This window comes from Trichomycterus rosablanca, chromosome 11 (genome assembly GCF_030014385.1).
Source record: "Trichomycterus rosablanca isolate fTriRos1 chromosome 11, fTriRos1.hap1, whole genome shotgun sequence".
Classification (NCBI taxonomy): Eukaryota; Metazoa; Chordata; class Actinopteri; order Siluriformes; family Trichomycteridae; genus Trichomycterus; species Trichomycterus rosablanca.
The window spans coordinates 40213639-40285727 of record NC_085998.1 but is presented as its reverse complement, the minus strand read 5'-3'; the positions used below and the strand labels follow the sequence as shown (position 1 = coordinate 40285727).

General features: G+C 39.8%; 1 protein-coding gene and 1 long non-coding RNA gene across 2 annotated transcripts; one reads left to right on the top strand and one right to left on the bottom strand.

Moving 5' to 3' along the window:
• Nucleotides 1-42595: 42595 nt before the first annotated feature.
• On the bottom strand, nt 42596-49050 carry LOC134322979 (uncharacterized). Its single transcript, XR_010013995.1, has 2 exons — nt 48994-49050; nt 42596-43853 (listed from the first exon to the last, which is right to left on the bottom strand). It is a non-coding gene; the product is annotated as an uncharacterized LOC134322979 (long non-coding RNA).
• A 20216-nt stretch (nt 49051-69266) lies between these two features.
• Nucleotides 69267-70469, top strand: LOC134323555 (uncharacterized). Its single transcript, XM_063005097.1, has 2 exons — nt 69267-69491; nt 69808-70469. The coding sequence occupies exons 1-2, from the start codon at nt 69444-69446 to the stop codon at nt 70372-70374; spliced, it is 615 nt and encodes a 204-aa protein (XP_062861167.1). The 5' UTR covers nt 69267-69443; the 3' UTR covers nt 70375-70469.
• Nucleotides 70470-72089: the final 1620 nt, after the last annotated feature.

The following is a 72089-nucleotide window of genomic DNA, read 5'->3' as shown; positions in this document are numbered from 1 at the left end:
AGATAATAAGTACAATTATTGGGAAAAGCAGTTGGTATAAAAACATTTCATCAACTTGCCTTTTAGGTATAATAACGTAATGTTTTAAGTTATGCTAACTCAAGTTTTCATTATACATTACTTTACTTTTTTAAGGCAACTGGTTTCCTCAAATGTTTTAAGTACATTGAACTTATCTGGGCTTACAGTGTAGAGGCCTAAAATGCGAGATGATGTTACAAAATACCCTTCAACACAACTCTATAGTGTTGTGCAGGTGATATACACACCTGCAGTCCTGCTTATACTCACTGAAACTTTGGATTTTCAAAAAAAACATTTAAAAGCACCTACATTTTTGGGGTTTCTTAATCATCATTTAAGCATGGTCAAATATAATCAGCTGTATTTTTAGGATACTTTAAAGGGTTTTCTAGAACACTGAAGTACAATTTTTGGGTTATCTTTTAAACTTTATGAATGACAAGCCTTAGAAATTAGGTATGTCTTTCAGGCGAAAAATGCACAAAAATAGGGTGGACTGCGCTTAAACAAAACAAACTAGTACGACACAAAAAACACTCATTCAAACTAAATTATTCATGTCATTACACAAAATGGACACCTGAGTGCGCCATCGTCCTTAAAATTCACTCATATTCATATGCAGCTCAGTGCGTGCACGCGCACGCAGCTCTAATTCACATTTACATTTTATTCACTAGTATGTTTCTGTTTGCATACAATAATCGAAATCTTCATCACATATTGTAATAAGTCAACAACCATTCACAGCACTCATTCAGAAAACCCTCACACATATTACATGTTTATCCATTCACTTCGTACATGTTATTATCATATATAGTACACACATACAAATACATCATCTACTATTAGTGCTGAGTTACTATTATTATTTATGGATTTATTTTAGGGCTTTTCTTCAAATCTTTCATGGATTTACATATATTGTTGTAAAGTGATCGCCGGCAGGGGGCAACCCCCCTGCCAGGGGGCGCACAGTCGAGCAGTAGACAGCAGAGCCGAGATTCGAACCCGGTAGGTTCACGTCTCACAGCTCTACTGCACTAACTGTGGGAAAAACCCGCTCAGCTATCTGTGCGCCCCGACCGACTTCTTTTATTTCACTATATTATAGTCATCTTTACAAAAACGAACTTCTTATTTACGATGCACACTCAACCCACTCACACAATAGAATCAAGCAAATCATTTATTACACAAACCTGACAAATACATTAACAACTAATAATAAGAAAACATACAAGCTGATCAAAAGCATCAGCAATCAGTGCTCAGTACATTCTTCATCAATCTCATCCCTGAACACGCTGGGCAGCACTGACACAATATCATTTTACAAAACTTTACATTCAGAAAAAATAGAAAGTATTGGGGGGGGTAACCCGGGGTTACTCGCACTTTCCTCATGTAAACACGGGGGTCCTTTACTCCAGGATCCAGCGGATACAGACGCGCCAAGTATTCGAACACATCTTAGTTGGGAACGAGTCATTAAACTCACATTCATCATTTCCCGATGGATTTATTCACAAACCTTTCCGTTTTTATCACTCAGTCAATTCGGGGACAGTGGGGACGGTTACCACAAGGGGCAGCTGCAACATTATTACTCACAATAATCACAATATTAATCAAAGGCTTGTTACAACATTAGTTACAACATTATGGATGCAATGTTTTCATATAAAATGGATTCATATCAAATACCTTAAAAACACACACACACACACACACACACACACACACACACACACACACACACACACACACACACACACACACACACACACACACACACACACACACACACACACACACACACACACACACACACACACACACACAGTTTAGTAAGCTAAAATCATTTGTGCTTTAAATGTACTGTATATCATTTTATTGCTAGTACTATTTTTACAGCCACATTCATGAGTGAAATCCAGATGTGCATTTTATTAAAATCTTCTCTTTTATTATTTCAACAGCAGACAGAATATCCCTCCACATACAGGTAGTGACCATTATCTGCAAACATTTACAAATGTCAAATAAAACAGTCGAACATTTCATACATGTTCTGCAACCTACTGTTCTCCATCTTATGCAGATGCTTTCATTAACATCTTATGTGATGCTCCCCACATTACAAATATCGAAGACAAATAGTCAGGCTCTGTCCATGATCACTGAAAAGAAAACAATGCAACAACTTCGTTTCCTTGTCCTTATTCTTTAGTGACAACATTTATATTTATACACCCTTAGCACCGACACCCATCTTAAATTCAAGCAACTGAATTTACAGCCTTGTCTGTTTTATATGCTCCACCTGAGGATCACACTTTGCACTTTGTTTCTCCAGATGGACCTTGTATAATACATTTTATTTACACACAACTTCAAAGAAAGACACAAAAATAGCATGTTATGATCAAACATAGCTTAATGTCTTCGAAATATTTCACATATTTGGTAAGACATTTTTACTGTTCTAAGTTGAGCTTTGGAGGTGGATGGTCCCTCATTTCATTCGGAACTACCCATCACATTCTGTTAGAGGACAGTCACACACATTATCATGGTAGATCAAATGAAAAGCCATGCTCTATGTTCAACATATACTGTACCTCTGTAGGCCTCCCAGTATCATCCCACTCTGAGGCAGCGGAGATGGTTTCTTTATCGTCCTTCAACAGTGTGTTTTTTTTTATTTTATTTTTTTTATTAAAGAACATTATTTATATTTATTAGGATCTATAGGAACATTTACATCACTAACAATTGCAGGAGGCTCAAAACCACTCCACCAATCACTGGAGAGATGCCAATAAAAAGGGTTCAGACTACACCAATGCAGTTCTTAATATTACACAGTTTATGCACTACAGACTAATGATCTACATCTAATAAATATGCCTTGAACATATACAGTTTTTGTGTTTCATTTTTATCTGCTGCAATGTGCATCTGATTACACCTAGATTGAGTAAATGAAAAAAAAAAACGTTTAAAATCGAGACAAATATTACAACTGACATATTAAACAATTTTACCCTATCCTTCTGCTAAATGTTTCATTATGGTTACGTTGTTTTTATTCATTTAAACTCATTAACTGTTTTTGCCATTTGCGAGCTCCTTTTCCGCTGCTGTATTACTTTCACGTCTAAAACATTTTCAGGATCTGCACACGCAAACATTAAAAATAACACTTCTATTGGTGTCAAATATGACGGACTACTTTTTCTTTCATTCACATCCATGGTCAATCTATTTATCGCAACTCCATTGAGAATGCCTGTTTATAGTTAACCGTAAACGCGCTTCTGCTGGGTTCAATCTACTCAGACTTGAGTAATCGAACCCTGATCCGCTTTTGTGGATCCGAAAACTCTGGCTATGACATGGTGAGATAAGTCAACTCGCAGTTCAGGTTTAAGTTTGAAGTTTGTTAAACCCGCTTTCTGGAATATCCCCCTGAGCTAATAATCATGGTATTTCAAAGTAAACTTGTTTCATTGCCCTTTTCTACAGCTGGTGAAAATGTACTTCTACATTAAAAACACTACATGGGAGTACATGAAAACACAAAGCAAAACTATACTAATTACTAACCTAACTGTGCAAATTGCATATTTTTAAAATAACAATAGAAAGACAAATACAAATATAAAACTCTACATCACAAACATTTGGGACAGAATGGAAATGGTACAAACACATGCTTTGTTGGGTCAACTTCATTCAAATCAAGCAAAGGCTATTTCTTCACTATTTTTCAACCTGTAACAGAGTGAATGGCTTCTGATGTTACTGTGGGAATTACAAAGCATTTTCTTTTTATTTTAAGTAGTTTTCACTTTTAGGCTTATTGTGTGCACAGGTTATATCAGCGTTACAACAGATCTAACACGTCGTTGTTTGAGTAGCACAGTGGGCTGAGTGCAGCACATGTAGTTCTCTCAGGTTCTAGGCCCTATGTTAAAATCCAGCTAGGGTGAAACTAAAGTTACACTTTCTTCGAGATTTTCTCACTGCCCCAACTACACCCGCCCACCCCCACATTTTATTATAATGAATACTGCAGTGAAATAAACCCAAATACACACCAACACACATAGAAACACAAAGCACTAAATGTATTAGCTGATACAAACACACACACACACACACACACACACACACACACACACACACACACACACACACACACACACGTGGAGTGTTTTATTAATAGCAACACTGTACATTTACATTAGCAGAAGGAGTTTAGGAATCACTCCCCATGGGGATGTGTGATAGTTAAACATTACACAGCTGTAAATGAAGGGTGTGACTGTTTCAGGTGTATGCTATAGGGTGTATGATTACTCCACTATAGGACTATGGGACACTCCAGCCCGTTCGTAGATGTCTGGGAGGAAAGAATTGTACTCCATGTTCCACACAATGGATCTCACATACGCCTCCTTATCCAGTGGCTCTGGGTACACACCCACACACACACACACACACACACACACACACACACACACACACACACACACACACACACACACACACATCACTTTAACTAATGAACACATCAAATATCAGAATGTGTGTGTGTGTGTGTGTGTGTGATGGTGTGTGTGTGTGTGTGTGTGTGTGTGTGTGTGTGTGTGTGTGTGTGTGTGAGTGAGTGTGTGTGTGTTAAGAAACACCCTGACGAGGTACAGACTGAGCGCACACGACCTGGCCGTGGAGACGGGGCGACACACCCGGTCCTGGCTGCCCCGGGAGGAGAGGTTGTGTCAGCACTGCACTCTAAGTACAGTAGACACGGAGCTGCACTTCCTCACCCGGTGTACCAAGTACCACCACGTCCGCTCCCAATTCTTCCCTAAATTTAATAACATCATCCCCAACTTTACATTTTTAGCATTTAGCAGACGCTTTTATCCAAAGCGACTTACACAATGAGCAATTGAGGGTTAGGGGCCTTGCTCAGGGACCCAACAGTGGCAACTTGGTAGACTTTGTTATAGTAGACTTTGGTCTGCTTCCACCAGTGTGCCAGTGCACAAAAAGGGAAAATACTCCCTTGCCCAAAATGAATAAGTCATTTTCCCCTAACCCTGGCCTAGCTAGCATTTTTCTTTAAAAAAGTGAAAAATTGTCATTATTGCAACAAGTCATTACCAACACATAATGACATTTTGCTATGCCACTTTGCAGATAAATATGAAATATCAAAATTACATAGAAGCCATCATTAAGTCTTTGCTCTAAAGCATGTAAGCATTATCTTCACATAATTAAAACTACATTATTACTCATTTTATTTCTAAAATGTAATATAAAACATAGAACAGTTATGTAATATCACAAAACACACAATTCATCTACTGTTATAGAACAATCATGCACTTTGCAAGAAAATTTAAGACGTAATATGAAAACCTTCTATTAGAAAAATATTCATAGGAAAATTACATATTTTTAAATAGAACAATCATGTAATCGCATTGCAAGATTCATCAATTGAGAAGCACAATTATGTAAATGTCTTAAGCATGAGGTTAGGTTACCCGCGCGAAAAAAACAGTTTCATAGATTACGTAAAACTTCTATGAAAAAAATAGAAAAAATGTGTAATCCCTAAGAAAATTTTTCAACAGAGAAGCAACATTTTCAATTGAAAATTACGTAATTGTGAAGCAACAATGCGTAAATGTGAAGCAAAATTACATATTTTTGTAGCAATAATACGTAATTTTGCTACCTTAAGCACGGGGAACCCAAGTTAGTTTTAGTCGGTTACCCGCGCGAAAAAACACGCATAGGAATATTACGTAATCTTTGTATGTAAACATAGCAACATTACATAATTATGTAAGCAAAATGACGTAATTTCGCTTCACTTTTACGTATTGTTGCTTCACAATTACGTATTGTTGATACACCTTCACATATTTTTGAAAACGAGGGGTAGTTTTAGTCGGTCATAGGAAAAGTACGTAAACTTTCTATTACAAATTAATGATGACTGAAAACCTTTAGACCCTCCAGCTTCATTTTACTTTCAAGATTTTTAGCCCTTGAAGGGAATCTACTGGTTGTTCAATTGAATGTGTTTCCAGATGTTCTACTGCATTGTGCTCACAGAATAATTGTTGTTGATAATAGGCTAAACCCCAGTGAGCTTTTATTACCTGCCTTTCAAAACCACTTGAGTGCCACTGTTATGGCAAAAAACGAACTGAAGGAGAAAAAAAACTCCTTTTATTTAAAGTTTCTATTACATGTAATATTTAATATCTACTGGACACTTCTAATTGACTGATCAGGTGTGTCCAAAATTTAAGGAAAACTATTTCAAGATGCTAGCACAAGTGATAAAAGCTAACAAACAAGAAAAAAAAGGTTAGAGTGTATAAATGAATGATAGGTTTCAGTTTGTAAACTAAATTAATTAATAATAATATACATTCTTTTGCAAGGTACTCCTTTCCTTTTTTTCCACTCTAAAATTGTACGAAACCAAAATAATACACTGATATATTTTGACCAGCGGTGCCCAAACTTTTGCATGCCACACCAGAACCTATGTTAGCTAGGTTACAACACTCAGTTAAAAATATATCAGTGCTAAAAAAGCACTTAACTGTGGTAAAACGAAGGCATGCTGAAGCTGGCTTCGGTATTGTTGGATTAAAATGAATGCTCACATTTCTATCCTAGCTTTTGTAATACCATAGAATGTTTTCCTTATATAGTAAAGATTTTTGTGCCTCACAACATGAGACTGTATGTGTGTGTGTAGATGAACTCAAAATAATCTAATGACCGTTAACAACTATGTGTGTGTGTGTGTTAGACCCTGTCCTCTGAGATTAGAGGAACAACTGAATAGGTGTTTTTGAACTGTTTAGGTGGTTTTGAAATGGTTTTGCATGCAAGTGTTCTTCCAGACAGCAGCTGACAGTTGAGGAACACCAAGATGGAGTAACCACAGCACAGATGCATCCCTGTTCCTCTTTATGAACTGTGAAACTAACGGCTCCTAGACACGACTCTGAGTGGTCAAGATGAAGGCACCACTCACTTCTACCTCCTTCTCTTAATAAAAGGCTGCACATGCCATAGATCGATGGACTTCTGTAGAGCTTGGTACACAGAAGAACCCCTAAGCTCAGAATACCTTTACCAATTGCTTGTACTTTGTCATGTTTAGCTGAATCCTAGCGTCTAATCCTTCCTTGAATTCAGAACACGATTGTATATAGTGCACCATGGTAAAGTTACTTTTATTTTATTTGTTGCTTGTGGTAAGCTGTTCTTTCACAATTTATTGGACTTTACAGAAAGCAACTTGATATTAATATTTTTTTTTTCTATTTTTTTTTTTGTGATATACTGGTTTTGAAACCAGAGTACCAATAGGGTCAGACATGAACTGTTTTTAAGCATAACACACTGTGTGGGCATTACAGAAAATGTTTACTAAGACTACCTAGCATAATGTTGCTATTAACAAAATACACTGCTCAAAGAATTACAGGAACACTCATCAGTGTGAGGACAGTCTGTGTATTCTGCTATTGTTATGCAGTCTGATGGCGGTTGGCACAAAAGAACGTCTGAAGCGCTCCGTCTTGCTCTTTTATGACTAAAAGAACTACCCGGCCGCCATAGTTCCTCATTGAGAGGGTGAGAAGGATTATTCAGGATGGCCCTGATTTTGCTTCTGTTCCTTAGATCTCCTTAGTCTTGCTGATATTGAGCTTCAGGTGATTTTCATATTTGATATTGTTGTTATTATTATTATTAGTGTGATTGCTATATGCTAAATCCGTTAGTCTTGTTATTATTATTATTGTTGTTATTATTATTATTATTATTAGTGTGATTGCTATAGGCCAGGGGTGCACAACTTCTTTTTACCCAGGGCCGATTTCACATAAACACCTAAACCAGAGGACCACAAATTTAATTTTTACAGACCTGTCCAATTGAATTTGTTATACAGTTAGGGCTGGGTGATATTGCAAAAAAAAAAAAAAAAAAAATTCCAAATGTATTATTGATTCTCGATTACGGTTGTGATTTTTTTTGTTTTTGTATAATGCAATTGAAAATTTTTAATTTCAAAAACTGCAGAAGTGCAAAAATAGTAACAGCACCACATTTAATTATCCTTTCAAGAAACTCAAACAATAACAGTAATTAACAATGATTTAGACAAAATAGACATCATTAGCTATATTCTTTATATAAATAGCTTACAAACAACTCACTTTAAATAATGTGCAGCATAAGAAAAGTGCAAAACCACAAATAGTTCTTTACAGGTTTTCTAAAAGGAACACGAGCCTGTTTACTGTTTCCACCATTTAAATGAGTCTGTATCAGTATCTACACTGGGGGACATCAAGTAAGCACTTAGCTCAGGTTTGATTTTTTCCTCTTGTGACTGGGGGGTGGATGAAGGTGGCACATTCTGCTTCTAACAATATGGACTACAATTCCCATGCTGCCCCGGACTGTCACGTGACTATCACACATGTCCCCGGTCAGCCAATCCTGATCGTGCTCACCGTCTCCGGAGTTTTGATTCAGTTCAGCTGTGTTCGATTCCATGCGCATCTTATTTAAACACTTCTGTTTGAGTCTCGTTGTGAAGTTTTGCCGATCGTGTTTGCGTCCTTATTTCTGAATCTAACCGTTACCGTGTACGATCCTTGTTGTCTTCCGTTTGCTGCCTGTCTGTGTATCCTCTGGTTTTAGACTCTGCCTGGTTTTGTACATTGTTTTTGCCCTTTTTATATGAAACTTTCCTTGATTTATATTCCGCGAGCATCTGGTCAGTTTCTGCCTCGTGACATGTTGGTATTTTAATTAAAATATAAAGTATGTAAACAATCGCGATTGTCACATTTCTAACATCGGGTGAAAACGTTCATTCAAATTAACCGAATTAATCGTGAAAATCGCCCAGCCCTAAATACAGTTATGTTTCGTATCTCCTGACCGCCAGGGTGGTGCCTAGTAGTGGATAATCCCGCGCGTGCGCGCGCTTCAGACCGAGATATTTTATACCAAATTAGTCACACGTGACCCCTGCAGTGACGTCACTGTATAATACTTTATAATACACCTGTGTTACTGTATAGAATGATTATAGATGTATAATGGTTGTGTTAGTCGTGTGTGGGTAAACTGTTGAGAGCTGATGAAGTTATTGATATAACAGGTTTTTAAGTGCTGACCATGTTTTCTTGTGTTCGTGAGTTCTGTTTTTGATAGATGCTGATATTTTTTCCATTTCTATATGTTCTATGAGTAAGTTTTTCCATTGATTGATTGTGATATTTTTCCTTGATTTCCAGTTTGTGAGAATAGTTTTTTTGGCGATGGTTAGCGCCACCAAAAGTGCTTTTGTGTCATCCTGGTTTAAGTTTGTGGTTGATGTGTCGCCTAATACACAGAGTGATGGGGATAGCGAGTTGGGGTGTTTCAGCAGTGGGGTCAGATAACTTATAACTAGTTGCCAGAAGTGTTTGATTGGTGGACAGTACCATAAGGCATGTATATTGTTGTCTGGTGTGTTTAGTGAGCAGTGTGTACAGATTTCAGAGTCCAATAATCCCATTTTATATAGCTTTTGCCTAGTATAGTGTACTCTGTGAATTATCTTATATTGTATAAGGTGGAGGTTAGTATCGTTAGTTATTTTAAATGTGTTTTTGAAAATATTTGTCCAGGAATCAGCAGTGAGAGTAATTGAGAGATCTTCTTCCCATTTGTTTTTTGGTAAAGAAACTGTTTGGTCTTGTTCAGATAAGAACCTATAAATTTCAGATAAGATTTTTTCTGAAGAGGAGATGTTAAAGAATTCAGAAATTGGTGTAGTAAGTTCTAGAGTTGTTTTATCCCTAATTTTTATGTTTAATATACAGTGGGGCCAAAAAGTATTTAGTCAGCCACTGATTTTGCAGGTTCTCCTACTTAGAAAGATGAGAGAGGTCTGTAATTTTCATCATAGCTACACTTCAACTATGAGAGACAAAATGAGAAAAAAAAATCACATTGTAGGATTTTTAAAGAATTTTTTTGTAAATTATGGTGGAAAATAAGTATTTGGTCAATAACAAAAGTTCAACTCAATACTTTGTAACATAACCTTTGTTGGCAATGACAGAGGTGAAACGTTTCCTGTAAGTCTTCACCAGGTTTGCACACACCGTAGCTGGTATTTTGGCCCATTCCTCCATGCAGATCTCCTCTAGAGCAGTGATGTTTTGGGGCTGTCACTGGGCAACACGGACTCCACAAACTTTCAATGGGGTTGAGGTCTGGAGACTAGGCCACTCCAGGACCTTGAAATGCTTTTTACTGATGGAAGGAGGTTTTGGCTTAAAATCTCACGATACATGGCCCAGTTCATTCTTCCCTTAACACGGATCAGTCGTCCTGTCCCCTTTGCAGAAAAATAGCCCCAAAGCATGATGTTCCCACCCCCATGCTTCACAGTAGGTATGGTGGTCTTGGGTTCTTCTTCTTCCTCCAAACACCACGAGTTGGGTTTTTACCAAAAAGTTCCATTTTGGTTTCATCTGACCACATGATATTCTCCCAATCCTCTTCTGGATCATCCATATGCTCTCTGGCAAACTTCAGACGGGCCTGGACATGTACTGGCTTAAGCAGGGGGACACGCCTGGCACTGCAGGATTTGAGTCCCTCTCGGCGTAGTGTGTTACTGATGGTAGCCTTTGTTACTTTGGTCCCAGCTCTCTGCAGGTCATTCATCAGGTCCCTCCGTGTAGTTCTGGGATTTTTGCTCACCGTTCTCATGATCATTTTGACCCCACGGGATGAGATCTTGACCCCAAGGGAGATTATCAATGGTCTTGTATGTCTTCCATTTTCTTACAATTGCTCCCACAGTTGATTTATTCACACCAACCTCCTTGCCTATTGTAGATTCACTCTTCCGAGCCTGGTGCAGGTCTACAATTTTCTTCCTGGTGTCCTTCGACAGCTCTTTGGTCTTGGCCATGGTTGAGTTTGGAGTCTGACTGTTTGAGGTGCCATTAACACAGGTAACGAGTGGAGGACAGAAGAGCTTCTTAAAGAAGAAGTTACAGGTCTGTGAGAGCCAGAAATCTTCCTTGTTTGTTATTGACCAAATACTTATTTTCCACCATAATTTACAAATAAATTCTTTAAAAATCCTACAATGTGATTTCCTGGATTTTTTTTTCTCATTTTGTCTCTCATAGTTGAAGTGTAGCTATGATGAAAATTACAGACCTCTCTCATCTTTCTAAGTAGGAGAACCTGCACAATCAGTGGCTGACTAAATACTTTTTGACCCCACTGTAGATCTAAGTTGGAGATATTCCAGAAACTGGTTACTCTCAATGCCATATTCATGTGTTAGATTGCTAGGTTGTCCAAACGTTGCTAGGTTGTTGTTTTGTAGATAGTGATGTAAATGTGTAATACTTTTTTGTAATTTTAATGTTTTGTTAGTGGTAGGGAAGTCGGGGTTGTGCCATACGGGTAAGTGTTTAGTGGGTGCAAGAATAGTTTTTGTGTTCTTGTGCAGTTTCCACCAAGCTATTAGAGCAATTATTGGGTTTTTAAAACAGGATTGGTCAAGTCAAGTCAACTTTATTTATATAGCGCTTTTTACAATAGACATTGTCTCAAAGCAACTTTACAAAATCCAGGACCAACAGATACAAAAACCCCTGTTGAGCAAGCCGAGGGCGACTGTGGCAAGGAAAAACTCCCTGAAAATTACAGGAAGAAACCTTGAGAGGAACCAGACTCAGCAGGGCCCATCCTTCTTGGGTGGCCTGGAGGAAACTTTAAATAAATACACGATTTACACATCATACAAACACAGAATTAAATGATCTAAAAGTTATAACTGGTAATAAATAGATAAATAGATAAATAATAATAGAGTTGTTATCCGCTCTAGTCTTCAATAAAGTCTGTAGTGATTTCTTGTCATTCTTGGTGCAAATACTCCAGACCCGTCACATCCGGCAGGAGCAGTGTCGTTGTCACGGCAGTCTCGACCTTAATCCTTAACCTCGACGGGTAAACAGGTTTCCATCAGAATGCCCTTGGAGTAAAACATCAAAGGATGTAGTTAATAATGTACAATGCTAGTTGAGTAAAACAGTTTTACAGAGAGTTTTAGACTCCGGCAGCCCTAATTATTACAGCATAACTAAAAGGGAGAGCGAGCAGGTAACAAGGTCATGAAGGCTTTCACAGGACATCAGCGCCCATCTCCCCACCGTCATCAAACCTGAGTGATCGGACAAGAGAGGCAGAACGACAGCAACCCAACATCCCTGATCACCACAAGTTTCTATGACCAAGAACCCCCAAGCTCTGCGCCTTTGTCTATACTAATCAAAAGCCTGAGAAAATAAATATGTTTTCAGTCTAGACTTAAACATTGAGACTGTGTCCGAATCCCGAACAGAGGCAGGAAGATTATTCCAGAGTTGTGGAGCTTTGTAAGAAAATGCTCTTCCACCAGCCGTGATCTTTTTAATTCTAGGAACTATAAGTAACCCTGCATCTTGTGAACGAAGTGGACGCGCTGGGCTGTAGTGATTAATAAGTTCACTCAGATACTGTGGTACAGACCATGTAGCGCTTTATAAGTTAGTAAAAGTATTTTGTAATCAATGCGAAATTTAACTGGCAGCCAGTGTAGAGACGATAGAACAGGAGTGATATGATCAAATTTTCTAGTTCTAGTTAGCACTCGAGCTGCTGCATTTTGAACTAACTGGAGTTTGTTTAAGGATCTACCAGAGCATCTAGTTAGAAGAGCATTACAATAATCTAAACCGAGAAGTTATAAACGCATGGATCAGTTTTTCGGCGTCATTAACAGATAGTATATTTCTTATTTTAGAGATATTACGCAAATGATAGAAAGCAACTCTAGTAATATTATTAACGTGTGTATCAAAGGAGAGATCTGAATCTAGTGTGACACCTAAGTTTTTTACATCTGAGCTGGGAGTAACAGAGAACGTGTTTAAGTTTAGCACCAGGTTAGACAACTTGTCTCTTGCAGCTTTAGAGCCAACAAGTAAAACCTCAGTTTTATCTGAATTAAGTAAAAGAAAATTACACGACATCCAGTTTTTTATGTCGTTTACACAATCTTCTATCTTACTGATTGTGTCAGTATCATTTGGTTTGGCTGATATATACAGCTGTCAATGAACTCTCCTCATGTCTTCCAGGAGGGCAAAACACTATCCTAAATGCCAGAGCAGCATCTACTCAAGCTTTGTATGGTTGTAGATGGCAGTCATTGTGAACTTGTGCACGGAACAGTTGGTTGATATTCCTTCCTGTTCTGTGGAAACTAGGGATGTCCCGATCACGTTTTTTTGTTCCCGATACCGATCCCGATTATTAATTTTGATCCCGATCCGATACCGATACTCAAACCGATACTTGTATTTTCTAGATATTGTCTAGAAAAGAACTGGATAATACTGTTCACACAGTGCACACTTCAAGTACATCACAGTTATTCACATTAATCCAGTATACATGTTTAACACCTGAATAGCTCTGCAGTGCTGAAGGGAAAAATGCTGCATCCAAGCTATTGCTTAATGTTCTTGTATTTTTACTAGGGCTGTCGAAGTTAACGCGATAATAACGCATTAACGCAATCTCAATTTAACGCGATTAAAAAAAATAGTGCCGTTAACGCAAATTCTATACAGAAAAAATTTACCTATACCTTTACCTATGCCATGTAGAATTACATCACGAAGACCCACATTGTTATGTTTTGTACTTAACCACTAAATACAAATGACACTAGTTATGTGGAGAACGAGTTGTCTTTATTGCTTAATCCACAACTTGGAGCATCACACTTAAACATAACCGTTACCCGCTGCTCACCTGATACACATATCAGCTCAGTGACGTACAACACAGTGGTAACGTGATACGCAGCTCACGTAAATGATATATATCACACGCATGATAATAATAAGCTTTTTTCTCTCTTAATTTTCCCTGACAAGTGAAAAACCAAAATATAGCAACCTTAACATTATGAGGAAGAATTTCAAAGATATTTCTTTGCAATACTTTATCATTTCAAGAATATGATACAGACTGACCAACACTATTAAGCCAAATCAGCATTGAAAATTGACTTTACTTTTAATAGCCTTCTACAATGCTGGTGCTTCTTAAAACTGAATATTTTCTTTTAAACAGAAGTGTTATTTAAATGCTATTAAATTGTTTCCAACAAAATCCGCCCAATTTGGCGGATAACCGCCCAATCTGGCAACACTGGAACGCGTTATTATTATCGCGTTAACTTCGACAGCCCTAATAAAAACGTATTCTGATATCCAGTTAGCAGCGTAGGGTTTATATAGCAGCAGGTAGAATAAGGTGCAAAAACAATCCAATATTGTGCAAAGATGCAAGTAATATAGTCACTAGTATGAGTTGTCGGAACCCAGGGAACAAGACTGTGTTGATTGTGAAATTAGTTTTTGTGTATGTTAGTGTATGTACACCGATCAGCCATAACAATAAAACCACCTCCTTTAAAAAAACCAAAATGCGATTAATCGCGATTAACTATATGAAATTCTGAGATTAATCGCGATTAAAAAAATTAATCGTTTGACAGCCCTAATTTTTACAAAATCAATCAAAATGAGTGAGATAATTACAGTTTTACTTTAAACTTTACATCTGAAGATAAAAATCAGTTTAATGCAGTGATGCACTAAAAATGAACAGAAATCTGTGTAGCAGCTTAACTTGAATATAAGAAAAAAAGTTACTTAAAAGCATTACAGTAAAACCTGAATAACAAAATAAAATGGAAATGCTCTTTTGTTATGAAGGAAAGCCAGTTCTTAAAGTGCTTGTATTGTGACAAGGGTTTGATGGACGTCTGTACACTAAGTGAGTGTGTTTTGATCCTTTAGGCCTTCCATAGTTCATGAAATAGCGCACTTCACTCTAGCTCTCCTCTTCAGTATGTCACAGAGGAAGTTAAAATGTTCTGCTCCCGACTGTTCTGAAATATACTGTGTATTTATTTCTTTATTAAACAAGTGCATCACTAGGTTGTTTTGTAAACCGGAGTGATCCTTGACTCACACACTGTATAAACAGTAAAATTCTACAGTAATGAACGCAGCTCTGCTACCGCATCATTAAGCGCTCGCATTGAACTTGTTTTACTTTCCAATTTAAACTATTTCCACACAGCGGACATGCTGACATAGAACAAAAGATCGGGATTAAGATCGGGTTTAGTACAGCCGATTCCGATCAATTAAAAAAATGCCTTGATCGGCCCCGATCCCGATCTCTGAGATCGGATCGGGACATCCCTAGTGGAAACAATACTTTTCTTCTTACAAGTGTTGCTGGACTCTAGGAGTTCTTCTAGGAGATTTTACGTGGCCGCTCTGTCCAGCCAATTGACCCTGAATAACAGTTCATCTCTGGGCTCACACAAGCTTGTTATGGCCTTCTTAAATAGTGCAAGGAGGCTCGTGTGATATGTCTGCCACCGTGGGACCTCCCCTTGGTGCTGGAACATGGCTATTGTTATGGCGAAGCGTGTTTGCGAGTTGCATGCGCTTTCGGTTAGCCCGGTGTGTCTCAGGTGGGGCCTGGATGGGGCATTCGTTACCTTGAGACAATACCCAGCTCTTCTTCCGAAAGTTCTCGGGATCGGATTTATTAACCAGTCTATTAGTCTGGTGTTATATAACGATCAGTCTGACCCCAGGCATCAGCTCTTGGACCCTGTGAGAGTGTTAAGATGCTATGTATCTGCTATTGCGTCTGTGCAAAAGGCAGATCAGCTCTTGTTTGTTTATCGGACGCTAAGCGTGGTCATCGCTTTCTAAATAGCGAGTCTCTCGCTGACTGACGGTGGTCATTGGAATGGCCTACGGGGCATCCAACCGTCCTTTACCCGCATTGTCATCTGGTCACTCTGTCAGAAGTGTTTCCACATCTTGGACCGCTTTAAGAAGGGTCCCCTTTGCGGAGGTTTGTGTGTTTATCTTCGCCATGTACGTTTTTCACGCTTTTACAACGTGAATGTTGCGGCCTGGTCTAGCTTGGCACCGGCTGTCCGGTCCCTTACCACGAGTGGAAGTCGAAGCACTCCTCGTGATGGCGTGGGCATAAATCATCCACTACTAGGCACCGCCCTGGCGGTCAGGAGATACGAAACATAACGCTAGTTACGAATGTAACTGTGGTTATGTGAGTAGTGGATGACCGCCAGGGTTCCTGGTCACTCGGAGTATGCCAGACGTTCCAGGTTCCTTAGGAAGACTGCGTGAGTCACAGGTGTATTAATACAGTAAGTGACGTCACTGCAGGGGTCACGTGACTATTTTGGTATAAAATATCTCGGTCTGAAGCGCGCACGCACGGGATTATCCACTACTAGGCACCGCCCGACTTGGATACAACATGGGGATTCGAACCCATGCCCACCTGCCACGCCCGTTTTTCGGTCCCATTCACTTCCATTCATTTTTTGAAAGTTCGAGTAACTTTTGTAGCGTTGTTTTGTAACGTTTATTTGCCCCCTTGACTTCCATTCATTTTTTTGAATGGAAATTTGCTATACCGACTTCGGCTCAAAACGAGAGCTAGGATTCAGAGAGAGTCGCCTGTGTGAGAAACCAGTGTTCATCCCCCCCCCCCCCCCCCCCCCACCCCCCCCCATACACACACACACTGCAGCTCTTCTATACAGCATTTAGATACGCTCACTTCCCACTGATGTAACCCCCACTCACATACAGCATGGGGATTCGAACCCACACCCAACTGCCATGCCCGGTTTTAAGCTCCATTCACTTCCATTCATTTTTTGAAAGTTAGAGATATCAACGCTGTTCCAACTCTAAATCGTAAAGCCTACTGATGTAACCCCGACTTAAACACAGCAAGTGGATACGCACTCCCTCTCACCTGCCACGCCTAACTGCTGCACCGCAATCACACTCGCATTTTCTGCAGGAAATGCACATCTCTAGTTGTATTAATACTTCAATTGGGTCATCGTTCTCCTTTCAGGTAATTATATATTAGTTTTTGCTTTTGTTTCTATGGTTTTTATTTCTTTTTCTAATTGCACAATTTTGTCCCTCAGTTTTTTCTTATATGATGCATGTTGGATGACACAGCCCCTAATTACTGCCTTAAGTGTTTCTCAGATCACCCCATCTAATGATTTTGATGGAACATTGATCTCAATGAATGTCCTTATATGTGTTCTTAGATTTTCCCTAAATTGTTCATCCTGGAGTATAGAAGAGTTAAGTATAAACTTAAATGATCACTTTCTTATGATATATGGCTTTATATTAAGGTCAACATTCGCATGATCAGAGATTATGATATTTCCAATTGAGCAATTCAGTATGGACAGGAGAAGAGTTTTAGACACCAAAAACGTATCGATTCTTCAGTAGGTTCCATGAACTGCTGAGAAGAATGTATCATTTCTGCCTACCGGGTTTTGAATTCGCCATATGTCAACCAGGCCTAGCGTAGCAGTGTTAATTTTGACAGCACATTTTGATTTAGTCTTAGTCATAGTCTTTTGACTAAAATGTCATTTAGTTTTAGTCATAATTTAGTCATCTGAATTGTTTTAGTTTTAGTCTAGTTTTAGTCGACTAATTATCATAAGAATATAGTCGACTAAATCTACAGTCGATTCAGTCGACTAAAATATAAAGGGTGTAAAATGTAAATGCTTTTTCATCAGTTCCCTTGAATTATTTAAGTCATTATATACACTTACACCAAATTAAAAAATTTTTAACCAGTTATGGAATATTATTAATGTTTGTATGTGCAATACACACAAAAACAGATTTAACTTATTTCAAACATTTTTATTTACCTGAGCTGCTTATTGAGCAGAACAGTAACAAAATATTAATGACCAGTAGGCTGCTCTGCCTGAAAAATATCTGCACTGTTCATAACAAATTGCATATTACATTCTTTATAAAACTGGGTAAAAGCATCAGTGCCATTATGTTGCCATTATACTGCCAGCAGTGCCAGATGTTTCAGATTTGTTGTTTTTACCCGAGATCGTCGCCCCACATGGTTTACACGTTGTCTTGTTTTTCACGACGTCAAATGAGAAACGTGTCCAGATATCTCTCTCCTCTTTCTCCCTCTTGACATTGTCGAGTTAACCTAGTTCCATAAGTAAAGACCAGGGGTGGGCAATTAAATTTTCCAAAGGGCCACATAAAAAACTGGGACTGTTGTGGAGGGCCGGATCAATAAGGTGAACTTAATTCTGCTCAATATTAATTTTATCTCTTTATTTACATTTCATTTTCAGCATTTAGCAGACGCCTTTATCCAAAGCGATTTAGATTACAGTATACAGTCTGAGCAATTGAGGGTTAAGGGCCGTGCTCAAGGGCCCAACAGCAGCAACCTGGCTGTGGCGGGGCTTGAACCAGCGACCTTCTGATTACTAGTCCAGTACCTTAACCACTAGGCTACAACTGCCCACTCTTTATGAAAAGCAGTAAATTGTGCAGTTCTAATAAGCTGTTAATGTTTAGATGTTTAGAGTACAAACATCAACATTATTTCACTATTTAAACAAACAAATGCAAAAAAAAACAAAAAACAAATGTGAACAAAATGTGCAGGTTTTTAAATTGTACACTATTTTGTTTTGAGTCTAATTACCTCATTTGTTTTTCAGTCCTTTGTTACTGTTGGATATTCTTTTTAAAATCACTAAGCTGGCTCTGACTGCTTCAGTTCTGGATGTGTTAAACTTTATATAAAGGTTTTGTTACTTGTGCAGTTTAGTTAGTGAAGCTTCAGGTGTGACGCTCTGTATCGTTCATGTTCTTGTATTTCTCTGTTAAGTACCACGATTTAGAGCCTAAATTGTGATCCTTAACCAGCGTCACACCTGACAGTAAATAAATACTTCAGAAGTTCATGTCTTGTTAAAAACTAGAGATGGAAGGATCGATCAGCTATGTATCGAAATCGGCCGATTTTTAATCAAAATATGCGATCGGTCGATATTTCCTAAATTCAGCAGATCCGATCGCGTGATATATAAAGATCACCTCCATGTTAAGCTTAACAGCTCAGTGGATTGATCCAGACTTTGAGCTACAAAGCGTCAACCATCGCATCACCATTAATCAACCATCGCATTTCACAACCTAAAATAACATCATTAACGCTGTGCATCATACATACGATGCAATTTTGCTGATTGAAATATTTACTTTAAAAAGATAATTCAACCGGATCCCATCTGAGTCGATTCTATGAGCACATTATATAAATTCATGGTTCACTTTAGTAAATCGTAAGCAGTTCTTGCTTTTGATGTAGGTGAGAACAGAAAATGTTACAGAGCCAATCAGAGGCAAAAGTTTATTAATTACTAAATTCGTTAGTTCGGGATCATCTGCTCTGACTGACAGAAAACTTTTAGCTCCACAGGCAGAACGAGTCTGACTCGGTTACCTCTCTGTGGTAATAGCGGTTTACTTTTAAATTAAGCTTTTTAATGTAAGAGAGTCACACAAAATGTTCTGAAGTAGCTGGTGTTTATTTAAAACCACGACATTAATTAATAACAGTAAACACGGAGAGATGACTGAGAAGAAAAACTTACGCTTCGCATAAAATGAATCGACTCCTGAATCACTTATATTGATACTGTGAACAGATCATCTCTCTTAAAGGCTAAGCACCACCTAATGGACAACTCTAAAGATTTCGCATTAGTTTAGCTAGTTAAAAACCATAAACATGAATAAAATGTAAATAACTTGTTTAATTCACTCAAAAATCGACGATTTCAAGTAAATTGACGGAAAAACCCGAGGTCGCTCCGGAAATTCCAGGAAGTTGCAGCGTGACGTCACTGGTGGACAACAGTGTACTACTACACCGTTATGACTGACTTGGACAGCAAATTTCCCAGTGCTGGTTCTTCAGATTCCGAAGCTATTTCTGAATTTAATGAAGAGGATAAATCTGCAGTGACAGTGGGGGTGCCTGTATAACGTTCTTTCTTTCTTTCTTTCTTTCTTTCTTTCTTTCTTTCTTTCTTTCTTTCTCTCTCTCTCTCTCTCTCTCTCTCTCTCTCTCTCTCTCTCTCTCTCTCTCTCTCTCTCTCTCTCTCTCTCTCTTTCTTTCTTTCTTTCTTTCTTTCTTTCTTTCTTTTTCTTTCTTTCTTTCTTTCTTTTTTTTGGTTTTTCTTTTTGCTGTTGCAGGGTCCATCTTGTTTTACGCTTACATTCAGGTGTAATAAATGTTAAATAAATTAATTATGAAAATGAGCTAAGAGCGTCATTTTACCGCAACCTGAGTGTCAGGCTTTGTGTTTTAAAATGGAAACAATGGCAACAGTAATTATAGGCAAGTTTATTAATGGTTCACATTCAATAAAATAATTGTAATTTAGACTATATTTAAACAGCCTCAACACTTAATGACGGTTAATATGGCATTACAGCCTGCAGATTCTCTCTTGCTGGCTTGCTGAAATGATTGAAATGTATTTTTTCGTTGAATAAAAATGTATTGAAACGAATAATAACTTAAAATGTAGTATATATTGTTATGTTAATTATACCTACTAAATAGATGGGTAATATTGGCGCGATAACCAGGCTAGATTTGCTCTGCTCTGTAAAGTATGCATGCAGGTACAGTACAGGTGTGTATTAGTGCACCGAGCACCATCAGAGAGAGATTTAGTGCTGAGGGGAACATCGCTACCCCTCTCAGATCCTCTCTGAAACCACATCAGGTGAATGTGTTGGTTTTTCTAGCGCGCATGATAACGCAGGTTTAAGGTCTTTCAGCCTTTATTCTACTTTTATTTATACCATATTTTGATCAGATTAGTGCATTTAAAATATTTAGCCTAAACACTTTTTTTTCGTTGTACAGTGTATATCTAGCCTAGGATAGAAGCTTAATTTAAACCTTTTTTTATAGAGAAAAGACGCGCATTCTTATTGCGCATTCCTGCTCTGTTCAGTATTTAACAATAAACACGCATTTGATTTGTCCTAAAGCTGTCTCATCTATATATCTATCTGGATATATAATATATATATATATATATATATATATATATATATATACAGTGTATCACAAAAGTGAGTACACCCCTCACATTTCTGCAGATATTTAAGTATATCTTTTCATGGGACAACACTGACAAAAAGACACTTTGACACAATGAAAAGTAGTCTGTGTGCAGCTTATATAACAGTGTAAATTTATTCTTCCCTCAAAATAACTCAATATACAGCCATTAATGTCTAAACCACCGGCAACAAAAGTGAGTACACCCCTTAGTGAAAGTTCCTGAAGTGTCAATATTTTGTGTGGCCACCATTATTTCCCAGAACTGCCTTAACTCTCCTGGGCATGGAGTTTACCAGAGCTTCACAGGTTGCCACTGGAATGCTTTTCCACTCCTCCATGACGACATCACGGAGCTGGTGGATATTCGAGACTTTGCGCTCCTCCACCTTCCGCTTGAGGATGCCCCAAAGATGTTCTATTGGGTTTAGGTCTGGAGACATGCTTGGCCAGTCCATCACCTTTACCCTCAGCCTCTTCAATAAAGCAGTGGTCGTCTTAGAGGTGTGTTTGGGGTCATTATCATGCTGGAACACTGCCCTGCGACCCAGTTTCCGGAGGGAGGTGATCATGCTCTGCTTCAGTATTTCACAGTACATATTGGAGTTCATGTGTCCCTCAATGAAATGTAACTCCCCAACACCTGCTGCACTCATGCAGCCCCAGACCATGGCATTCCCACCACCATGCTTGACTGTAGGCATGACACACTTATCTTTGTACTCCTCACCTGATTGCCGCCACACATGCTTGAGACCATCTGAACCAAACAAATTAATCTTGGTCTCATCAGACCATAGGACATGGTTCCAGTAATCCATGTCCTTTGTTGACATGTCTTCAGCAAACTGTTTGGGGGCTTTCTTGTGTAGAGACTTCAGAAGAGGCTTCCTTCTGGGGTGACAGCCATGCAGACCAATTTGATGTAGTGTGCGGCGTATGGTCTGAGCACTGACAGGCTGACCCCCCACCTTTTCAATCTCTGCAGCAATGCTGACAGCACTCCTGCGCCTATCTTTCAAAGACAGCAGTTGGATGTGACGCTGAGCACGTGCACTCAGCTTCTTTGGACGACCAACGCGAGGTCTGTTCTGAGTGGACCCTGCTCTTTTAAAACGCTGGATGATCTTGGCCACTGTGCTGCAGCTTAGTTTCAGGGTGTTGGCAATCTTCTTGTAGCCTTGGCCATCTTCATGTAGCGCAACAATTCGTCTTTTAAGATCGTCAGAGAGTTCTTTGCCATGAGGTGCCATATTGGAACTTTCAGTGACCAGTATGAGAGAGTGTGAGAGCTGTACTACTAAATTGAACACACCTGCTCCCTATGCACACCTGAGACCTAGTAACACTAACAAATCACATGACATTTTGGAGGGAAAATGACAAGCAGTGCTCAATTTGGACATTTAGGGGTGTAGTCTCTTAGGGGTGTACTCACTTTTGTTGCCGGTGGTTTAGACATTAATGGCTGTATATTGAGTTATTTTGAGGGAAGAATAAATTTACACTGTTATATAAGCTGCACACAGACTACTTTTCATTGTGTCAAAGTGTCATTTTGTCAGTGTTGTCCCATGAAAAGATATACTTAAATATCTGCAGAAATGTGAGGGGTGTACTCACTTTTGTGATACACTGTATATTTGGCGATAATATCACATCGGTGTTGGTGTTGAATTGAATTATTGCAGCCAAACACAGCGCAGCTTTTAGTTATTTTGCATCGCCTTCCATTCAACTTCTTGAGTTGTTGTCCACCATCTACGTCACACGTGCGACGCCTGTGACAGAATCCGAACACCGCGAGCGACGCAAAACAACAGAATTTTAAGCCGTATCCTTGAATTTGTAAAAAAAAAATGTTTTCTAACTATCAATAATCACAAGTTAGGAACTCAACTTTCGATGCATGTATGTGTTTAAAATTTCAATATTAGCTGGTGCTTAGCCTTTAAAGACACACACACACGTCACTGCTTTTGTCACCGGTTTATCTTCACTGTATTTTTAAGGTTTTTTTCAGACTGAACTGGATAACAGTAAACCTGTGTGTGTGTGTGTGGTCAGTTAGACTAATGAAATGTGTCTCCTGTGAGTGAATAAATGAATAGCTTTAGTTTTAGAAGTAAAAAAAAAAAAAAAAACCCAGACAAGCATGGGAGACCCAAGGAGGACAAAAGCTCAACAGTCCCAGTTCCAACACCTTCACTTTATTAGTTTACACACGGGATATTTACAAACGCATTTTCAGTTTAAAAAAAAAACCCCACAGCTGGTTGACACAGTAACTGCAGGCAGTTACTCAGGTTATTAATCTTAGGCCTCCCGCCGTTCTTTCTCCCCTTCCCCCCTTACTTCCTCCTGTTTTAACAAAAAAGTCCCTCCCCTCTAGGACCTGGCAGCCAATCCAGCCACAGAAGAAATTGGAGGGAACATTCTAAACACATATACAGCACATACATATGGCCATATCACTCACACAATTCATACTTGAATAAATAATTTAGCTAGCTTAATTTACTGCTTTCTCTCCAGGCATATTCTACCCGGCAACATCACGGACCATCACCAATACCCGGACCATTCCCACCACGACAGGTAAGTATTTATTTATTTATACTGTTAACAACAGGAAACTGGTTTAGTCCCTTTCATCATTCATAACACAAGACCTGGTTATCCTTGGTTAGTAAGTTATCCTCACATCATTACAAATATATATTTGACCCACCCACTCATTGGGTCCATGAAACACCGACTATGGATCGCCCCACTAAGAGCCACTCCGACGTCGTCATTACTTATAAACTTTCTGTCAGAACAAAAATAGACATTCCACTGAAGTCTACAACATTAAACACATCCACATTTCCTGAATATTTCCTGATAAGCTTTTAGCACAAAATTCTAACATTGAGAGCAAAAAATTCTTACACAAACAACTCTGGCTCTGATTTACATGTATACGTATAAATAGTTATTCTTTCATTTTGTGGATATGTTTCAAAGCGTCTTTGGGATTATTAAAAGGTTTATATTCACCCGCGACTTTAAACCTCAAAACCGCCGTATACATCATGGCGAATTGGATCTTTCGCCCTTTGAGCTATTTCTTGCACTCTTTAAACTGGTCCCGTTTCAATTGTGTTTATTGCAAAATCAGGAAAAATCATGATGCGTTTATCATTCCAGTACAGTTCACCTTTCTCACTTGCGACCCGTAAGATGTAGTCTCTGTCCCCCGATCTCAGAAAACGGGCCAGGATGGTATGCGGTCTTTCCCCTGGATTTGGACGTGGTATTAGGGCTCTATGTGCACGCTCAATTTCCAACTGCCGCTCATTAGTGTCAATGCACAGCATTTTCGGTATCATTTCTTGTAAAAACTGCGTAGTATTTCCTTTTTTAATTCCTTCAGGAAACCCAACCAGCCGAATGTTGTTGCGTCTGCTGCGGTTCTCATAGTCCTCAATTTTCTCGCGGAGAGCTTCTAATTCTGCTCTAGCTGCTGGTGGGTTAATTGCGGCCTGTTCATTTATGTCACGTTTTGTACCTTCAAGAAATTTGAGTCTTTTTTCCACGTCCGTTATCCTGGTTATTGGGCTGATAATTTTCCCTCAATTGAAACAGTATTGTTTTTAATTTCTGCCAAACCTTCAAGTGCACTCGCTATTTGTTTCAGAGTATCATACATCTTGTGGGCCATATCTGACTGTTCATCCTCATATTTGCTCTTGCCATCTCCACGTCTTTGCTTCGGGCCTTGCGAGCGTAATTGCCTTTAACCGTTTTCCACAAAAAAAAAAAAAAATGGTTCTTGAACCGCTTATGTTCAGGTTTCATAGAATCTTGGTGTTCTGTAAAGAACTGACGCACGTTTCCACCAGTTTTTGAGAACCAAGCCTGCATCATCAACGGTGGGCGAAAAGTAAACGAAAGTAAAGAGTAGTAATATCATGGCGGAGCGTGTAGCAGCATTTGTGCTGTTGTTACAGATGTTCATTTTTATGTAAAAAGCATCGATCAGCTATTGGTGATAAGAAGACGTGACCTGTTTGTCGCAGTTGTTGTTTTCTTTAGTTCAGTGACGTGAGAAGCGTTTTGTGCTTCGCTTTCACCTCGACTCAGCACAAATAGCCGATTTGCTCAGCTTGAGCAAATAAACATCATTAAAGTTCCACAACACGAACATTAATCTCTGTGAAATAACCACCAAATCCACTTTAAAATACAACATGTATTTGTGTTTAGCTGGATTTACTTCACGTGTGGTGTTTATGCAGCTCGGGGAGTTGAAAAAGCTTTACACTTTTTCACGTTAAGTGTTTTTCATTCTGTCCGGGTCACTTTTATCCCGCCATACCACACAATTCACTTTTTTAAAGGCGCTTTGAAAATATCAGCGGCAAATTGGCTCAAAATGTAATCAGGTGAACGTTAAAAGATAAAAATGCAGCGATAAGCTCCATACGAGACACCAGCGGACGCCAATGTTGCTGTCGCTATGAATGTATTGATCTTCGGTTGTTTTGACATCTTTAGATTGTTAATTTACTGTTGTGTCCAAAAAATTACTTCTGACTGTTTTAAAAGAATAAAAATAATGATGCGTCATGGAGCTCCCCGCTATGCAACTTTCACCTTCATCGCGTCACATGACCCTAACCCTAACCCCCCCCCAATTAATTTTGACCCATCCTTGTTTGCCTAGTCTATTTAGGCACATTCTGAAGTAATCTCTGCAAATATTAGGTACTATGAGAGACAGTTCGGACCAACAGTTTATAATCAGTTATATCGGTGGTTCTCAAACTTTGTCACGCCCCCCTTTGGAAGATGAAAATCATGCCACAGCCCCCCTAAAAAAAAATCATTAATTTTTATTTCTTTTATTTTATTATCAGTCATTTCTGTTGACTTTATCAAACCACTTTTGCCATCACTAAACTGCTCTTTCAACCAGTCTGCTATTTAAAAAAAAAAAAAAGGAAATTAAATTTCTTTTTGCAAAAAATGATAACGTTGAATCTGTGCCAAAAAAAGTCATTTGTGAAAGTTCGAGTCTTATCACATTTATTTTTATCCCTGTCAAATCCCTCTCCATTCTGTACATCTAGACCAGGGGTTTACACACTTTGATGGCTTGAGATCTCCTGTTTTAGTCTACTGGTCATCCTGATCTACTTTTTAAGGTCGGCCTCATCATTTTTCAAAAAAGCTTTGAAGCTTCTTTAAATGCGCCTCAGTTCCAATATTGATATTCAGCTTTACAGAGCAAGTGACTGAAATTCTTCCTCATAATGTTTTTTTTTTTTCAAAGATATTCCTTTGCGATACTTCATTTGGCTGCCAATAATGACACTCGATTGAACCCCAGAACATGCTAGCGTGAATGCATGGAAAACAAATTTAAATTTTCTTTTAACAATATGACACAGACTGACCAACACTTAAGCCAAATCAGCAATGAAAATTGACTTTACTTTTAATAGCCTTTTATAATGCTGGAGCTTCTTAAAATGGAATATTTTCTTTTAAATAGAACTGCTATTAAATTGGATACCGCCCAATCCGGCAACACTGGAACGTGCAGAGCCCGTTGGTGCCTTTACTCGTAACGCGCCACAACGTAGTAAGTAGCAGTAGTACTAAATAGTACCAAGTAGCAGTAAGTAGTAATAGTTCTGTTCTTCTTGTGTTGGTTGTTGACATAAATGTTGATTGCACTGTTTTGATGGAGAACTACTTGTTTGAGGTGCGCTTTTGAATTGCGTCCCTGTGGGAACACCTGCGTGCAGGAATGCTTCCGCAACAAAGTTGCCGGCAAAGCGGTGGTGGGGGGCCTGGCTGTGTGATCGATGTATTTGGCACCCCTGATCTAGACTCTGTCAGAATTAATACTGACAGACCTGAAAACACGACTTGTTTATTGTCCATCGTAAAAAAAAAATTCTGACGTTAAAACATTGGTTCCACGCTTAATTTCGGTCAGGCGCGCCCCACACTTTGAGAAACGCTGAGTTAAATAATAAGTAAGAAATATTTTACTGAAATTTTTCAGCAGCAAGTTTTGGGTCATTTGCAGCAAGAGCAAGAAGTTCTCTGATGACTCAGCGATTGTCGGACTCATAAATAATGACGAGGACAGCGAGTACAGAGAACTGATCCGGGACTTTGTGGACTGGTGTCTGCAGAACCACCTCCAGTTAAACGTTGGGAAGACCAAAGAACTGGTGGTGGATTTCCGGAGGTACAGACCCACCTTGCCATCAGTGAACATCCAGGGAATGGACATTGAGAGAGTGGACTCTTATAAGTACCTGGGTGTTCATCTAAATAACAAACTGGACTGGTCAGTTAACACTAACGCACTTTATAAAAAAGGTCAGAGCAGACTCTACCTGCTCAGGACACTGAGGTCATTTGGAGTGCGGGGGGCACTCCTGAGGACCTTCTTTGATACAGTGGTGGCATCAGCCATCTTTTATGGAGTGGTATGCTGGGGCAGCAGCATCTCTACAACGGACTGGAAGAGACTAGACAAACTCATTAAGAGGGCCGGCTCTGTCCTGGTCCCCTTAGACCCAGTGCAGATGGTGGGAGACAGGAGGATGTTAGCCAAGCTGGCATCCATGCTGGAGAACGACTCCCACCCCATGCATGAGACTCTGGCAGCACTGGGCAGCTCCTTCAGTGACAGGCTGCTTCACCCCAAATGTGGGAAAGATCGGTACCGCAGGTCCTTCCTTCCTGCTGCTGTAAGACTGTACAACCAGCACTTCTCCAGACAGATCACACACACACTTTAAAATATTGATAACTATGTGCAACTGGTTCCCCTTGTTTTTTTTCCTGACTTATTATTATTATACATTGCTCTTCTTATTGTCTATCTTTTTATACTGAGTGCTGTACTATCCCTTCGCTGCTGCAACGATGAGAATTTCCCCACTGTGGGACTAATAAAGGATTATCTTATCTTATCTTATGCAAATGTCCAAATTCCCCTGGTCAAAATGTATTTTACAAAAATTGGAAAAATGTAATGGAAATTTTTCAAAATTTTCAGAATCCTCTGCGCCCTCAGAAAAAACAACCATTGTTTTACAGTTGTTTAGTGAGCTGCTATTAGTGGAACACATGAGGCCCTCTAAAATGTGGGTTTTCAGCAACCTAAGGCTGGACACCTCTTTACAAAGCTAGACTCTTTTCACTCTATCACAGTCAATTAATACTGGACTGCACTGGAATTTAAAGCTGTGAAGCATGGTGGGGGATCTGTTTGTGTGTGTAGAATAGAAAAGTTTTACTGTATTAAGTATTCTTACTTTTAATAGATAGCCACCAACTCACCACAAACTTCCAGTGGTTGTTATTTATGTTGACAAATGACACAGCACCATTATAAGCACATTTATCCCTTAAACTGTAGTCTTTAATTAGTCTAATTTAAAATGCACTGACACTACATTTAAACTCACATTTTTCAAACCTTGACATGCTACCTGTTCTCTTGTTCCCTGAGGAATGACACCAGTGATGTAGTAATTCAGTAGAAGTAGATGCCCAGTCTTGTTGTATTCATTAAGATTGGCTTGAATGTAGCATTCAATTGTCTAAAACAAAATGTGATTTAGACTGGTAAGTTCTGTCTACTCCAGATGTCGCATTGGACACACCAGCCTTACACACTCGCACTTAATAAAAGGAGAGGATGCCCCACAATGTGAAGCTTGCCAATTATGCATCACAATTAAGCACATATTGACTGAGTGCCCTAAATATCAAAGGGAAAGACAAAAATGATCCATAACCGGAACAATGAAAGACATCTTTAACCTTGGAAAAACAGAAAAACTTTTAAAATTCATTACAATGACTAAATTAGGAATATACATGTAATATTAGAGACTACATAACAGATACAAATCACTCACATAAACCTTTCCTGCCGTGAATATAACTCATAAGAGTAAACACGGCGTTAAAAAGAAAATAAAAGAAAAGAAAGACTGGTAAGTTCCAATTAAAAATGTTAATACAGTTGATTGATATTGGTTGTAAAAAATATTGTTTAATAAAATTCTTTATATTTATAAAATCCTTTATTGAAAACTTACTTCGCCATTCAACAGTTCATGGGGCCGTAGTGTCACAAAGTCTGTGTGTCTCAAAGTGTAGGAACTATTTACATATACATGTAGATTTCCTTACTATGTACAAGCTATTATGACTGAAATAATATATTATTTAATAACATACCATTTTTGAGATCTGTGGTTTGTGTTTCCCTATTCTTGGATTTATGGATGTGGACATTCCTTGACATTGTTCTTGAAGTTTTTGGTATTAGATCTTTTTTGGAGCATCATTTTATTTTTTTTATTTTTTTTTCTGAACAGCCTAGGGTTAGGGTTAGGTTATTCATTTTTCTTAACTTTATGTGTGGATTAACACACACTAACTAGCTTTTGTTAATACTTTAATTTAGAATTGAGTGTAGTATCTTCAGTACATTTGCATTCATGGAAAAAAAATTATAATGATGATTTTGTGCTTTATTCCATTTTTAAAATCACTGCTTCATCATAATTTCTTTGACCACCACTGTAAGTTCTATCCAGGTACACAATAATGCGCTCTCTGTTAAGACAATCGGTCCATGACTGCGAACAGTTAGAGTTCATACTGTCTCAGGTTCCCTAGTGAAAAAAAGTGTACTTAAATGTACTTAAAATATACTGAGATTTGTCTAAGTACACTTTAAATGAACTAGCAGATGTCTGTACATGTCAAAAATATATTAGTCATACTTTAATGAAATAATTGCAAGTAAACTTTTATCATACTTTTCAAAAAATACCAAAAAGTATACTTCCACTGAATACATGACCATAAAGTATACTTTTAGTTAAATTTAAGGTTCGTTTAATTTATTACACTTCTCAAATACTTTTTAAAGTAACTTTTTTTGTTTTTAAATATATTTTTGTTATATTTTTGCAAAGTATGTTAAAGAACTGATGCAGTAATTCACTTAAAGCACACTCTTAACACATTATACAAAGGTTTCCTTAAGTTTTCCTTAAGTTTTCATGAAGTTACTTATTGGTACAGTAGTAAAACATTTTTACAATTTTACAATTAGTATTAAAACAGTACCTCAATATGTTATTTAATATATGTTATGTATATTTACTGTGCTATTAATAAATTTCACATAATGCTGTAATTATACAGAGAATTCACTGCATAAATATTCATTCAATGTTCTTTAAATAGTTCTACTAAATAAACTTACTAAATAAAGCAGATTTTAATAACATGTAAAACATTCACTTCAACAACAAGCTGGTACAAATATTTTGTATTTCTTAATGTCATATAAAAATGACTCTTCACCCTGTAGCATTGTTAGTCTCTTTCAACATTATTTGGCAGAGGAATAACATTCATTTTGTCCTGTGACATAACCATTACACATTTTCTTTGTAATAAGTGAGGATGCACTGCAAATACATTATTCGTGTCAGTTACTTCTGTGATGAATGTAGAGGATATTTTCAGCCCAATATCTCTGCAAAATATCTTCTGATTTGAAAGCCTTGAAAGCCACCAAACCCAAAATTTTGCAGTAGAGTCCATCTTTTAACTGGACAACTGAATTATTTCTCTTTGTAAGATTTGTGCTATTATCAGCATGATATACAACATTATTAGAAATAAAACGATTGTAGAATAAACCTGATAGAACTGTGCGTCCAAGAAATTGTTTAATAGCCATCCTCTGTAACACAGATGTACTTTGAGCTTTTGGGCAGCCTAAACCTCTCACATGACTTGGAAACTCTGCAGACCTCTTTGTGTGGCTAGGGATACCTTGGAGATTGTCAAACAGTTGCCTAACATTTGCATTGGCCATCATTTTTTCAGCTTTTTTGGATAAGCTTCTCCAGCTAAGGAATCTCTTTACTATTTGAGTAGGCACATGGGCTGTTCCATTAAATAACCTAAGAAGAGTTCCATTAAATAATTCAAATGGAAATGTTGATGTTGCCCACAGTGGCCCCCAGTTATGCACACTTTCTGCCAGGTGCATCATTAAAAGAAACATTAGCAGCACCATAAAGTTTTTCAAAGTTAAACACAAACTTGTGAAGTGCTTGTTTTGCCAAATCTACCTGACTTACTTTTATGGCATCCTGGAGAAGAATGTGCATTGCAAAAACTACAAAATAAAAAAAAGATGATTCCAATATTTCTTTTTTAAAATGTTGCTCAAGACAGGCATTGCATAAAAGAGCAAAAATGACCTCCATTCACTTGCTTTCCAATATTTTCGGTCATTAATTGACCTTGGTGCCCTTGTGACCTCTACTGGTGGTTTAATGGCAAGGAGTTGCTTGTCTATAATGCCGATTTTTGTACCCAAGTATCAGTCTTTCCCTGCTTACTGTCTAGCCAGAGAAATACAAGCTGTCTAGTGGTTCCTAAGCAGACACTGTGTTGGTACTCAGGAACAAAACCTGTGATAATATTAAAATTCTTAAGTTCCGTTAGAGGGGATGGGCCTTTCACACCCATTACTGGTTCAGCAGGTGTTGCTAACAATGCATGTTTAAAATGATCTTGCTCTGACCTACAAGGTGGTTCTGGAGTCTCCCAAGCATAAGGACCACCACCAGTGTGGAGGCAGAAGTCACAGCCATATTTGCCATTGAATTGTTTTGTATTTTTTAAAAGGGGACGTGCAACTGAATCTGCAGAACAGATTAATGAATAAACTTTACTTGTGTGTTCTTTGTTTTCAGAGTCTTTCCATTTAATTCCAATTTGTTCCAGATTTTTAAGCTCTGCCACAAAAGCATTCAGAAATTTAATCATATTTGGCTTCCCCTTACCAAACCATAGACATGGGACACATATGTTGGCCTGACGGTCTCTTGGCAAAAGTTCTATGATTTGGCACTGAATAGGCCATATATGATAATTATTACTCTAGCACTGGAACTCTATCACAGTTCCATATGATTGAAATGTCATCATCTCCTATTTTGCCACTTTGTATCAGGTTTTTATAAAATGCTCCAGATTGTATGTCAGAAATAATGCCTGTCGGTGACTCTGCTTTTTTAAAATTAATCTTTTATTATTTTTTATTTTCCAAAATATCCACAATCTGTTTTGACAGACTAAAGTACAAGAAAATAAAAACCAAATCTTAAATTATAGTCAGCGTCAAATGCAAATGTACAAAAAGAACAGACTGTTTGAGCTGTCTCCCAGGGTCCTATGTAACTTTCACATTTGACACAATAAAAATGTGGCACATAGTGGCCAAAGTGTCCGTAGGCTTTATCAAAAAGATACAAGGTAGCTGGCACTAAGCCTGGAAAATGTTCATTAAAAATGTCAAGAAGATGCTAAAGAGCTATGCCTGTCAGGCTGTGTCTTAATACATATGACATGAGCAACAGCAGACTCTGTCCTTTTGTGAGAGGTGCCCCAGGGTACACTGGGTCATCGCCATGTTGTATCTGTAATAAGAGACAATTTAAAAAAATTGCTTACTTTAATACATCAAAGAAACTAAAATGATTTAAGCATATATTTTGAAACAGCTTTCTGTTCTTTGGATAGACAATATAATTTCATAGATATATAAAACATGCAGTAAAGGTACTGAATTTTGTTTCAGGCTGTTGGTAGCTCTCAATATACAGGCAATACAGTATACAAAAATGCTAAGCAGACAATGTACAAATTATAAAAAGCTAGTAGAATTTGCAAATATACAAAAAATTGAAAAATAGCCAAAGATAAATAATAACAATTACAAATGAAATTGCAGTATAATCAAATGCAGTGTGACAGTGTGGTTTATTTAGGTCAGGGCTGCCCAATTTGGGGCCCGCGGGCCAAACCGTTTCATCGTGCTAGATCAAAGTAGGGCCTACTTTTGGCAGTAGCTAGGAACTTCTTTCAGGTGTGTTTGACTGCCTGTAACGCTAGCTGCAATTCAGTAGCTGACCACAATTTTACACGAGACAGTGGATAGGAGAGGGGGGCGCTGTGGAGCTGTCAGCACAGATCAATTAATCTATTATGATTAGAGTGAGGCTGTTCATCATGGAGCGTATGAGACAGTGGCATACGAATAAACCAAAATTTCAAAACAGTTGGCAGCATGAATATTTTTTCACCGTCATCTGTCGGCATGACGAAACAAAACATGCACACCTGTTCTCAAAGTACTGTGGTAAAAGTTGCATTTCTTTCTGTATTCCTCAGTTACATTATCTCTAAATCTTCTCATCTTTTAAATATATTATTTTGCTCTGCATGTTTGTCTTTACAAATTAAAAACAATTTTAAATGAGATTTTCTATCATCCGTTGAAATCAATAAAAACACTTAATTAAAATAAACAATAGTGTTTTATTTAACAATAAAAACGTGATCTAATTATTTATATAATTTTTATAAGTAACCCCTGATTTAGGTATAAATAAATACCTTAAAATAAATACTTTAAATGAGAATAATATCTTAATGCTTATGCTCACCTGGATCCTTTCTTCTCCTTATCCCTCTTCCTGGATAATTTCTTCTCCTTCTCTCTCCTTTTGAGTTCTTGCTTCTTCTTCCATCTCCTCTTGAATGATTTCTTTCTCCTCTCTCCTCCTGGATCATTTATTCTCCCTCTCTCTCCTCTTCATTTTCTCTTTTCTCTTATCATGGATTGTTTCATCCTGGCTACTTTCTTTACCTTTTATCTCCTCCTGAATCCTTTCTTCTCTTTCTCTATCATCCTGGCTATCATTCTCTATCATTCTTTCCAAACTGTCTTCTCTTGGCTTATTTCTTTTCTTGAGTTTAATTCTTGCTCACCATCATTCTCTCTACCTATCTACGGTGATGATAGAAAACAGATATCGCCATATTTACCGATATATGCATTTTTTATTATTCAAATCCACCAGTGGATAGAACACGTTTCGAACTTACCGAATTGATAATTTGTCTCCTGTATGCAGTTGTTTAGTGGAACATCACCACATGTGTAAATACAGGTCCTTCTCAAAAAATTAGCATATTGTGATAAAGTTCATTATTTTCCATAATGTAATGATAAAAATTAAACTTTCATATATTTTAGATTCATTGCACACCAACTGAAATATTTCAGGTCTTTTATTGTTTTAATACTGATGATTTTGGCATACAGCTCATGAAAACCCAAAATTCCTATCTCAAAAAATTAGCATATCATGAAAAGGTTCTCTAAACGAGCTATTAACCTAATCATCTGAATCAACGAATTAACTCTAAACACCTGCAAAAGATTCCTGAGGCTTTTAAAAACTCCCAGCCTGGTTCATTACTCAAAACTGCAATCATGGGTAAGACTGCCGACCTGACTGCTGTCCAGAAGGCCATCATTGACACCCTCAAGCAAGAGGGTAAGACACAGAAAGAAATTTCTGAACGAATAGGCTGTTCCCAGAGTGCTGTATCAAGGCACCTCAGTGGGAAGTCTGTGGGAAGGAAAAAGTGTGGCAGAAAACGCTGCACAACGAGAAGAGGTGACCGGACCCTGAGGAAGATTGTGGAGAAGGGCCGATTCCAGACCTTGGGGGACCTGCGGAAGCAGTGGACTGAGTCTGGAGTAGAAACATCCAGAGCCACCGTGCACAGGCATGTGCAGGAAATGGGCTACAGGTGCCGCATTCCCCAGGTCAAGCCACTTTTGAACCAGAAACAGCAGCACTGGACTGTTGCTCAGTGGTCCAAAGTACTGTTTTCGGATGAAAGCAAATTTTGCATGTCATTCGGAAATCAAGGTGCCAGAGTCTGGAGGAAGACTGGGGAGAAGGAAATGCCAAAATGCCTGAAGTCCAGTGTCAAGTACCCACAGTCAGTGATGGTCTGGGGTGCCATGTCAGCTGCTGGTGTTGGTCCACTGTGTTTTATCAAGGGCAGGGTCAATGCAGCTAGCTATCAGGAGATTTTGGAGCACTTCATGCTTCCATCTGCTGAAAAGCTTTATGGAGATGAAGACTTCATTTTTCAGCACGACCTGGCACCTGCTCACAGTGCCAAAACCACTGGTGAATGGTTTACTGACCATGGTATTGCTGTGCTCAATTGGCCTGCCAACTCTCATAGAGAATCTGTGGGATATTGTGAAGAGAAAGTTGAGAGACACAAGACCCAACACTCTGGATGAGCTTAAGGCCGCTATCGAAGCATCCTGGGCCTCCATAACACCTCAGCAGCGCCACAGGCTGATTGCCTCCATGCCACGCCGCATTGAAGCAGTCATTTCTGCAAAAGGATTCCCGACCAAGTATTGAGTGCATAACTGAACATAATTATTTGAAGGTTGACTTTTTTTGTATTAAAAACACTTTTCTTTTATTGGTCGGATGAAATATGCTAATTTTTTGAGATCATCAGTATTAAAACAATAAAAGACCTGAAATATTTCAGTTGGTGTGCAATGAATCTAAAATATATGAAAGTTTAATTTTTATCATTACATTATGGAAAATAATGAACTTTATCACAATATGCTAATTTTTTGAGAAGGACCTGTAAATGCTTATAGCTTTTGGCTGACTTTTTTCTTCTACAGTGAGATTACATAAGATTCACATTAATACTTATTTGCCACAGTCTAATTTGAGTCATATTTTATGTATGGAACATGTGTAAGCTATACGTTTTTACCTGTTTGTTTTGTAGTCGTCTGTATTTTGTTGCTTTTGGCACCGCCGAATCATTGTCACACAAATGTAAATGCCTCTTGTAGCATTTGTTTGACGCCATGGTTGTTAGATTTAGAACTGTGGTGAAATTTGAACTGTTCTGGCGCGAAGACTAATTTACTAATCTGATGCAGCTGTGGAGCTCGGAGCTTGGCTGAATCGGATCTGCATCCTTTTTGCGTACCCCTTCAAAATGCTGGAAGTTTTACTTGCTGTGGTCAGTCATGACAAACTTCAAGTTTGCCATTTTTTATTTATTTAATAAAAGTGTCAAAGTCGAAAGTACTACTCGTATCACCCGCCAAAGCGCAGACGAGTTTATACAGATCACGTCTCGTCCTGACCTTGAGTGTGACGATGGATGGATAGAACTTGAGTGGCCCACTCGAAAAGAACCGAAGAGGACTGTTGCAGCCAAAGTACTGTTGTTTGGAGGTGTGTATTTTAAATAACATGTAGCATGTACACATTTTGGAATAAACATAAGCTGATATTTTCTGTCACTCTTAAGTTATGCACAACGCTGGTGCGTCATCTTTTTTTTTTTTTTTTTTGTTCTCTTTTTCTCCCCCTTTAGTGCATCCAATTGTTCAATTAGCATCTGCTTCCTCTCTGTCTATGCCGAACCCTGTCCTGACCGAGGAGATCGAAGCTAACTCATACCCCCTCCGACATATGACCAGCAAGCCGGATGCATCTTTGCCACACATGGGTGTGTCATGAGTTTGGCGCCACCTAGCGTTGCATGTGGAGAGACACACCCTAAGGGCACCTTCTCCCACTCGTGTGTAAGCGCCTCTAATCAGCCGACAGAGGTCGTAATCGCATTCTGACAGAGAGAGACCCACGTCCGGTTCTTGTCCCGCCCCCCAACTGAGCAACCGGCCAATCGTTGCTCATACAGCCACTCGGCTCCGAACCGGGGAAGCAGAGCTGGATTCGAAACGGTGTGTTTCTGAATCCAGCTCTGGTTCGCAGCGTATGTTTTTACCGCTGCGCCCCCTGAGCGGCCCTGGTGCGTCATCTTTAGTGTTACACTGTAATATGCTTAACAGAATATAACATTATAAATGATTATACAAACTAAACACGGTAAAACTGCGTTGTAAAAAGATACACTGCATGCGTTTATGGACACTGTAGAATTTGACTATTTATATGGTGTGTCAATGATCACACCGGTTTGCAAAACAATAACTTTTAATAAGTTTAAAGTATAAACACTTCATGAGCACTAACTTCCAATAACCTTTTTGAGCAATTTCAGTCAGGCTAATCCTAGTACGGAAACGGCACTGACAAGGGTCATGAACGATTTACTTCTGGCGGTCGACTCTGGTCAAGTCAACATACTCGTTCTTCTTGATCTTACTGCTGCTTTCGACACAGTTTGCCATGACACTCTACTGCATAGGCTGGAGACCTGGACTGGTATAACGGATATGGCCATAGCATGGCTTCGATCCTATCTTACCTGTAGGCAACAGTTTGTCTCGATAGGCGGCTTTAGGTCTGATGTCCTTTCTCTCTCTTTTGGTGTCCCCCAGGGCTTGGTTCTTGGCCCCCTTCTTTTTATCATTTATCTACTCCCACTTGGTGACATTATTCGACAGCATGGACTGCAGTTTCACTGCTATGCAGATGACACTCAGATTTATATCTGCACTAAGCCCTTTGACACTCTGCCTCCTGACTCTCTGGTCAGTTGTCTGACCGATATCAACAGCTGGATGACCAGAAATGTCCTTAAACTAAACAACAGTAAGTCTGAAGCCATTCTCATCGCTTCTCCTTCCATTCTGAAGAAAATGGCTCACCCCACGCTATCTATCCCAGGTTTTATCACATCCTCAGTGACTCAGGTTCGCAACCTTGGTGTGATCCTGGACTCTACACTTTCCCTGGAGGCATCACAAAAACAGCTTTTTTCCACCTAAAGAACATTGCCAGGTTGCATCCTTCTCTCACTGACCCTGTGGCCAAAACCCTTATTCATGCATTCATTACCTCTCGACTGGATTACTGCAACTCTGTGCTGATTGGGCTTAAAAAGACTTCAGTATGTTCAGAATTCAGCAGCAAGACTTCTTACTCACACTAAACCCTGGGAACACATAACCCCCATACTGCAAAATCTTCACTGGCTCCCTGTTCATTACCGAGTACAATACAAAATTCTCCTCCTGGTCTATGAATCTCTGCATGGTCTGGCCCCCAGTTATCTTTCTGCCCTGCTCACTCCATACTGTCCTGCACGCTCACTCCGGTCTGCTGATGCCCATTTACTGTCTGTCCCATCAACCAGAATGCGTTGGCTGGTCCTAAGTTGTGGAACTCTTTGCCACTTTCCCTCCGCACGAGCTCATCATTATCTCTTTTTAAGAAGCACTTAAAAACTCATCTTTTTAGGACTGCGTTCCATAGCTCATAGTTTTATCTTAATCTCTGTTCTCTTTTTATTCCTGGTCTCTTAATTGTTTTAAAGTTCTTATTTTATTTTATTGTTTCCCTTTTATATTTGATTCTCTCGCTTGTTGTCCTGTTCTGTGTTTTCTGTATTCATCTGATACAGTGTACCTTATTGGTTGTCATTTGTTTGGTTTTGATCATATATTAATTGTACAGTGTCCTTGGGTGACCTGAAAGGCGCTTATAAATAAAATTATTTTATTATTATTAACACATTACATGAGAGAACAACATCCCAGTATCCTGCGCTCCGATTGGCTTACGCACACCAGTACGGTGGCTCATAACAAACATCATTTAACCAAATGATCTACATCCTTTCCCTTTAGCATACCTCATCTGTATTAAACACAAGGTGCTGGGTAAATGTCAAACAATATTTTCTAAACAGCATTTACAGTATCCAACAGTATATATTTCAATGAACACCTGGCTAGTTAAACCTATTCACAACACTATCACTGGATCATGGATCCACACATTAAGAACTTTATGTCAGTGTCAGATAGACCTTTACATTTTAACATGCTGACAGCTAACTGCTCAAACCATATCACATACAAATTTTTCTTTTCAACAGTTAAACTTGTTTCACTGCACATATCCTGGGTTTGGTTTACAGGTGCGACCAGCACGAGCACCATACAAGTATTATTAGACTTGCTCAGTTACTATATCAGTAGGCAAAGATACCCAGTTGTAGGCATAGTTGCTTGCATAGCACATTCACTTTAGTATTCAGATTTGTGTTACAGTGAATGTACAGGGGTTGGACAAAATACCTGAAACACCTGGTTTTAGACCACAATAATTTATTAGTATGGTGTAGGGCCTCCTTTTGCGGCCAATACAGCGTCAATTCGTCTTGGAAATGACATATACAAGTCCTGCACAGTGGTCAGAGGGATTTTAAGCCATTCTTCTTGCAGGATAGTGGCCAGGTCACTACATGATGCTGGTGGAGGAAAACGTTTCCTGACTCGCTTCTCCAAAACACCCCAAATTGGCTCAATAATATTTAGATCTGGTGACTGTGCAGGCCATGGGAGATGTTCAACTTCACTTTCATGTTCATCAAACCAATCTTTCACCAGTCTTGCTGTGTGTATTGGTGCATTGTCATCCTGATACATGGCACCGCCATTGGATGAACATGGTCCTCCAGAATGGTTCGGTAGTCCTTGGCAGTGACGCGCCCATCTAGCACAAGTATTGGGCCAAGGGAATGCCATGATATGGCAGCCCAAACCATCACTGATCCACCCCCATGCTTCACTCTGGGCATGCAACAGTCTGGGTGGTACGCTTCTTTGGGGCTTCTCCACACCGTAACTCTCCCGGATGTGGGGAAAACAGTAAAGGTGGACTCATCAGAGAACAATACATGTTTCACATTGTCCACAGCCCAAGATTTGCGCTCCTTGCACCATTGAAACCGACGTTTGGCATTGGCACGAGTGACCAAAGGTTTGGCTATAGCAGCCCGGCCGTGTATATTGACCCTGTGGAGCTCCCGACGGACAGTTCTGGTGGAAACAGGAGAGTTGAGGTGCACATTTAATTCTGTCGTGATTTGGGCAGCCATGGTTTTATGTTTTTTGGATACAATCCGGGTTAGCACCCGAACATCCCTTTCAGACAGCTTCCTCTTGCGTCCACAGTTAATCCTGTCGGATGTGGTTTGTCCTTCTTGGTGGTATGCTGACATTATCCTGGATACCGTGGCTCTTGATACATCACAAAGACTTGCTGTCTTGGTCACAGATGCGCCAGCAAGACGTGCACCAACAATTTGTCCTCTTTTGAACTCTGGTATGTCACCCATAATGTTGTGTGCATTGCAATATTTTGAGCAAAACTGTGCTCTTACCGTGCTAATTGAACCTTCACACTCTGCTCTTACTGGTGCAATGTGCAATTAATGAAGATTGGCCGCCAGACTGGTCCAATTTAGCCATGAAACCTCCCACACTAAAATGACAGGTGTTTCAGTTATTTTGTCCAACCCCTGTACTTGCTAAACTAATATTTTAGTTGAGAAATAAGCGTCTAGCACTGAGCAACTCATATACAGTATTTCACAAAAGTGAGTACACCTCACATTTCTGCAAATATTTCATTATATCTTCTCATGGGACAACACTATAGAAATGAAACTTGGACAGAACTTAGAGTAGTCAGTGTACAGCTGGTATAGCAGTGTAGATTTACTGTCTTCTGAAAATAACTCAACACTCAGCCATTAATGTCTAAATAGCTGCAACATAAGTGAGTACACCCCACAGTGAACATGTCCAAATTCTGCCCAAAGTGTCGATATTTTGTGTGACCACCATTATTATCCAGCACTGCCTTAACCCTCCTGGGCATGGAATTCACCAGAGCTGCACAGGTTGCTACTGGAATCCTCTTCCACTCCTCCATGATGACATCACGGAGCTGGTGGATGTTAGACACCTTGAACTCCTCCACCTTCCACTTGAGGATGCGCCACAGGTGCTCAATTGGGTTTAGTCCATCACCTTTACCTTCAGCTTCCTCAGCAAGGCAGTTGTCATCTTGGAGGTTGTGTTTGGGGTCGTTATCCTGTTGGAAAACTGCCATGAGGCCCAGTTTTCGAAGGGAGGGGATCATGCTCTGTTTCAGAATGTCACAGTACATGTTGGAATTCGTGTTTCCCTCAATGAACTGCAGCTCCCCAGTGCCAGCAACACTCATGCAGCCCAAGACCATGATGCTACCACCACCATGCTTGACTGTAGGCAAGATACAGTTGTCTCGGTACTTCTCGCCAGGGCGCCGCCACACATGCTGGACACCATCTGAGCCAAACAAGTTTATCTTGGTCTCGTCAGACCACAGGGCATTCCAGTAATCCATGTTCTTGGACTGCTTGTCTTCGGCAAACTGTTTGCGGGCTTTCTTGTGCGTCAGCTTCCTTCTGGGATGACGACCATGCAGACCGAGTTGATGCAGTGTGCGGTGTATGGTCTGAGCACTGACAGGCTGACCTCCCACGTCTTCAACCTCTGCAGCAATGCTGGCAGCACTCATGTGTCTATTTTTTAAAGCCGACCTCTGGATATGAAGCCGAACACGTGGACTCGACTTCTTTGGTCGACCCTGGCGAAGCCTGTTCCGAGTGGAACCTGTCCTGGAAAACCGCTGTATGACCTTGGCCACCATGCTGTAGCTCAGTTTCAGGGTGTTAGCAATCTTCTTATAGCCCAGGCCATCTTTGTGGAGAGCAACAATTCTATTTCTCACATCCTCAGAGAGTTCTTTGCCATGAGGTGCCATGTTGAATATCCAGGGGCCAGTATGAGAGAATTGTACCCAAAACAGCAAATTTAACAGCCCTGCTCCCCATTTACACCTGGGACCTTGACACATGACACCAGGGAGGGACAACAACACATTTGGGCACAATTTGGACATGTTCACTGTGGGGTGTACTCACTTATGTTGCAGCTATTTAGACATTAATGGCTGTGTGTTGAGTTATTTTCAGAAGACAGTAAATCTACACTGCTATACAAGCTGTACACTGACTACTCTAAGTTATATCCAAGTTTCATGTCTATAGTGTTGTCCCATGAAAAGATATAATAAAATATTTGTAGAAATGTGAGGGGTGTACTCACTTTTGTGAAATACTGTGTGTGTGTATATATATATATATATATATATATATATATATATAAATAAATGTGCACTTTCTCTGTGCACCTTAAACGCATAATTATAATCATGTAATATATGAATGAAATTTCATGATGGGGACCCCTGCCCTAGACCAACTCACTCAATTTTAGAAAGTGAATCCTACATTTAATAAAATGTTCAATAAACAGATTAAGTAGTTTTTTTTAATCAAATTCTATTTATAGTTCACATGAAAAGAATACATGTCAAAATAAATACATACCATGTTGTCCTCTTCTTTATCCTCTTCTTTATTCTCTTCTTTATTCTCTTGTTTGTCCATTCTCTGTAAAGTTTAGTACACATTTGAAATATCAATAAAAGAATTTTGCTTCAGGTCAATGTTAGGATGAATCTTTTGGTTCAAAAAGGTCCTGAAGAAAGCAGTCGGGAAGTCCAGAAAGTACTCTTTAAAACACTTTATTAAGTGTAAAAATAATCTGTGAATATATATCAGAGCTAAGCCGACCGACGCTCCTTACTCCTGCAGTCTAGAAAAACCACGTAAGAAAGAGGGCTCCTCTGAGCCCGCCGTCCTTTTTTAAACTAGTCTAGGCTCCTCCTCCTTTACTGCTGGTGAAGCCAATGAAGTGTGCTAACTAGCCCCGGGCTCTGCCTCCCCCCCTCTGTAGGAGTCAGGGAGAGAGCCTAGCCGGCGACATGTTGGACAAAAGACCACGTGGCCTGGATGTCGTAAAGCTTGGAAAATGCCGTAAAACTTCCCATATTAAATGTACGTTTTTATGTTCCAAAAAACCTAACAATTCCCCCTTGAAAGCATCTTAATGCTTTCACAATAACTTTTAACTATAGGTTAGGTGTTTCTAGATCCCAGGAGATAAGGATAGCCGTCAGCAACCCCCCAATTTAACCCCTTCTGACTACATGGCCACTGGGCTGAATTTTATACAATAAAACGTTTCTAAAAATAAAAAGGCTACCAATTAAACTAAAGGAACCGTACCTATCGCAACAGCTCCTAACCCTGAAACAAACAAACAAACAAAAAATAATAAAAACAGGAAATCAAAATAAAGTAATTTAAAAAATAGGAAATCAAAAAGAGAAGAAAAATAAAATAAACACAATGGGTGCGTGGCTTCTACAGGAAGTCCGTTCAGGTTGTCCTCCACCAGACGGAGCTGCAGATATTCAGAAGGGGCCCATAGCTCCTGTGTCTCTGCATGACTCCTAATGTCTTATGGATTCTCCCCTGTCGGCCTTACCTGTTTCCACAGCAGCACAAACATTTAAACGATGAAACACAGAGTATCAAACATATATACATTGTAAACAATCCTGAACTAACCCCTTGCGTTTTGTAGTTAAACTATGTGTGTTGCACTTAACTAGTGTTTTCAAAGATGGTCTATGTGTCTGCGAACTATATGTTTATGTTTTTCTCTCCTAGTCTAACTAAATTCTCCCCCCTCGTCTTGTTCCGCTCCGTTGATTCCGCTGGACTCTTCTTCCACATAGTCGGTTTTGTCGGGCTTTCTGCTGTGTTTAGTTCCCTGTTGGCTGGTTCAGTTGGTGTCACTTCTGTCTCTCGGAGTGGGTCTTCCAATTCCCACGAAGTCTGCCTCTGCCAGTCCTTCCTTCCTCTCGGTGTATGATCCGTAGTGCTGGTCCTCTCTCCTCATCTTGTCTGGTCGGTTTTACCTTTAATTAAGCAGAGTTAGTAGCACTTATACTGCTCGAAGTGGGTCTTCCGGCCCACCTTCAAGGTCATCCTCATCATCATCTACATGATATCTCGACAAATCAGCCAACATCATCTGGATAACTGGTGGATCCTGCCCCCCTCTGCTTCCTCTACACACTACTTCTATCACAAATTTTTCTATTAATACCCTGATGCACGGGATACCACAACAACAACATATCACTAAAATTATCAATCCTACACATACTGACCTCACCAAGACCCTGGTAAGTAGTTTCCCTGACCAGTTCTAGCCTCACTGACTTTACTAACCAATTGCTAACCATGCAATAGGAAACAATCAATTCCACTGATTATTCCACAAAGCAATTGCTATATTGGTTTTCAGGGCCGACTGCTCGACACGGACCAGAAAATAACTTACCACACAAACGGTTGGACTTTAACCAACCGACCTGAACCCGTTCAGGCTTTCACAGTTGGACTCGGACCAACTGACCTGGTACCAGGCTTTGAGTTTGGACTCTAACCAAACTGGCATGGACTCTAACCACGCGGGATCCTTTGGACTCACCAGGAGTCAAGGCATGCCCACCATACCTTTGTCAGTGAAAGAGGAACCACACCTTAACATTTATCAGTAATTATTTCTAATTATCTACAAGAGAATTCTCAACATACCACTAAAATTGTCAATCCCACACTCTCATACTGACATCACTAAACTCGTAATAACTTCCTTCCATGGCCCAAACATCCCTTCTAGCCACTTAACCCATTCATACACACATACAATTATACAACAGACAAACATATAAGCTACTTACCCAGCCCTCACTGCAGCCACCCCACTCCCTACAACGGGATACACGGCCACGGTGAGCTTAGACACCACTGCCGCAAGGCTTTCTGGGTAAAGCCCGTGCCAGACCCAGTGGCGACGCTACACTGTCCCCTCCCTAATGGTCAACCGTCCCGGTGACCCACTCACCAGCGTCCACTGGGTGGCTCCATGTCTGGACCGCACCCCATTACACTGCCGAGTCGCTCTTCCACCCACTGCTGGACCGGGCACCCTGCCCCTGCAGCCACCTGGGCTAGCGCACTCGCACAGACCGGGCATATTGGCTCACCAAACTATCAGAGCCACCCAAACACCACGATCCCACTTCTGACACCAATGTGGCGCCGGCGAGTAAGGAAGGTTAGCGTCAGGGCCGCAAGTGAGCTGCCTTTGGCAGTTCATTCAGTGTTTTAGGGACAGACACCCATTCATACACACATCCCTTCTGAAAAATGTCCCCTGTTTATCGGTTCTGGTTTGTTGCTCCTGAAACAGGTGTAATTGTCTTTATAAGCTTTGATGTTGGTTGGGGTTGGTTCCTGAGTTAGTGGGTGAGACATGGATAAATTCTCTATGTGTTAAATTAGACATTTTAGACCGCTTTAAACAACCTTTCGAGCAAAATCTGTAACACGTATTAAGACAAAGATAAACTGATACACCCTAGAACAGAAGATTCCTGCCTAGTCGAAGAATACGAGTATTCTTTTAACATTCACTGGCACAACTCACTCGGTTGTCCAAACACAACTCAGACAAAAGAACATAAACCTCAGTACAACAACAGTGTCTACTGGAAACAAACAATTACTTCACCGCGACCGACAATGGTCCTATGGAAACAAACATATACTTTAGGGCAATCGACAGTGATCCCCTGGAAACAAACAATCACTTCACCGCGACCGACAATGGCCCTATGGAAACAAACATATACTTCAGGGCAATCGACAGTGATCCCCTGGAAACAAACAATTACTTCACAATTTGTCTCTCATACTGCATTAACCCTTCCTGCTATATAAAATTCCACTTCAAACTGTTCAAACTGATCAGAGCAGAAGGTGCATACACATTACATCTAACATTTTCTACACTTATTCTACTTCATCATCGCCGCATGCTAGAGAGCCTTCAAATTCTCTAAATCACATTTTTCCCAATACAAAATCAACAATCCACTATTTATTATTTACTCTGCCATACTTAAAATAACAACAGCTCTGCTATATCAACTTCCATCAGTCCTACAAACCCCTGACTTATATTATTTATTCATTCAGATTTTTTTTTTTTTACCCCAACTTTTGGTCACTGGTACTAACACACCTCCTGCTTCTAACAATACAGACTCCATTTCCCACAATCCAACAGACTCTCACATGACCATCTCCTGCTCCTAGTCAGCCAATCCCTCATGCTCATCATCACCAGCGCTTTGATCCACTTTGGCTTTCTTGAATCACATTAAACTCTACTTAAACAGTTCCATTTAGTTAACTCACTGCAAAGTACTACCAACCTATACTATTTCTATTGTATTATTGTTACATCTCCCTACAAATGTCATTAACCCCACATCACTATGGTACCTGCATCCCTACTCTCACTAAAACACAAGCACTTGTAGCTCTTTCTAATTTACTCTTGTAACCAAAACTTTTTCTACACGAATTATTGTTATTCTAATACCTTACTGTAAAATACATCCAAAACCTCTATAAGATGTTACCGAACCCCTCACTTTTTATTATGGAACCCAGATCTTCAGGTGGATGTCTATTAAAACACACTACTGTCCCACACGGTCTTGAGATTTCACTGCATAACGTCTCCATCCAGTCTCACATCAGCTTTCCCTTCCTCTTGTCTGATGATGTCATTACTTTGGCATTCTGTACCTCAGCACCCCATATGCCTCTTGAACACTGCTTTACTCAAACATCAGAATGCAACAACAGCCATGACACACATCTGCAAGATCTGGTATTCACAATTTTTACATCATCTTTGGTACTGCATAAGTGTCCACCATCCTCAGCCAATACACAGTAGATTAAATATCAGACTTCTCTTTACTCATGCAGGGCCTGCAGTTTATGGCCTCAACCCCCCGCTGGGTTGCTGTGTGTCTGTGAAACCTATGACCTGGGTCTCCAGTAACCCCCCTTCATGTACTTCTCTCCTAACAAGTTATTTTCTTCTCACTATTCCCTCAATCTTTAAATTGCACTCGTCTGCCACTCATCTATGATCATGCATAGTATTGCCACAAGGTTTACTGCACCACATTGAACCAATCTAACTTCTTCAATAAACTATATAATATAAAATGAGTGAGTTGACCTGATCAATTAGTTAGAAAAGATTCATCGGATACAACACAAGCATCAAATATTAACAATTGCCAATTAACAATTTCCAAAAAATATTACCAATTAAATTGAATCTTACCGGAGTCCGTGTAAGCAATTATATTTAATCTCCTGAGACCCGAGCTTTGATTTTTTCAATGCAAAATCTCAATAAAGAAGCAATTCAATACACAAAGCGGCATATTAAACATAAATTCTTATTCCTGCCATAATACTCCTGCCATATTTAAACATAAACTCTCATTCCTACCATTATACTCCCCCCTTTTTCAAATTTTACAATCAAATTTTGAAAATAAAACATTAAATAAACCTACTAAATGTGTTTATCCTGTTGGAAAGCACAGAATTTTAAAGTTAGTTCAATCAAAGTCTGGTGTTAGCTGGACCTGTAAACAAATAATGTCGTTAGTGAGCAGTGGAAGGTGTGCAACAGCTTTGTCGGCAGTGTCACCTCTGGCATTGTCCTGTAAAATTGGAACAAAACTTTAGAATATGCACAATTTACAAAATGGCTCTCTGTTTGGGCGGCAGAATTGCACCCACAAGTTGTGCAACAAGGTATGGTGGGCGATTAGTAATACAGTCATGATGTTCACCATCTCCTGCAATTAGTAAAAAGTGGTAGGATTAAGTATATTACAGCATTTGATAATAATGTTCAATTTTAGAAGTACACTGTAGTATTTATACAATCATTAACTTGATACGTGAGATGTTTTCCTTTCAGTTATAGAACATAATTTGGCACTAACCGAGTTAGATAAGTATAACCCTCAAGATCACTTAGTATAACTACGGATATTTCTGTAGCAGACAGAGACAGAAAGAAAATTCTGCACAAATCCAGAAGGGATCAGAGTCCCTGTCTTGTACAGAAATAGTGGTACCTTCAGGCATTATTTCCAATTTAATTCAAGAGGCAAACAAATGATCACACCTCATAAGATTTATAGGGCTATGAAATCTCACTCTTCACAACTACACAATATTTTAGAAACAGTAACATGTTAGTGTTACACATCTGGGATACAAGATGTTGTAGCAGATATATCCTGTGAAAACAGGAGAAATAAAGACACAGGAGAACAGTAGTTGTGCTTGGTTTAGTGTCTCTTCTGGAATCACAGACATTCTCCTAACAGGAGTACAGTACATTTGTTATATGTAAATAAAATAAATATTTGTGTATAAACTAATCAAATGTTTTAAATAACTTTTTAAGTTGACAATTCTTGTCTGAGTTACATTTGTGACATTCACACTGCATTCTGGCTTCAGTAAGAATTACTAAGAAATACTACAAAAATACAAATTCAATATACTCAAAAATAACACTCTCTTTAACAAATACGTCAATCTCTGACAGGTTCATGTGATATACACATCTCATTTAGTGAGATGAAGAGATTAAAGACCACAAGCTTATAATTTACATGACAAATCAAATATGCCAGCTAAACAAAACATTTAAACTTTTAACTATAGCACTGGTTATCTAATATGAGGTTTAAATTAACCAGCTAGACTCTAGTAGTATGGAAAAATATTGATTATATATTTTTTTTAGAACAGTGGAGCCATTTAATGCTCCCTTATTTCTTAGAATCTAACTAACAGCTTCAACAAAATGAACTCTTACAGAAATATAAACAACATCAATTAGCCCTTCAGTCTAATGTGCTCAACCAAACAAATGAAATCCATTAATAACCCCTTAAACCCCTTTTAGCAGCTCATTCCGGTTAACAATTAGCATAAACCCATTCATTTCAATGGCTGAAGCTAGCATACATTTCACTCGGTTTAAACTCCACATTTCTCTCACCAAAATGGCAATGTAAAACCACATTTTACACCCTAAATGATGTATTTCACGATTATTAGGCTATTTGTGCACTTTTAATGTTTACCAACCTGTGAAAACAGGAGAAATAAAGACACAGGAGAACAGTAGTTGTGCTTGGTTTAGTGTCTCTTCTGGAATGAGCCAGAGAGAGCAACTTCCCGCTTAGCTAGAACATGTTCTCCTGTACAAGAGTGCCCTCTAGCGGCCATAGCTGGAATGAACTTACAAGGGTTTCTTTTTTCTGTTAGATTTGAAGAATGAGTGACCCTAATAATTACAAGCATAAAAAAAAAGAATTATTGTGACCATGTATGAATTTCTTTATATAGGGGTCACATTAGCTTTTACCTTTTACTTGTATTCAGCATTTGTATACAGAGAAAAACACGACCTCACTCTCAAATAAACACAAGCTTTGACAATATATAATCTAATATATTACCATATGTCCTAATCAGAGGTGGAAAGAGTACCAAAAAATTGTATTCAGTAACAGTAATTGTATATTGTATAAGTAAAAGTACTATTACCTTAATGAATCTCCACCTAATTACAAGTAAAGTTACTACTCTGAAAATCCACTCAAGCAAAAAGTAGAAAGTAACTCATTTAAAATGTACTCACCGAGTAAACAGCAGGGGGTCTCCTCTGTGTAATGTAAACAGGAGTGGATACAAACCTCAACAGTAGTTTTTAATTCAAATGTAATAGAAGAAACGTTGTCCTTAACTCAAAAGCAATAAAAGAAACATGTTGATGCAACACTTAAAACAGTTAGGGATGTGTAATGCGTCATTTCAAATGACATAAAACTTTTTCAAACTGTATAACCACCTAGCGATGTGTCGCAAAATGATTCGAATCCATGAATCGGCTCTTCTAACCGAAACAAAGGAACCGACTCTTCCGGGAGTCGCCATGTAAATACGCGGCTCTTCAAAAGGAACCGAGACAAAAGACTCGACTCCCTGTCGCAACTCACTGAATTCGCGATTTCTTTAGCGTTTTTTATTTTTATTTTGCTCGGTAACAGATGCTATTCAAAATGTAACAATTACTAATACAAAACATACTTAAGCAAAAGCTAAATTACAGTCTGTGAAATGTGCTTTAAAAACTACTTTGTTACTGTAACCAGTGTGATCAGAGCGGTAACACTAAGCACTGGATTCGTGTATGCGGCGTACGTCATCATTCACCGACGCATGCGCACCGATCGAATTTGCCCAAAAATCATATCACCGTTATTGAAACATTTTCCATCGCGACATACATCGACATCAAATCACTGTCCAGCACTACCCCATACATTAAACAAAGAAACAATATAGCAATCTCTCAATAATACATGCACCAATACACCCAGCAAATCTCCTATCACGACTAACAAGCGCTGTGTTACTCACATAATTTTAATCTTATTCACTATAACAACTCTGATTAAGGAGATTTTCCTTAATTATGTGTGAAAATGTCCTATGTCACACATGGATGGATTCCACTCTAAGTACCCCCTTTCCTGGTTTAAGAACCTTAAAGTTCAAGAACGCTATCTACCTTAAAACACACTTAATAAGGTACCATAAATACTTCATCTTAACTCAGTTATTTTAAGATTATAAAAATAAAGTTGATTATAAAATTAACTGCAGCCCTTACCCAATCCAGGCGTACAAAGACAAAGATAGCCGATGGACAAAGATACGGCAAGCTGCTCACATAGAGCCAAACATGGCGGATACACAGAAAACCACGCTCAGCTCTCCCAGAGCCAAAATGGTGGACAGACAGAAAACCACGCTCAGCTCTCCCAGAGCCAAAATGGTGGACAGACAGAAAACCACGCTCAGCTCTCTGGTCCAAAATGGCCGCCGAACAAAAGAAACCACGCTGCGCAACCCAGAGCCAAAATGGCGGACAGACAGAGCCAAAATGGCGGACAGACAGAAAGCCACGCTGCGTTCTCAAGAAACAAAATGGCGCCGACAAACAAAAGAAACCACGTTGCGCATCCAGCACACAGTTTCACAGACAAACATACACAGAGACTTACTGACGAACAAAACTCCTGATGTACTGTTTTTCGAACCTGATTTAGAATTTAAAGTAATCAAATTACTCCAGCCCCGTTCCCGAAACAGCCAGGCTAGTTAGAATTTTAGAACGACCGAATTAGGCTAATTCCGTTACCGAAACAGACGAACTAGCCGAGTCTCGTTTCCATAACAGCCAGACTCCTTTGAGATTAATAATCAAATTACCCGAATTCCGTTACCGAAACAGACGAATTCGTTAGAATTTATTACACTCGAATTAGGTTCGCTTCGTTACCAAAACAGACAAGCGTCCTTTCCCTTCAATTGTGTCCCGGGCCCAGCCGCTGCCGAACACATGGCGCCTTTACCATTTATTTTAACCGGTCTGGTTCGAACTCAGATATCAGGAAACACACATTTTTAGCTCCAACATATATTCACAGTTTTAAACTATCTAATGATACTGTAGTAATTTAATCAAACACTTACGGATTCTGAGATTCACTTTCACACTCAGTACGCTAAATAATAAATGCATCTAATATATATACAGAGAACGTCTGTTTACCTTAAGCAGGCGCGCGCCTTGTACTGAGTACAAAAGATTTTTTCAGAATTCCAGGTCTTACCTCAGTCAGCTGAATTAATTCTGATGCAATTCTCAGACCTCTTGAACCATCCTCTGGCTACCATTTGTTAGGATGAATCTTTTGGTTCAAAAAGGTCCTGAAGAAAGCAGTCGGGAAGTCCAGAAAGTACTCTTTAAAACACTTTATTAAGTGTAAAAATAATCTGTGAATATATATCAGAGCTAAGCCGACCGACGCTCCTTACTCCTGCAGTCTAGAAAAACCACGTAAGAAAGAGGGCTCCTCTGAGCCCGCCGTCCTTTTTTAAACTAGTCTAGGCTCCTCCTCCTTTACTGCTGGTGAAGCCAATGAAGTGTGCTAACTAGCCCCGGGCTCTGCCTCCCCCCCCTCTGTAGGAGTCAGGGAGAGAGCCTAGCCGGCGACATGTTGGACAAAAGACCACGTGGCCTGGATGTCGTAAAGCTTGGAAAATGCCGTAAAACTTCCGATATTAAATGTACGTTTTTATGTTCCAAAAAACCTAACATCAACAAACAAACAGAAAAACAACAGATGAACCTAAATGTAAGTGCGTGTTATCACAGAGCTCATGGTGCACTTTACCCTCCCCCACCCCACTTAGTTACACGCGGGAATCTAAATATTAGGAACACCTGAATTTAAAGGTATCCAGTACAAAACCATCACTGACTATAGACTCAAACTGCTAAAACACATGATTACATTCACACCTGAGTGTGTTTTATCTACATTTAAACCCTCATTTGTTTAAATACCAAGCCATGCAGGTGATAAACGAGGTGAAAGCATCAGTATGTGTTGTGTGCTGGACGGATTAAAGCTCTGAGTACAGCCTGAGTTTACAGTTGAGTATAAGTGTAAAACAGGTCTCACCTGCAGCAGCTTTACACTTTCCTCGTGCTCCAGTCTGTTCCTCTGTTGGGACTCGAGCTCGTGCCGCTCCACACAGCGCTGATGATGCTCGCGCAGCCGCTGAAACCTCCGTGTCTCGCGCGCACCGAACATGATTATAATGATGCGTTCAAGGTGCACAGAGAAAGTGCAGAACTGCACACGTGCGTTTATGATGGAGGGGTGTTTTATCAAATGTTTCAGATGTACTTCTCATGAAGTTAATCACTCTCCCATAAAATCATTACCCAAACACAGCTTCAGAGACATTTTATTAAACGCTTTAATGTGTTGTAGAAATCTGTACATTAAAGAAAATACAACATTCTTTTTAAGAATATCAATTATCAGGTCAGGGGATGACTTAATTAACTCAGAAGGAGTTGAAATTGTTGTATGACTTTAAAATTATTACTAAAACAAAAGAGGGCTGAGCAGTTCTCCATTTCAGAATAAAATATATTCATACAGATCAAGTTAATAAACAATTTCAGTGTGTCTTGAACGTAGCATTAGTAGTTCACAGGTGCTTAATTGCTCTCTCGCTCTATCCCCTCCCCCACCCTGACTCTAAACTTATGCTCTGGATCTGAAGATGCACAAACCAGTGTGACATGAACGCAGTATGAAATGTCCCACCACAACATACAGTGTATCACAAAAGTGAGTACACCCCTCACATTTCTGCAGATATTTAAGTATATCTTTTCATGGGACAACACTGACAAAATGACACTTTGACACAATGAAAAGTAGTCTGTGTGCAGCTTATATAACAGTGTAAATTTATTCTTCCCTCAAAATAACTCAATATACAGCCATTAATGTCTAAACCACCGGCAACAAAAGTGAGTACACCCCTAAGAGACTACACCCCTAAATGTCCAAATTGAGCACTGCTTGTCATTTTCCCTCCAAAATGTCATGTGATTTGTTAGTGTTACTAGGTCTCAGGTGTGCATAGGGAGCAGGTGTGTTCAATTTAGTAGTACAGCTCTCACACTCTCTCATACTGGTCACTGAAAGCTCCAACATGGCACCTCATGGCAAAGAACTCTCTGAGGATCTTAAAAGACGAATTGTTGCGCTACATGAAGATGGCCAAGGCTACAAGAAGATTGCCAACACCCTGAAACTGAGCTGCAGCACAGTGGCCAAGATCATCCAGCGTTTTAAAAGAGCAGGGTCCACTCAGAACAGACCTCGCGTGCCGTCCAAAGAAGCTGAGTGCACGTGCTCAGCGTCACATCCAACTGCTGTCTTTGAAAGATAGGCGCAGGAGTGCTGTCAGCATTGCTGCAGAGATTGAAAAGGTGGGGGGTCAGCCTGTCAGTGCTCAGACCATACGCCGCACACTACATCAAATTGGTCTGCATGGCTGTCACCCCAGAAGGAAGCCTCTTCTGAAGTCTCTACACAAGAAAGCCCGCAAACAGTTTGCTGAAGACATGTCAACAAAGGACATGGATTACTGGAACCATGTCCTATGGTCTGATGAGACCAAGATTAATTTGTTTGGTTCAGATGGTCTTAAGCATGTGTGGCGGCAGTCAGGTGAGGAGTACAAAGATAAGTGTGTCATGCCTACAGTCAAGCATGGTGGTGGGAATGCCATGGTCTTGGGCTGCATGAGTGCAGCAGGTGTTGGGGAGTTACATTTCATTGAGGGACACATGAACTCCAATATGTACTGTGAAATACTGAAGCAGAGCATGATCCCCTCCCTCCGGAAACTGGGTCGCAGGGCAGTGTTCCAGCATGATAATGACCCCAAACACACCTCTAAGACGACCACTGCTTTATTGCAGAGGCTGAGGGTAAAGGTGATGGACTGGCCAAGCATGTCTCCAGACCTAAACCCAATAGAACATCTTTGGGGCATCCTCAAGCGGAAGGTGGACGAGCGCAAAGTCTCGAATATCCGCCAGCTCCGTGATGTCATCATGGAGGAGTGGAAAAGCATTCCAGTGGCAACCTGTGAAGCTCTGGTAAACTCCATGCCCAGGAGAGTTAAGGCAGTTTTGGGAAATAATGGTGGCCACACAAAATATTGACACTTCAGGAACTTTCACTAAGGGGTGTACTCACTTTTGTTGCCGGTGGTTTAGACATTAATGGCTGTATATTGAGTTATTTTGAGGGAAGAATAAATTTACACTTTTATATAAGCTGCACACAGACTACTTTTCATTGTGTCAAAGTGTCATTTTGTCAGTGTTGTCCCATGAAAAGATATACTTAAATATCTGCAGAAATGTGAGGGGTGTACTCACTTTTGTGATACACTGTATTTAATGCTATTTATTTTTACTGATGCTTTTACATCAGATACAGTAGATAACAACATATTGTGCTAAATAATTTAGCATGAACTACATGTATAGAACAAATGGATACCTCTGATCAAATTCCATGTTTTACTGATTTTGTAAAAGTAAGTAAAATAAAAAAGAAAAATAAGTTTACACATTCTCTACAGGAAACAAAGTGCTGCACATTTTAATGCATGATTACTTTTTACTTGCTGAATATAAGTACTAGGGAAAAAAACACAATGTGCCTGGTATAAAAGTAATAATGCATTAAAAAGCTAACTTTTTTTTCTTTTAGTTACATACAGAAAAAATATTGTTCAAATATCTATCTATTAAGACGTTTAAACCAATAACAAAACATGGAATTCACCTAGCTGTGCCCAAACCACTGCGTATTATGTATTTATATAACATTTAGGACATCTTTATAGTGTGATTTGAATATTTGTGCTCTGTCATTCGATTTAAAAAAAAAAACCTGATCCTGAAGTTTACTTGGAAAGCTTGCCCCTCCCCCACACCCATCCAGCGAAAATGTAAAAAAAAAATTGCATAAATGTAAGTCGCTCTGGATAAGAGCATCTGCCAAATGCTATAAATGTAAATGTAATTTGATTATTACTGTTGTATATGTATACATAACAGTAAATGAAAGCAGTAGTATTAATTAAACAACACATACAAAAAATCCCCAGATGTGGAACTGCATCGTCAGACATTTTAAAGTATGAGAACCAAGCACATTAATCGTTAATCTATCCCATAATTCAACTGGAGCTGCAAGGATATTCAAAGCAGAAGATGAAAAATGTCAGAAAGCAGGGAGTTGGCTGTTTACAAACAAAAAAACAGCCAACTTAATCCAGCTGATCACTAGACCAATGTCCTCCTCAGTGGACATTTTCCTGCTCATTTATTTAAAAAAAACCATTAAATACCCTGATGTGTGAATACTGTACATTTACCATCCTAGGTTGGTTTGATGGTTATTCACCACCCACTGATAGGTACAGATATTTACCATGCTAGATATCTATCGGGTGGCTGTGATGCATTGGCAAGCTCTTGGATCACAGCTCTGAAGAGTTGATAAATAGTGATCAAGTCACTCAGAATGACTAAAGAGTTTCACTTGGTCAGCTTTTCAGTCAGTCAAATAAGGGTACTTCCATCAGGATGTGAAAGGGCTTGGACCCATGGGTCAGTCCGGCCTCATCAGAATTGGGTGTAACATGGATGCTTTGACAAAAGAACATGCTAGAAATGGCTGATATAAAAAGGGGCAGTGGAAAAACATGGACATATGCATGTGAATGACCCGTGTTGCATTTTTGGCTAATTATTGTCATGTGTTTGTAGGGCGGCACGGTGGCTTACTGGGTAGCACTGTCGCCTCACAGCAAGAAGGTCCTGGGTTCGATCCCCAGGTGGGGCGGTCCGGGTCCTTTCTGTGCGGTTTGCATGTTCTCCCCTGTCCGCATGGGTTTCCTCAAGGTGCTCCGGTTTATTCCCATAGTCCAAAGACATGCCACCAGGCACACTGAATTGTCCTATAGATACCTAGCCGCTAGATGCACAAACCAGTAGCATTGTAGTGCCGGTCCCAAGCCCGGATAAAATAGGGAGGGTCGTGCCAGGAAGGGCATCCGGCGTAAAAACTGTGCCAAATCAATGTGCGGATCATGATCCGCCAAAGAGCTGACCCCGCAACCGAGTGGGACAAAGGCCCAGGAGAAGAAGAAGATTGTCATGTGTTTGTAAATACATCTTTTCGGATGCAACAACTCTTTTTATATGTGTGTTCAGTTTTAATCTGAGAAGCAGCCTTTGAAAATGGGTATCATTGAGTGTCATCTTTGTCTGAAGTACCTTTCGTGGTTGACCCAGCACCTAAAAAGGATTTGCAGTTCTCCCAGGGGCTTTAGTAAAGTTTAGTACTTGAAATTCTAAGTGTTGACCTTAAGAAAACATGGCAAGTCTGCATGGATTTTGCTCGAATCGTTGTCCAGATAAAAAATACTTTGGAATGCCTGAACAGTTCCAAATTTGAGTATGTTTATCTAGAGCCTCTGATGACAATGTAGCCGAAATTTCGCACTCGTCTGACCTTTCTAGAGCCTGTTTGGACACGTCCCAATTCCAATATATTCCCATTCAAATCCCATAATAACTTTTTGGACACCACTTGGGCCGTTTGACTTAAAACTCAACTATGTGGGCAGTCAACACCTCTAGAAGTAGTCTGAAAAATCTGAAAGCTCTAGGTCCACATGATGATTTTTAAGGCCTTTCAGTATTTCTCCTCCTTCACTGAGCAAGGTGCAAGTCTGCATGGATTTTGCTCGAATCGTTGCCCCAATAAAAAATACTTCGGAATGCCCAAACGCTTCCAAATTTGAGTATGTTTATCTCAGAGTCAGAGTCAGAGTCAGAGAGGTTTTATTGTCATTTCAGCTACATACAAGTACATATTGAAACGAAACAGCGTTCCTCTAGGATCACGGTGTAACACGGTACAAAAAGTGCAAGACAAAACAGTGCAAATACAACAATAAATACAAAAAATCCTATAATAAATAACTACAAAAGATATTCCTAATTATCCCTAATCTAAACAAGTAATTAGAACACAGGACTAAAGACAAGTGTTAGTACATGATGGTGAATAGATGGTACAATGGTTCCTGAGGTAGTGACATGTTGTACATTAGCAGCGTAAAATTGGCAATGCAGATAAGGTGCCTAAAAAGTAGATATGGTGCAAAATACAAGTAAGGTGCAGAAATTATTGTGCATTTCCAGGAGGTGTGCAAAAATACAAGTAACATAGTCAAAAATGCAAGTAACAGTCAATACAGATCAGTGTGTGGCAGCAGAAAACTTCCGGAGGAAATTGTTATAGTACTGAGTTGAGGAGTCTGATTGCTTGAGGGATAAAACTGTTACACAGTCTGGTTGTGTTAGTCCGGATGCTGCGGTATCGTCTCCCAGACGGGAGCAGAGTAAAAAGTCCATGTGATGGATGGGTTGGATCGTCCACAATGCTGAGAGCTTTGCGGATGCAGCGGGTGTTAAAAATGTCCGTGAGAGATGGAAGAGCGACCCCGATGATCTTTTCAGCTGTCCTCACTACTCGCTGGAGAGTCCTGCGGTCCGACGCAGTACAATTTCCGAACCAGACAGTGATGCAGCCGCTCAGGATGCTCTCGATTGTTCCTCTGTAGAACGTGGTGAGAATGGGGGGTGGCAGATGAGCTTTCCTCAGTCTTCTCAAAAAGTAGAGACGCTGCTGGGCTTTCTTGGTGATGGAACTGGTGTTAAGGGTCCAGGTGAGATTCTCCTCCAGATGAACACCGAGAAATTTGGTGCTCTTGACGATCTCAACAGATGAGCCGTCGATGTGCAGTGGGGAGTGGTCCCTTAGTGTCTTTCTAAAGTCAATGACCATCTCTTTGGTTTTATCCACATTCAGAGACAGGTTGTTGACTTGGCACCAGTTCGTTAGATGTTGTACCTCCTCTCTGTACGCTGACTCATCGTTGTTGCTGATGAGTCCCACCACAGTTGTGTCGTCTGCAAACTTAACGATGGAATTCGAGCTGTGCATTGCTGTACAGTCGTGCGTAAGCAGAGTAAACAGCAGAGTAAACAGCATATCTGGAGCCTATGTCGACATTGTCGCCAAAATTTCGGACCCATCGGACCTTGCTACCCCGTTTGGACACGTCCAAATCCCAATTTATTCCCATTCAGATTCCTACACGCTCTATGTAACACTGCTTTGAAAGGTCCGATTGACTCAAAACTCAACTGTGTGGGCTGTGGACACCTCTAGAAGCAGTGTGAAAAATATGGAAGCCCTAGGTCCACTTGAACATTTTTAAGGCCTTCCTGTGTTTCTTTTGCCTGACTTTGAACCATTTCTAAAGGTTCCAGAACCTCTAGGACAACGAAACTTGTTTGCATTACAATCTACGAGTTTTCCCGAGTGTAACCATACCAAATTTGTCTATTTAAGTGCCCAATAAACATGTTAATTTAGTAGCTAAACGTTATAAAAACGGGGCGATTTCCCGCGATTTCCCGTGGAGTTAGCTCAAGCTGCTGGTGTCAAACAGCATCTACTCATCGAGACAAATCTAGTGATATGTGTATCTTGCATGTTGACCACCGGGAAGTATGAAAAACGAGTGTCATTAACATTCGGTTGCTAACGTAGGCCTCATAGGCTTGGCGGGAATAAACAGTCAAACACAGACACCGGGACTCGATTGAATCGTAATCTAGGAGTCCTCCCGAGTGCATGGGTACCAAATTTGTCCACCAAAGTGCCCGATAAACATGTTAATTTAATTAAAAAATTAATAAAAAACGGGGCGATTTTCGGCAATTTCCAGCGGAATTAGCTGACGTTTCTGGTGTCAAATGACATCTACTCATCAAGATGAATCCATTGGTATGTGTTTCGTGTCTGTAGACTGTTAGGTTTTTCGGAACATAAAAACGTACATTTAATATGGGAAGTATTACATCCAGACCACATGGTCTATTCAAAATGGCCGCTGCCATAATCTCTTGGCAGAAGGCGGAGCCCGGGGCTTTTTAGCACATTTCACTGGCTCCACCAGCAGTAAAGGAGGAGGAGCCTAGCTGAGTTTAAAAACTGGCGCAGAGAAAGATTCTCGCTCTCTCTCTCTCTTACGTGGTGTGTCTAGACTGCAGGAGAATAGGAGCGCCGGCCGGCTTAGCTCTGATATATATTCACAGATTATTTTTACACTTAATAAAGTGTTTTAAAGAGTACTTTCTGGACTTCCTTCGACTGCTTTCTTCAGGACCTTTTGAACAAAAGATTTATCCTAACAAATGGTAGCCAGAGGATGGTTCAAGAGGTCTGAGAATTGCATCAGAATTAATTCAGCTGACTGAGGTAAGACCAGGAATTCTGAAAAAATCTTTTGTGCTCAGTACAGGCACGCGCCTGCTTAAGGTAAACAGACGTTCTCTGTATATATATTAGATGCATTTATTATTTAGTGTACTGAGTGTGAAAGTGAATCTCAGAATCCGTAAGTGTCTGATTAAATTACTAAAGTATCATTAGATAGTTTAAAACTGTGAATATATGTTGGAGCTAAAAATTTGTGTTTCCTGATATCTGAATTTGAACCAAACCGGTTAAAATAAATGTTAAGGGCGCCATTGTGTATGGAACACAATTGAAGGGAAAGGACGCTTGTCTGTTTTGGTAACGGAGCGAACCTTATTCGAGTGTAATAAATTCTAACGAATTCGTCTGTTTCGGTAACGGAATTCGGGTAATTTGATTATTAATCTCAAAGGAGTCTGACTGTTACGGAAACGAGACTCGGCTAGTTCGTCTGTTTCGGTAACGGAATTAGCCTTATTCGGTCGTTCTAAAATTCTAACTAGCCTGGCTGTTTCGGGAACGGGGCTGGAGTAATTTGATTACTTTAAATTCTAAATCAGGTTCGAAAAACAGTACATCAGGAGTTTTGTTTGTCAGTAAGTCTCTGTGTATGTTTGTCTGTGAAACCGTGTGCTGGATGTGCAACGTGGTTTCTTTTGTTGTCGGCGCCATTTTGTTTCTTGAGAACGCATTTTGGCTTTCTGTCTGTCCGCCATTTTGTCTTGGGAATGCAACGTGGTCTTCCGTCTATCCGCCATTTTGTTCCTTGAGAACGCAGCGTGTTTTTCTGTCTGTCCGCCATTTTGGCTTTCTGTCTGTCCGCCATTTTGTCTTGGGAATGCAACGTGGTCTCCCGTCTATCCGCCATTTTGTTCCTTGAGAACGCAGCGTGTTTTTCTGTCTGTCCGCCATTTTGGCTTTCTGTCTGTCCACCATTTTGGCTCTGGGAGAGCTGAGCGTGGTTTTCTGTCTGTCCACCATTTTGGCTCTGGGAGAGCTGAGCGTGGTTTTCTGTCTGTCCACCATTTTGGCTCTGGGAGGGCTGAGCGTGGTTTTCTGTGTATCCGCCTTTTTGGCTCCATGTGAGCAGCTTGTATCTTGTCCATCGGCTATCTTTGTACGCCTGGATTGGGTAAGTACTGCAGTTAATTTTATAATCAACTTTATTTTTATAATCTTAAGATAACTGAGTTAAGATGAAGTATGTATGGTACCTTATTAAGTGTGTTTTAAGGTAGATAGCGCTCTTGAACTTTAAGGTTCTTAAACCAGGAAAGAGTGGAATTCATCCATGTGTGACATAGGACATTTTCACACAAATAGTTAAGGAAAATCTCCTTAATCAGAGTTGTTATAGTGAATAAGATTAAAAAAATTTTGACTAACCCAACGCTTGTTAATCGTGTTAGGAGCTTTGCATGTATTGTTGAGAGATTGTTATATTGTTTTTTGTTTTAATGTGTGGGGTAATGCTGGGCAATAATTCGACATCAATATGTCGCAAGTGGGGAATGTTTCAATAGCGGTGATATGATTTTAAACAAATTCGATCAATACACATACATACACGAATCCAGTGCTTAGTGTTACCGCTCTGATCGCACTGGTTACTGTAACACAGTAGTTTTTAAAGCACATTTCACAGACTGTAATTTTGCTTTTGCTTAAGTATGTTTTGTATTAGTAATTGTTACATTTTGAATAGCATCTGTTACCGAGCAAAATAAAAATAAAAAACGCTAAAGAAATCCCGAATTCAGTGAGTTGCGACAGGGAGTCGAGTCTTTTGTCTCGGTTCCTTTTGAAGAGCCGCGTATTTACATGGCGACTGCCGGAAGAGTCGGTTCCTTTGTTTCGGTTAGAAGAGCCGATTCATGGATTCGAATCATTTTACGACACATAGCTAGTGGGTGTCTTTGAAAAAGTTTTATGTCATTTGAAATGACACATTACATATCCCTAACTGTTTTAATTGTTGTATCAACATGTTTCTTCTATTGCATTTGAGTTCAGGACAACGTTTCTACTGTTGCATTTGAATTAAATACTACTGTTGTGAGGTTTGTATCCACTCCTGTTTACATTACACAGAGGAGACCCCCTGCTGTTTACTCGGTGAGTACATTTTAAATGAGTTACTTTCTACTTTTTGCTTGAGTGGATTTTCAAAGTAGTAACTTTACTCGTAATTGAGCAAAGATTCATTAAGGTAATAGTACTTTTACTTGAATACAGTTTTTTTTTTGGTACTCTTTCCACCTCTGATTAAAACATATGGTAATATATTAGATCATATATTGTCAAAGCTTATGTTCATTTGAGAGTGAGGTCGTGTTTTTTCTCTGTATACAAATGCTGAATACAAGTAAAAGGTAAAAGCTAACATGTTACTGTTTCTAAAATATTGTGTAGTTGTAAAGAGTGAGATTTCATAGCCCTATAAATCTTATGAGGTGTGATCATTTGTTTGCCTCTTGAATTAAATTGGAAATAATGCCTGAAGGTACCACTATTTCTGTACAAGACAGGGACTCTGATCCCTTCTGGATTTGTGCAGAATTTTCTTTGTCTTTGTCTGCTACAGAAATATCCGTAGTTATACTAAGTGATCTTGAGGGTTATACTTATCTAACTCGGTTAGTGCCAAATTATGTTCTATAACTGAAAGGAACACATCTCACGTATCAAGTTAATGATTGTATAAACACTACAGTGTACTTTTGTTTACAGGTCCAGCTAACACCAGACTTTGATTGAACTAACTTTAAAATTCTGTGCTTTCCAACAGGATAAACACATTTAGTAGGTTTATTTAATATTTTATTTTCAAGATTTGATTGTAAAATTTGAAAAAAGGGGGGAGTATTATGGCAGGAATAAGAATTTATGTTTAAAATGCCGCTTTGTGTATTAAATCCTGTGATACATTGTGCTGGGGCAGCTGGACTGGCAGACCTACGGATATGCATGCAGATTCAGGTACGTATATGCATGCAGATTTAGGGACGCCTGGTGAAGGTAATCTTCAGTCTTACCTCACATATGAGGACATTAAATTTTGGTTTTGTTATGCCTTATTCCTTGACCTGCTAAACTTCGATCGATTGTCCCCATTAGTGGACACTTTTGTCTGCCAGCTAGTGGTAGCAAAAGTACTAGAACACTAATAAAGTTTGTTTGCTTCTTTATTGGGATTTTGACGTTATGTTTTGCACTTTGGTTACATTTATGACAGGAGCGGTGGTTGCTCATTGCACGGGATTCAGGTTATATCGGGCACAGACATGGACAGTTCGGTGTCTCTGGTTCGCCTCGCTGGCATGTCTTTGGACTGTCGGAGGAAACCGGAGCACCCGGGGAAAACCCACATGCGGGCTCCGCGGAGGGGGGACCTTCTTGCTGTGACAGTGTGCGACGGTACTACCCACTGAGCCACCGTGTCGCCCAACTAAGGTTAAAAACATAAGTAATAGGAAAAATGCATTGAAAAAATCAAAGCTCGGGTCTCAGGAGATTAAATATAATTGCTTACACGGACTCCGGTAAGATTCAATTTAATTGGTAATATTTTTTGGAAATTGTTAATTGGCAGTTGGTAATGTTTGATGCTTGTGTTGTATCCGATGAATCTTTTCTAGCTAATTGATCAGGTCAACTCACTCATTTTATACTATATAGTTCATTGAAGAAGTTAGATTGGTTCAATGTGGTGCAGTAAACCTTGTGGCAATACTATGCATGATCATAGATGAGTGCAGTTTAAAGATTGAGGAAACAGTGAAGAAAATAACTTGTTAGGAGAGAAGTACATGAAGGGGGGTGACTGGAGACCCAGGTCATAGGTTTCACAGACACACAGCAACCCAGCGGGGGGTTGAGGCCATAAACTGCAGGCCCTGCATGAGTAAAGAGAAGTCTGATATTTAATCTACTGTGTATTGGCTGAGGATGGTGGACACTTATGCAGTACCAAAGATGATGTAAAAATTATGAATACCAGATCTTGCAGAGGTGTGTCATGGCTGTTGTTGCATTCTGATGTTTGAGTAAAGCAGTGTTCAAGAGGCATATGGGGTGCTGAGGTACAGAATGCCAAAGTAATGACATCATCAGACAAGAGGAAGGGAAAGCTGATGTGAGACTGGATGGAGACGTTATGCAGTGAAATCTCAAGACCGTGTGGGACAGTAGTGTGTTTTAATAGACATCCACCTGAAGATCTGAGTTCCATAATAAAAAGTGAGGGGTTCGGTAACATCTTATAGAGGTTTTGGATGTATTTTACAGTAAGGTTGGTAGTACTTTGCAGTGAGTTAACTAAATGGAACTGTTTAAGTAGAGTTTAATGTGATTCAAGAAAGCCAAGGTGGATCAAAGCGCTGGTGATGATGAGCATGAGGGATTGGCTGACTAGGAGCAGGAGATGGTCATGTGAGAGTCTGTTGGATTGTGGGAAATGGAGTCTGTATTGTTAGAAGCAGGAGGTGTGTTAGTACCAGTGACCAAAAGTTGGGGTAAAAATCTGAATGAATAAATAATATAAGTCAGGGGTTTGTAGGACTGATGGAAGTTGATATAGCAGAGCTGTTGTTATTTTAAGTATGACAGAGTAAATAATAAATAGTGGATTGGGGATTTGTATTGGAAAAAATGTGATTTAGAAAATTTGAAGGCTCTCTAGCATGCGACGATGATGAAGTAGAATAAGTGTAGAAAATGTTAGATGTAATGTGTATGCACCTTCTGCTCTGATCAGTTTGAACTGTTTGAAGGGGAATTTTATATAGCAGGAAGGGTTAATGCAGTATGAGAGACAAGTAATGAACTATATGTTTGTTTCCATAGGACCATTGTCGGTCGCTGTGATGTAATTGTTTGTTTCCAGGGGATCACTGTCGATTGCCCTGAAGTATATGTTTGTTTCCATAGGGCCATTGTCGGTCGCGGTGAAGTATATGTTTGTTTCCATAGGGCCATTGTCGGTCGCGGTGAAGTAATTGTTTGTTTCCAGGGGATCACTGTCGATTGCCCTGAAGTATATGTTTGTTTCCATAGGGCCATTGTCGGTCGCGGTGAAGTAATTGTTTGTTTCCAGGGGATCACTGTCGATTGCCCTGAAGTATATGTTTGTTTCCATAGGGCCATTGTCGGTCGCGGTGAAGTAATTGTTTGTTTCCAGGGGATCACTGTCGATTGCCCTGAAGTATATGTTTGTTTCCATAGGGCCATTGTCGGTCGCGGTGAAGTAATTGTTTGTTTCCAGGGGATCACTGTCGATTGCCCTGAAGTATATGTTTGTTTCCATAGGGCCATTGTCGGTCGTGGTGAAGTAATTGTTTGTTTCCAGTAGACACTGTTGTTGTACTGAGGTTTACGTTCTTTTGTCTGAGTTGTGTTTGGACAACCGAGTGAGTTGTGCCAGTGAATGTTAAAAGAATACTCGTATTCTTCGACTAGGCAGGAATCTTCTGTTCTAGGGTGTGTCTCGTTAAAACCAGCTTATCTTTGTCTTAATACGTGTTACAGATTTTGCTCGAAAGGTTGTTTAAAGCGGTCTAAAATGTCTAATTTAACACATAGAGAATTTATCCATGTCTCACCCACTAACTCAGGAACCAACTCCAACCAACATCAAAGCTTATAAAGACAATTACACCTGTTTCAGGAGCAACAAACCAGAACCGATAAACAGGGGACATTTTTCAGAAGGGATGTGTGTATGAATGGGTGTCTGTCGCTAAAACACTGAATGAACTGCCAAAGGCAGCTCACTTGCGGCCCTGACGCTAACCTTCCTTACTCGCCGGCGCCACATTGGTGTCAGAAGTGGGATCGTGGTGTTTGGGTGGCTCTGATGGTTTGGTGAGCCAATATGCCCAGTCTGTCGGAGTGCGCTAGCCCAGGTGGCTGTAGGGGCAGGGTGCCCGGTCCAGCAGTGGGTGGAAGAGCGACTCGGCAGTGTAATGGGGTGCGGTCCAGACACAGAGCCACCCAGTGGACGCTGGTGAGTGGGTCACCGGGACGGTTGACCATTAGGGAGGAGGCAGTGTAGCGTTGCCACTGGGTCTGGCACGGGCTTTACCCAGAAAGCCTTGCGGCAGTGGTGTCTAAGCTCACCGTGGCCGTGTATCCCGATGTTGGGAGTGGGGTGGCTGCGGTGAGGGCTGGGTAAGTAGCTTATATGTTTGTCTGTTGTATGATTGTATGTGTGTATGAATGGGTTAAGTGGCTAGAAGGGATGTTTGGGCCATGGAAGGGAGTTATTGCAAATTTGGTGATGTCAGCATGCGTAGGATTGGTAATTTTAGTGATATGTTGTTGTTGTGGTATCCCGTGCATCAGGGTATTAATGGGAAGATTTGTAATAGATATAGTGAGTAGAGGAAGCAGAGGGGGGCAGGATCCACCAGTTATCCAGATGGTGTTGGCTGATTTGTCGAGATATCATGTAGATGATGATGAGGAGGATACCCTTGAAGGTGGGCCGGAAGACCCACTTCGAGCAGTATAAGTGCTACTAACTCTGCTTAATTAAAGGTAAAACCGACCAGACAAGATGAGGAGAGAGGACCAGCACTACTAATCACACACCGTGATGAAGGAAGGAGACTTGGAAGGACTGGCAGAGGCAGACACTGAGGGGACTGGAAGACCCACTCCAAGGGACAGAAGTGGCACTAACTGGACCTGCCTACAGGGAACAACCCACAGCAGAAAAGCCCGACAAAACCGACTATGTGGAAGAAGAGTCCAGCGGAATCAACGGAGCGGAACAAGACGAGGGGGGAGAATTTAGTTAGACTAGGAAAACAAAAACATAAACATATAGTTCGCAGACACCTAGACCATCTTTGAAAACACTAGTTAAGTGCAACACACATAGTTTAGCTACAAAACGCAAGGGGTTAGTTCAGGATTGTTTACAAGGTATATATGTTTGGTACTCTGCTATTTTTAGGAAATGTTTGTGCTGCTGTGGAAACAGGTAAGACCGACAGGGGAGAATCCATAAGACATTAGGAGTCATGCAGAGACACAGGAGCTATGGGCCCCTTCTGAATATCTGCAGCTCTGTCTGGTGGAGGACAACCTGAACGGACTTCCTGTAGAAGCCACGCACCCATTGTTTTTATTTTATTTTTCTTCTCTTTTTGATTTCCTATTTTTTAAATTACTTTATTTTGATTTCCTGTTTTTATTATTTTTTGTTTGTTTGTTTGTTTCAGGGTTAGGAGCTGTTGCGATAGGTACGGTTCCTTTAGTTTAACTGGTAGCCTTTTTATTTTTAGAAACGTTTTATTGTATAAAATTCAGCCCAGTGGCCATGTAGTCAGAAGGGGTTAAATTGGGGGGTTGCTGACGGCTATCCTTATCTCCTGGGATCTAGAAACACCTAACCTATAGTTAAAAGTTATTGTGAAAGCATTAAGATGCTTTCAAGGGGGGATGTTAGGTTTTTCGGAACATAAAAACGTACATTTAATATGGGAAGTATTACATCCAGACCACATGGTCTATTCAAAATGGCCGCTGCCATAATCTCTTGGCAGAAGGCGGAGCCCGGGGCTTTTTAGCACATTTCACTGGCTCCACCAGCAGTAAAGGAGGAGGAGCCTAGCTGAGTTTAAAAACTGGCGCAGAGAAAGATTCTCGCTCTCTCTCTCTCTTACGTGGTGTGTCTAGACTGCAGGAGAATAGGAGCGCCGGCCGGCTTAGCTCTGATATATATTCACAGATTATTTTTACACTTAATAAAGTGTTTTAAAGAGTACTTTCTGGACTTCCTTCGACTGCTTTCTTCAGGACCTTTTGAACAAAAGATTTATCCTAACAAGACCCTTGGGAAGTGTGGAAAATTAACATTTGGGCCTTCACTACTGTATGCTGCTTATGGGACCCCACTCATTCAATTCAATTCAATTAAATATTTTGCAAATGGGATGACTTTTCACTGTCCAAAAGCTGTATATTTGTCATGCCTTTATTATATTGGAAATGGGATGAGTTTATTTTTATTTTTATTTGGTCCAAAACCAGTATAATATGACCAAAACCCTTAAAGATTTTTGGGGCCAATTTTTTTCTTTGTTTCTCTGATCTTTCTCAAGCTTGCACCATAGGTTGGGGATGTGGAGACTTAGAGAGGAACGCAGATTTGGAAGTCCTACCTCGCTCCAAACCTGAGATCTGACATTCCCATTTCCAATATATCGCATAGGTAAAAAATATACTGGTTTTGGACACTGCGATTTAGACCATTAAGCCATGGATAGTGACTGAGGGACACGTGTAGTATGTATATATATATGTGTTTGTCATAATTTGCTTATATAATTATAAATAGACTTATCCCATTTGCAATATATTCTGAATCTCACTTGCAATATACTGTAATGATATAGGATCTCATTCCAGTTGCAACATAAGTCCTACTTGCAATATACTGTAGTCATGTCATCCCATTTGCAATACAGAATTACAATTCTGGGGTGGCAGAGCCGGACGGGTTGCGGGCCCCTGCCGGCCTTGGGCCGGGGACCCTGCGTACCGAAAGCAGAGGCGATCTGAGGTCGTCCGGGTCAACCCGTCCGCCCAATAATTTCATTTATGTTTTATATTTTACCAGCACTTTATTATGGTCGGGGTCATGGTGGCACCTGACCGACTGATAGCTCTTGTGCAAATTTACTGCAGAATCACCATTACTAAATCAATAAAGACTAACAATATTAATAATAATTATTATTATTATTACTATAATAATTATAATAATAATAATAATAATTAATAATAATAAAAATATAATATAATAACAATAATAATAATTGTTAATAATAATAATAATAGTAATAATAATAATAATAATAACACACACAAACAAATATACTGTTTATTCCAGTATGAATACTAGTTTAAAACGGATTTTCCTCCTGTACAAAAGCAGACATGGTGTCGTGACTGAAACAGCTAATGCCTAGTTCACACTACACGATTTTTGCCCAGATTTCGCTCGGCGACTGGTCGGCGATTGATTTTCCGGGTCGGGAGCAACTCAGCGTTCAGTCGGCGATCAAAACTCGGCTCTCAGTCGCAAAGTGTGAACTATCCAACAACTCGACCCGACTGGCTCGCCGAGTGATCGCCGAGCGCTCGCCGAGCGAGATGAGTTTTCTAGCACGCCAGATATACAATCTGACTCGCACAACTCGCTGTGTCGAACAGCCAATGAGAACGCAAGATACGGGATGAGGCTAAACCCGGGGGGAGGGGAGTGAAAAATAACAACAAGCATGGCTACTGAAAAAGTTTCACGGGCTTGGACCGAAGAAATGGATGAAAGATTAGTTGAAATTTGGCAGGAACACCCATGCCTTTATGATGTTTCCGATACCCTCTACCACAACCGCGTTGAGAAAGAGAAGAAATGGATAGAAATTGCAAATTCTCTTCAACGACCAGGTGAGCCAAATTGATTAGAGCTACAACTTCATACTGTAATGACGACAGATGACAAAAAGTAAAGACACGTTTAAACATTTGGAACGTATGCAAATTAAATACTGGAATTCATGACAATTGACTGTTTTTTTTTCTTGCGTTTTTTGTCTTTCAGTTGATGAGGTAAAAACCAGGGCAGAGTCTCTGCGAGCGCAATATTCCAGGCTAATAAAACCTAAACCAAGTGGGAGTGGGACCAAACCTTTGACATCCAGGCAAAGGTGGCTCCTCAGAGTAATGGATTTTATTAAGCAGCATATTTCTCACCGTCCATGTGAGACCACTGTAAGTTATTATGTAGTCTAAAAACATGTTTTTCAATGTACACAATGAACAGACTGCAAAATTGTCATTATTTTGCTTGTTTATTTTTGTTTTACATATTGGAATCATGCTTTTAATTTTTTATATAAGTTTATGTAATAAATTAAGTAATTAAAACACATAATTAACTATCAAATATTATGGTATGTTGCACATTAAAAATCACATGCTGTAATCCCAATAAGTATTTAGTATTCAGATATACTAATGTTTATTTCATGGGTACTGCTTTGCTGTGATGTGTACTGACACTATTTTACTGTCACCTCTCTTCCAGCTTGATATGCCTGAGCTGGATGAGCTTTCTGAAACATTTGAAACTGAACCATCACCAACACCACCATCAAGAGCAGGAACACCCTCACCCACCCCATCACGTGTTGCTTCCCCCCATGAAGATCAAGGGGAAGTTAATTTGCCTGCTTCAGCATCTAGCAGCAGAAAGACACTTGAGGAGTCAACTGCAAAAGGGGTGAAACGAAAGAGGAGGTCAGAAGCCGATGTCGAATTGCAGAAACTTGTGGTTTTAAAGCAAATGGCTGCAAAAGTGGATGCTGATTCCACCCCTGATGTCTTTACCACTTTTGGAAATCAAGTTGCATTGGAATTAAGACAAATACAGGACCCAGCAATTGTAACTAGACTAAAAAGAAACATCATGAATATGATTTACGATGCTCAAGAACATGAACGAAGTAGACCCTCCTCCTCACATGCACCATACACATTTCAGCCTATTAATCCACCACAACAGTCCCATCCGCAATATGTAGCACATCAGGGTTCTGAACCGCAGAGTTTTTTGCAAAAACTGCAACACTTTGACCCAAAGGAAAGCCTTTGAAATAATTATTTTTCTATTTTTTTTTACATTGACATATTTATTTTTTATAATATGTTTTTGTTTTTACTACTAGATGTGGATTGTTGTGGCTATTCTGTTGCAAGTTTGTATTGATTGAGTTTTAAAAACAGTTATAATGCTATTTGTTGCTATCTGTTCAATAAATGTTTGAAACAAAGGTTGCAAAACTAGTGTGAACATTTTATTGACAAAATATACAGTGTATCACAAAAGTGAGTACACCCCTCACATTTCTGCAGATATTTAAGTATATCTTTTCATGGGACAACACTGACAAGATGACACTTTGACACAATGAAAAGTAGTCTGTGTGCAGCTTATATAACAGTGTAAATTTATTCTTCCCTCAAAATAACTCAATATACAGCCATTAATGTCTAAACCACCGGCAACAAAAGTGAGTACACCCCTTAGTGAAAGTTCCTGAAGTGTCAATATTTTGTGTGGCCACCATTATTTCCAAGAACTGCCTTAACTCTCCTGGGCATGGAGTTTACCAGAGCTTCACAGGTTGCCACTGGAATGCTTTTCCACTCCTCCATGACGACATCACGGAGCTGGCGGATATTCGAGACTTTGCGCTCCTCCACCTTCCGCTTGAGGATGCCCCAAAGATGTTCTATTGGGTTTAGGTCTGGAGACATGCTTGGCCAGTCCATCACCTTTACCCTCAGCCTCTTCAATAAAGCAGTGGTCATCTTAGAGGTGTGTTTGGGGTCATTATCATGCTGGAACACTGCCCTGCGACCCAGTTTCCGGAGGGAGGGGATCATGCTCTGCTTCAGTATTTCACAGTACATATTGGAGTTCATGTGTCCCTCAATGAAATGTAACTCCCCAACACCTGCTGCACTCATGCAGCCCCAGACCATGGCATTCCCACCACCATGCTTGACTGTAGGCATGACACACTTATCTTTGTACTCCTCACGTGATTGCCGCCACACATGCTTGAGACCATCTGAACCAAACAAATTAATCTTGGTCTCATCAGACCATAGGACATGGTTCCAGTAATCCATGTCCTTTGTTGACATGTCTTCAGCAAACTGTTTGCGGGCTTTCTTGTGTAGAGACTTCAGAAGAGGCTTCCTTCTGGGGTGACAGCCATGCAGACCAATTTGATGTAGTGTGCGGCGTATGGTCTGAGCACTGACAGGCTGACCCCCCACCTTTTCAATCTCTGCAGCAATGCTGACAGCACTCCTGTGCCTATCTTTCAAAGACAGCAGTTGGATGTGACGCTGAGCACGTGCACTCAGCTTCTTTGGACGACCAACGCGAGGTCTGTTCTGAGTGGACCCTGCTCTTTTAAAACGCTGGATGATCTTGGCCACTGTGCTGCAGCTCAGTTTCAGGGTGTTAACAATCTTCTTGTAGCCTTGGCCATCTTCATGTAGCGCAACAATTCGTCTTTTAAGATCCTCAGAGAGTTCTTTGCCATGAGGTGCCATGTTGGAACTTTCAGTGACCAGTATGAGAGAGTGTGAGAGCTGTACTACTAAATTGAACACACCTGCTCCCTATGCACATATGAGACCTAGTAACACTAACAAATCACATGACATTTTGGAGGGAAAATGACAAGCAGTGCTCAATTTGGACATTTAGGGGTGTAGTCTCTTAGGGGTGTACTCACTTTTGTTGCCGGTGGTTTAGACATTAATGGCTGTATATTGAGTTATTTTGAGGGA

What these genes read in the sequence shown, in the direction of transcription:
- LOC134323555 (XM_063005097.1), top strand. Translation starts at nt 69,444, where the DNA reads ATGGATTTTATTAAGCAGCATATTTCTCACCGTCCATGTGAGACCACT. An exon ending in ACCGTCCATGTGAGACCACT is followed by an intron (nt 69,492 to 69,807) that starts GTAAGTTATTAT and finishes CCTCTCTTCCAG; the next exon opens with CTTGATATGCCTGAGCTGGA.